At 38.0% G+C, this 72,089-nt stretch overlaps 2 long non-coding RNA genes across 2 annotated transcripts; both read left to right on the top strand.

Moving 5' to 3' along the window:
- The first annotated feature begins 45,983 nt into the window (after positions 1-45,983).
- On the top strand, positions 45,984-48,390 carry LOC127084857 (uncharacterized). Its single transcript, XR_007788808.1, has 2 exons — positions 45,984-46,507; positions 47,357-48,390. It is a non-coding gene; the product is annotated as an uncharacterized LOC127084857 (long non-coding RNA).
- A 19,185-nt stretch (positions 48,391-67,575) lies between these two features.
- LOC127084856 (uncharacterized) lies at positions 67,576-68,965 on the top strand. The gene is made up of 3 exons (XR_007788807.1): positions 67,576-68,075; positions 68,240-68,495; positions 68,597-68,965. It is a non-coding gene; the product is annotated as an uncharacterized LOC127084856 (long non-coding RNA).
- Positions 68,966-72,089: the final 3,124 nt, after the last annotated feature.

Here is a 72,089-nt window from a genome sequence, read left to right as displayed (position 1 = left end):
TGTACCATTCCAAGGATCCTCCGGACAGACTGTCTTGGAAGAAGTACATCCAAAGCTTTTGATCGGTAGTGTATGCAGAGATCTTGCGGACAAAGGCTTGAAGGTGAGTCTCCGGGCAGGAACTCCCATTATATTTGTCAAATGAGGGCGCCTTAAATTTCTGTGGGATCACAATCCCCTCAACCAGCCCCATATTTGACATGTTGACAAATCCCGGAGTAGCATGGCTTTCCAGCACTTTAATCTTCTCAGCCAGCAGCTGGATCTCCTTGTTCTGAGGCGGGACCCCATATTGACCCAAGGGCTCATCATGCATGGAAAACTGATTTGCTTCCCTATCTTCCTCTCTATCATCATCAGCCCCAAAGAATGGAGGCAACAGACCGTCCTTCAGATTATGCCCCAGACCGGGCCCACCACCAGTAGCAGCACCGAATCCACCAGCATTGTTATTCACCATACCTACGGTTGCTCTTTTACCACCGTCCCTGGATCCCAGCCCCTGGTTGGAGACACCATCCAGGTTAACAACACTGTTTGCTGCTGAAGCCCGCTCGAGCTTTTCAACTTTGTCAGCCAAAGCTTTCTGACCAACTGCAAAACCCTGCATGATATTGATCAGCTCATTCATTTTCTCTTTCAGCTCGAGAACATCTGTGTTTGGGAGATCCATCAGTCTGGGAGTATTGCGTCTGGTGAAGTATCTGTGAGGTCGGGTTGAGTGCAAAGGTACAGCTCTGCGAGCACGAGCAATGATTCCTGCAAAACAGCAAACAGGTTAATATGCATGAATGCAACGTCTATCCATATGAGGAAGATTCTGTCTTTTGATCCTGGTTTCATCGAGACAGATAAAATTTTGACATCCACATTCTGAAATTCAAGATGTCTCTCAACTAGATTCTCAATCCATAATACTCCCCATATGACTAGACGTAGGTTTGGGTGCAGATGAATGCAAAATGAGAATGATGCAGATGTATGCAATTCACTGGGCCATCCTCCAAGTCATCTGATCATCAACTCTGAACCACAGCTCGGATCTCTGGACTGATCACAACCATCTGAGGAAGAATGTAACCACCAATCCATCTCAAGGGTTCCGAAATAAACGGAAGACAGATACATCATCATCATCATCATCAGACAACCTCTGAGCAGATACCCATAATCATCTGAATCGGCCCGGGGAATCCTGAAATAAACGGATCCCCACTGATAAATCTCGGACAGCACTCCGGCGTCACGACAATAAATGGCCATAAATCCGACTTATAAATAGGACTCTGATCCACAGAACAAAAAGTCACCATCTGAACATGCATCTGAAATAATCACCCTCCCCTCACAGGTAAATTCTAATCAGGTCACCCTAAGGCGGACAATAGTCTCGACAATCGGGCAAAGATACTCAATGGGTTTGCCCTTTCGGGTGTGCCATTGCAGCTCTCCTGAGATCGTCTAAACCAAAGATCCGGGAAATGATCGGTCACCGAAGTCAATAGCCCAAAAGAGATAATCCAACCTAAGCGGAATAACTCCACCCGGCAAGACTCTCTCAAATGAACCTCGTCCGGCTGTGGTGACATGTCTCCGCATCATGTCGTACAACATGTGAAGAGACATGAGACCACGCTAATCCTAGGTGTGTACTCAGGCCTGGGTATTGGGCCTCACTCAGAACACCCACCCCAAATCAGATGAACCACCTGCACAGAGGACGACAACATGATAGTATGATGCATGCAAATATTTATGCAAATACATACACTGGTTAGAATAATAAATGCAATAAATAGCAACACAAGCAACCTAAACTATCCTAGAACGCTAGGAAGGACTCACTTAGGGAAGATGGACCAGCACAGGTCAACATCCGTGGTTTCCCCAGCAGAGTCGCCAGCTGTCGCATCCGCGAAAAAACAACCGGCGAGACTCAAATAAAAACACAACACAGAGCCGCCACTGCGCGTTATTTATCCCAAGATAGGGAAAGGAAACGCTCAGAGAAACCTGGAAAGGAACTGGTCTTGCGACCAAAGAGAAAGGGTAAGGGAGTCGGTTACGCAAGGGGAAGGTATTAGCACCCCTCACGTCCGTCGTACTCGACGGGATCCACGTTCTAAAATAAAGAAAAGGTTGCTAAAACATCACACACACAGGGAACGCAGGTGGGGTTAAGAGAAGGGAGCTCGATAGGACATCGCATCCTATGCCTACATATCTCGTCTGGAACGAGAATCAGAGCCACTGTAGTTCGGCTTACGCACGCCAAACAACACAAAACACACAAACAGATGGCAAACATGGAGCCCGACAACCACTCGATGGAATTACGTCAGCATCCGAACCAAAACACACTCAAAAGGGCAAACGTGGAGCCCGACAGCCAATCATTGGACTTACGTCGGCATCCGAACCAAACACACAACCAGATAACAAGTAAACACACACAAAAAAGAAAAAGGTTGCCCGGAGTGGTCTCGCACGACCACCTGCCTACATACCTCGTCTGGAACAAGGATCAGGGCGATGTAGTTCCCCCTCAAGGGAAAGAAAATCTAGCCAGAAACCGAGGGAAGACACACTACCAGGGAGCTGGACTCGAGCCTAGTGTTGTCATGCATCATTACCCTACGTTCAGGTTTCTACCTACTTGCACAACTGCAAGCTACTCCTATCCAGGAAGCAAGCAAGCATACAAGCATACAAACAGAACAACCCAAGCATTTCAAACAAATATTCACATAGCACACACTATAACCAGTCAAGTGAGGCTCACACAATGGGTTTGACTGCCGAAGCAAGTCATCTGTACATGGGTATTATTCGCTCTTAACCTTGCCATTACGAGGCTAAGGTGAAGCAGATGAAAAGGTGTAGTGAGGATGAGACCTCACAGCTCTTATCCCTGACCAGGGAGAGCTTCTGACAAAGGAGCGTGGGTCCAGAATGGAGGGACCCTTCTACGCTCAAAGACTCTGACTCGATTGTGCAACAGCACAGGATCTTGGGTTTGTGCCCCAATGCATCAACACACAGCCGTGTGAGCAGAGGGACGACATACAGAATAGTGGGGGATAGATTGCATATCCCTAACTTCCACCAATTGCCTCATAGAGGACTTCACCTGCTTAGGCACAATATTAAACAATCACAAGCATCGCCTCTTAAGGAGGACTTCAGACAGTTTGCCCGGCCAAATAACAGACCGGGTCTCCAGACTACATGAAGAATAGAAGTCCTACCTCAAGTGGTTTAAAAACCAAGCAGCAGCAAGCAAGTTCTTAAAGAACTGTAAGCAACTAAAGGTACCTGAAAACAATCAAGTATCATCAGTACTCAGACAGACAACAATAAACAGCAAATGTTAATCAGTCAGACTATACAAGTCAATGCACAACAAGGCAAGCTATAAGCTCAAGCCCAAGCTCCACAACCTACAAAACAAAGTTATGTTAGTGTACAAACATCAAACAAACTCAATTGAATTAACTTGATTCAATCTCCTTGAGCATTGTGCTTTTTATCCTGAAAAATCAAGCAAATGTGAGAAACATGACCACTAGGCCAAGCCTAGGGTCCAAAGGTGACAAAAATGTCTAAACAGCAAGGGATCTTCAACCAAAATCAAATTAATGCAATTCAAAAGCAAGAGCACTTAATCCCATACTCATATCACTCATCATATTCATTTCATGACCAAAACATGTCAACTTATGTCAAACACAACACCAAAAACACAAACAGAATGACTTTAACCAAATCCATATCAAAACAATTCCAAAAATCCTCAAATAATTCACACCTAAACAGGACATATTCAAGGTATAGCATGTCAATTTTCAGCTCAATTGGACAAACGGAACTATGTCAATGAAAATCAAGAAAAGCAGACACAAATATATGATCCAAATCATAGCATCAACACATGCATTCACTTCAGAAAATCATAAGTCAATGAAAACAATAAAGAAATGAATGGGACCAAAAGCATCATGTCCTATCATGTGTCTACAACCAGCATACCAAATTTCATCATCATCCAATACCATATGAGCATTTCACAAAGATAATACCAACATATGTCACACAAGCTTGCATATTTGACCAACAGAGATGAAAAATATCAATCAAATTGAAAATGCCACATAAAAATCCAGAAAAGTTCACATAGCATCTCAACATATTCACCAGCATCCATGCAAAATTTCAATTCATTTCAACATCTCTAAGTCATGAAAATAAATCCAGAAAGTTGACCTAGCTAGGTGTGACACAAATTGTCACACCTAGATTCAAAAATTCATAACTCAATCACCAGGTATCCAAAATTCACACAATTTATATGTAAATCACCATCAGCATGTCTACAATCACCACAAAAATTTTCAGACATTTATTTTAAGGCAGGAGAATTTCACAATGGAAATGGCAAAATGTGTCAAAATTGCATACAAGTCAAACATCCCTAGGTCAAACCAATTTTTCACCAAGCACAATTTGCAAAATCATACTCATAAAAAACTAGAGACAAAATGGAAGCTGTAGAAAAAATCCTCATATTTTTCTGATTATCCAATAATTTTTTATGAATTTTCTAAGATTTATGTGATTTTTAGAATAATTATTTGAATTATTAATTAATTAAGATGAAACAGTGGCAATCTTGTAATTTAGTGTTACAGACCAAAACGCGCGCGCTTAAATAATTGAGGTGGCTTCTCCTGATTGGCTGGTTTTGCGCGCTAAACATAATTTGAATCGAGCCAAGCCTTACAGCGGATCAAACACGGGATTCTTCATCTTTTTTCTCCAGAAATTTTCCAGCAATTGCATGAATCATCAAGAACACATGAACAACGAAACTTAACCAAAATCTACAAACGAGTAACCGTTGGAAAGGTCTAAGTCTCAGGATCTCAAATATGTAACTAATTCCACCTAACTCCTAACACAGCTCACGGATCGATCGAATAAAGTTATGAACATAAAACTAAAATTCAAAATATCTCTCTCCACAATCATCCATTTCAAAAACCAAAGATATCATGATCATCTACGTTGCACACACTACAAGAAGCATACAGCAATTCATCATATCATGAGTTTCGATTTCTAACCTTGATTCGAAGGCAGTGTTGAAATTGGAGCTTTCAAGGTGTTTTGATGCGAAACAGATGGAGAACAAGCTTCAAGAAGGTGAATGCAATGCTCAGGTTTGATTGATTTTGCTCCTAGTGCACGAAATTCTCAAAAGCCATGGCTGAACCAAACTTGGACAGTGATGAATGAAGCTCCTCTTGATCTTGCCTTGCCAAAACAGATGAAGTAGATGCTGAATGAAGCTCGAATCCAAAAGCACTTTGCCAAATGATCAAGAATTTGAAGAGATCTTTGGATTTTGGTGTGAAGTGTTCTTGAAAAATTTTCAGAAATTGGAGAATTTGAGATGTGATTTTGGGAATTGTGATTTTCTGTTATGAATTAGTTAGAATTAGGATTATATATCTCCTCTTAATCCATGCTTAATCACTCTAATTAGCAAAATACAAAGTGATTAGCAAATGTGTCATTTTCAAGCCAAGGGCAAAATAGTAACTTCACATGCCAGCCAATGCCAGCTCATTGACAGCTCACACAAACCCTAAACACCTGTCATGAGCTGTTGCCACTTGTTTCATGTTCATTGGATGAGTATTTTGCAAATTCACTATGTGATGGCACTTTGTTCATTTTTTCAAGTTCATTTCAAAAGCCAATTCTCAAACCACAAGGCCTTGGCATGTTATGAGCATTCCAACAATTTTCAAATGTCATTTGTGAAGTGTTGCAAAAATCCCCATTCCAAAATTCTCATTATTTCTTAAGTTGGACAATTTTGCCCCTGGTTCTTTTAACTGTACAGTTGAAATTTCACTTTTTGCATTGACCATTTTTGATAAAATCCAATTATGCACCATGAAAGTACATGTCAAATGGAGTTTGTGCATATAAAGATCATCCAATTTGGACACTCCATGAGGAAGTTATGCCCCTCTGATTATGGGTCATTTTTGAAATTGAATGGACCATAACTTGCCAACCATACATGGGAATTTCAAGTTCTTGGACTTTTTGGAAAGGTGAGAACAAGATCTACAACTTTCATGTTGAACAAATTTTCATTTGAAGCTTCCTTGGACATGTAATTTTGAGATCAAAAACTTTCCATTTTTGGAAACTTCTATTACAAGTCACTTTCTATTTTTGGCAGTTTTTGTCCTGACTTGATTTTCTTTATTCTTAAGCTTTGAGATGTCAAATAACACTTGTTCCAACATGAATGAAGTGTATCCAACTCACTTCCACCTCCAAATCCATTAAATCAAGCACAGTTGACCACAGTTGACTTTTTCAACTGATAGATGAATCTGGCCATGCACTGATCCAACTGAGCTCCAATCTTCTGATGAAATGGCCCAAGGATGAAGCCCTAGCCTCAATTAGCTCCATACAACCATGGGATGATCCCCATATCCATCATAGACCCCATCTCCTTGCCATGCCCTGATTGGCCCAATGCAACTGATTAGGGTTGACCAGTGGTCAAAACCCTAATCTCAAGGAATCAGCTTCAACACTTGATGATATCAAACCATGATGATGATGATGTATCATTTCAAACAAGATGAAGACCAATATCCTTTGAGAATCATGAAACCCTAATCTGGACTTGCACATCCTCAGATGATCAATGACCAGTCCAATGAAACCCTAGCTTGCACATGACCTCCTATCTTCTGATCAAGACTTGTGAGGATGACTTTGCACAATGTAACCACATGATATGCAATATGCAATGCCTAATGACCTAAAAATGATATGTAATATGTTATGCTAGTCCCAAGAGAGGAGGGCAAATTTTGAGGTGTTACAATTAGTGAGAGACATAAGTCTCTTAGACCGCCTTAGACATTGTTTGTTCTCCACAAAATCAGGTGTCTGAGGCAAGTGCGAAATAAACCACTTGTACAAAAGAGGAATGCAACAGACAATCATTCCACCACCCTTAGAATTCCTTAGATGCAAAGAGAAATACATATCACCTAACAAAGTAGGCACATGATTCCTAATCAAGAAAAGTCTAATGGCGTTAACATCAACAAAATCGTCAATGTTAGGGAAAAAAGTTAATCCATAGATGAGCAACACAAAGATAGTTTCAAAAGCGTCCATACTACCAGCTTGAGCAAGAGTAGTAGCTTCCTTGATGAGGAAAACAAATGGCAACCCAAATAATCCTCCTTTCTTCACCCAATGAGCCTCTATCTCAGACTTCTTCAAGTGAAGAGCTTCAGCAATAATACTAGATCGGGGAATCTCCTCCAATCCACTAAAAGGCACTCTACTAGAAACAGGTATCACTAAAAGATGAGAATACTCCTCCAAGGTAGGCACAAGCTGAAAATCTAGGAAAGTGAAACAATGGTAGAGAGGATCATAGAACTGCACTAGCACACTCAGGAGTCCTTCAACCACATCAGTATATAAGATGGACAGAAGCTTCCCGTGACATTGTTTAAAATCCAAGGGATCTAATACAAAAGATGCTAGCTTCCTTAACTCTTTCAAGTCGGGACATCTGAAACTGTACTTCTTAGTGTTCCTTCGTCCATAGTCCATGGTCTGAAAATATTTGCAAATGATACCTTAGTTCCTTGAAATTTCGTGTGATGAATGTTATGATGCGCATGAATGCATGAATGCAACAATCACAAATAAGGGATCACACACAAGGAAAACAAAGGTCAAGGGATGAATCAAGTCATTGTCAAGATCAATCATCCATTTTGGTGGATTATGGTTTACACCTTATGAACACCCAAGTTCCATTGATATTGATAAGACTTGATTAGATCAACCAAGAATCAAGAGTTTGTTGCAAGTCACGAGCATGGAGTCTGAGTAAGAACCATCCCAAATGAGTGAAATAAGGATAAAAACCTGTAGATCATGTTCTAAAAAGTTCCCAGAGTCTTAATTCCATCTGTCGGATATTACAGGTTAAGATGACTGACTCATCGACCTATAATATTCTCAAGAGAAACTCGTCTGAGTGTAGTATCGCGTAACAACTATTATCAAGTCTACACTTGAACAGTTTCCGCACTACATCCTAAATAGGCCAAGATGGGTTAAATGTTCTAAGGTCCTCAACTTCTCAGACCCAATTAGAGATAGTAATGCCTAACCACAAATACTTGTGTGACATTTCCAAATCCAAAGGAGTCTCCACTGAGCAGATGGTCTCAAGCCAACTTGTTAAGGACTACTCCACACAAGTCGAACATGACTATACCATCCTCCTATCTTAATTGCACTCAAGTTCAGGTTAGAACTTATCTCACTGCTCAGAGATCACCAAGCACAACAAGCAGATTATATCACACATACATATATACAAACATCACATATATACAAATATATTCACACAAAAATTAGGCTAAACCCACTAGAGACTACTCCCCAGCAGAGTCGCCACTTAATTTCTGTAGCGGGAAATTCATGATCATCAAGCTATTGACAAGCTAGAGATCAAATAACAAGAGTCGCCATCGCGCTTTTATTGTTTCTAAGGGAAAAGGGAAAAAGTACGAACAAAACCCCAAAAGTAAGAAGTTTTCAAATAAAAACTAATAAAAGTCAGAGATCACATGTAAGGGGGTTGGTTACACAGAGGGAAGGTGTTAGCACCCAAAGTGTCCTAGGTACTCTTAGGGAGCCCTTTTTGTGTGCTTATGTATTTTGGTACAAAGTGATGTTTACAAACAAATAGAATGGGGGGATGAGAAAATAATTCATTAATTATATTTTTGTGTTTGACAAGACCTTCGGTCTTGTGCCTACGTACTAACATAAAAATGAGGGATCAAAATCTCGTAGTTAGTGATACATATTTCAAAATAAATGCATTGCTTTTAACAAAAATTAAGTTTGAAAGGCACAAGGGCCTAAAAATGGTTTGAATGAGTTAGTTCTTTTTGGCTTTTTGAAAGTTTAAGTTAAGTATAGTTAAGTTTATTTACAAGTTTGATTTAAGAAAAGAAGTTTAAAAATGCAATGGCATAAGGCCAACGTTTCCATCTTTTTTTGCAAAAAAAATGGTCAAAGTTTAGAACAAAAGTAGTTTACACAAAGAAGATTTTGAAAAATGGAGGGAGAGATTTTGAAATTAAAGAAAGGGAGAAGATGAAGAGACTATCTTATGTACAAAAATTAAAAGTTTAGAGTTGAAAAGATCTGACCAAATGGGTAGCAATCCAATAGACAAGAATGTCAATAGAAACCCAGAATTCCCTTGGACTTTTTAGAATCAAGCAACACATAAATGCACAATTATATTATCTTGAAGAGCAAGGCATCAAATAAAGATGGCCTTATCCAAGCTTATCCATTCCATGATCTTATTCAAAAATAGCCCATGTAACAGAGGAATTCCACAAGTCACAGGTTCAAAATAGCAGCTTCACAATGATCATGTTGCAGATGAACTTAGAGAGGTCTTTAAAGATGTATCAGATGAAGTTCAAATTGCAAGCACTTGGTTCTTCAACAAGTTGGCATTGGCCAAGTCCTTTAGCATAGGAAGGTTGCCTAGATTCTAAATCCATTTGTCCAAGATCAAGCCAACAGTCCACTCAAAAGTTTTTTAGGGTTTTTGTTATTATTATGTACGTTAATGGTCAAAGACCACACAAACAAGCAAAGTACACAAACAAAATATATCACACAATATGGTCCAAATGGACAAAGTAAAAATTGCATTAACATAAACAATTAGAATGATATGAACAATGACAAATGAAATAGAATGCTAAAAGTAAATTGCATTGAAGTAAAAGCTTGAAATTAAAAGTTAGTAGTTAATTGGTTAGAAGTTAGTGTTGTTTTGCTTTTGCTTTTCATTTCAAGACATTCTTTGGAGAACACTCAACCCACTTATCACAAGCATGAATCCTTGAGCCAAAACATCTTCCAAAGGAAGGAAAGAAGGCCATGTTTTCATACAATACCATGAAAGAGGGGAGACTTACAATCTCATTAACTAGAATGCTTATGCCTTTTATGTCACAAATTTAGCGCTATGTTAAGCAATCATAATTGGACTTATGTAGAAGTCACAACTATTTGAGGTCGGACATTAGAATTTTGGTGTTAATGCATGTTAGAGACATAGTATAATGGACTATGCTCATAAAACATACTACACACAAAAAGAATATGCAAAAGGTATTGCCTAATCTCATCCATACTCATGTCAATTTTTCAATCAACTAGCATTAGGACTTTGAGATGTCATAGGCCAAATGGATTGAATGAATGAAGAAAGGGAATAAGATGAAGTGGGAGGGTAATGGATCAAAACACAAATTGGTTAAAGGATGACTTTTACCAAATTAATATCATCCATTCATTTTGGGAGATGGAATGTACATTCCATCAATCCCCTAAATCCAATGATATTAACTTGACAAAGTCAAATCAACCTTGACCAAGGCCCAACAACAAGAGTCAAACACAAACAAGTCATCACAATTGGTCAACAAATTTATTTGGCATTTATTCAATTTAAAAATACTAAAATAGTGCATTTAAATTAAATATGGTTTGTCCAATTCCTAAAATATCATCAAAACACCAAAGAAATGGCCATTAGATTTATCATAGGTCAAACAAGGTCAAAGGACCTTGGAGAAAAAATTTCATAATTTTTGGACATTTAAAAATATTTTTAAACAATTAAAAACAAATGAAAAATTAATTAATTCATGAAAAATATTAATAATGATCCAAAAAGTAATTTTAATTCAGAATATGAAAGAGAAAAATATTTGATTTTTTTTGGTGAAAGTCCTAATTTTTTGGATCAATATTGAATTTAATATGGATTATTGAAACTAATGCATTTAAAATGAAAATTCAGAAAATAAAAAATACATGGACCATCTGATCTCCCTCATTAATTGAGGTGGCAGATCAGATGGTCCCTAGCGCGCGTTCCATGTGGTCATTAGTCAATTGTGTTGCGCATGTGGTAATTAAAACCAACGCCTAAGATTGAAACAAAATGAATGGATCATGTGGTTCAGAGACTTGCCAACGCATCGCCGGGGCCAGAGCTCCGGTCATCTTCTCCGGTGGATCTCACCGGACTGTTCCACCATCAACCATCATCAAAATGAAAAATAAGGACATGATTTTAAAGTAAAAATGGCATTCAGCACGAATCTGGCCTCAATTCACTCTAACTCCAAGTATATTGAGAGATACATGGAGTTGAAATTTGAGGTACATGAATTGAGTTGCTTTGATTTGGCCTCAAAGCAACTCAATCTTCTTGCCTACATTGGTAGGACTTCAGACAACCAAAGAATCAATAGAATTGAGCAAGAATTTAAGAGAATCGAAGAGTTCAAAATTTCTGGAAAATACCTTCAATGGAGGTCTGGATTCAACTGATCTTGATCTTGCTTGTGCTTGATCTCACTCCACTTGCTTGCAAGAGAGGGATTAAATGGTTAAGAGGTTGTGGATTCCTGGAGATTTGCATTTCAAAATAGTGGAAATTCAACCTCAAATTCAAGAGAATTTCTCAGGCTTATCCTTTGCAAAGTGAGGGTTTGAGATGGGGGATCAAAGCTTGCGCGAATGTGTGTCCATTTTTGAGAAATTGAAGCTCTATTTATGGCTGAAACAGTTGATAATTGCACACTTCAAATCACTTTCCAATTTTGGCAAATGGTGATGCAAGGGTGCATGGGCGCGCACAGGCCCATGAAATCATTGCTTGAGGTCCAAAAATGAATGTTGGATGGTCTAAATTGGGCTTGGATTGCAAGGCAAGTGTGCATTGATGTTTGAAGTTTGATCCTTGTCAAGTGATGTCACCCTGTTTACGCCATGCGCAGCCTATGCATTACTTGTCCAAAATTAATGAATTTGAGCTCTTTGGAAAGGTGAGATCAAGAGGAAGAACTTTTATGTTCAAAACTTTTTCATTTAGAGCTTGGAACTTGGAGAAATTTGAGGTGGAAGTTTGGAAATTTTTGACATATCAAATTTTTTCTAAGTGTCAAGCCATATGTCTCAATGTTCCACCTTGATTAACTTTTTATATGAGATTCAAATGAGAAAAGTGTTTTCATAAACGTTGTAGCTCTTTCAAATACCTTCAAAATGGTAACCAATTTCATGTGATTTAGATTTGATATGATAGAGTTATGCATTTTTGAAGTTTGGAAAAATCACTTGTTCAATGGTATACGTCAAAAGTGACCTAAAATGTAACCTCATATCATATGCTAAAAACAGTTTAATTAGCTCCCACTCCAAACATCAAAGTTGAAGTAGACACATTGAATTTGATTGTGAGACTTATAAATCTTTCATCTCATAAAAATTGAGTAAGTTATGGCCTTGGGAAGTTGACTTTCAAATTAGGGTTTAGACAAAATGACCTATAATGTTTCAACATAGAAAATGATTTTCCAAGCAAAACTAACTCTAGGTCTAAACATGAAAGTTGTTTGGAATGTCATTTAGAGTAAGTTTTATCTTTGAATCATTTTCATATGGTGAAAATTGTAGGAGATAGGGTCTAGGGAGACTCAGTTTTGATCAGATGAATCCATCTGGCCAACCATCATCAACCAACTTGCTAACTTCCAATTCTCTTGACTTTCTTGGCTCATGGTAGATCATATATGCATAATATGATGAATTTTGAAGTGTCCCTTGAGAAATTTGATCAATTGGTGAGATAGCTTGTTGGAGAAGTTACTCAAGATTAAATCATCTAATAGCCTTTCCTTAGTGTCCTTTTCATATTGCTCTCTCTCTCTTATATATATATATATATATATATATATATATATATATATATATATATATATATATATATATATATAAGAGAGAGAGAGAGAGAGAGTGTTGTTGGGCCTTGCAATTATTAATTTTTCTTCCAATGTCGATTAAATCATCTAATAGCCTTTCCTTAGTGTCCTTTTCATCTCTCTCTCTCTCTCTCTCTCTCTCTCAATCCCCTAAATCCAATGATTTTAACTCAACAAAGTCAAATCAACATTGACCAAGGCCCAACAACACAAGTCAAACTCAACAAGTCAATATCAAATGCTCAACATAATTTATTTTGCAATTAAACAATTAAAATCAATTAAATAATGCATTAAATTAAATTACGGTTTGTCAAATTCCTAAAACTTCATCAAAACATCAAAGAAATGACCATGAGATTTATCATAGGTCAAACAAGGTCAAAGGACCTTGGAGAAAAAATTTCATAATTTTTGGAAACTTAAAAGTATTTTTAAATAATTAAAAATATTCACAAAATTAATTAAGTCGTGAAAAATATTAATAATGATCCAAAAAATAATTTTAATTCAGAAAATTAAATAGGAATTTATTCAAAAAAATATGGTGATACTTTCATATTTTTTGGACCAATATTAAAATTAATATGAATTAATGAAAATAAATCAAATAAAAGGAAAAATCAGAGAATAGAAAAGCGTGGACCATTTGATCTCCCTCATTAATTAAGGTGGCAAATCAAGTGACTGCTAGCGCGCTTTCCACCATAGTCACGAGTCAATGCGTAACACAAGTGGTAATCCAAACCAACGCGCAATATTAGATCATTTCAAATGGATCATGTGGCTTTAATGACTGTCAACTTACAACCGAAGCCAAAGCTCCGGTCTCCTTCTCCGGTGAGCCTCACCGGACTGGTTCAGTCACAACCATCACCAAAATTAAAAACAAGGATATGAATTTAAAGTAAAAATGCCACTGAGCTCGAATCCGGCCTCAGTTTATCCTAACTCTAAGTATATTGAGAGATACAAGGAGTTGAAATTTGAGGTGCACGATATGAGTTGCTTCGGTTTGACCTCAAAGCAACTCAATCTTGTTGCCTACATTAGTAGGACTTCAGACAACCAAAAATCCAAGAGAATTATGAAGAATTGAGTGAGAATCAAAGAGATGAAATTTTCTGGAAAATACCTTCAATGCAAGTCTGAATTCGATTGATCTTGCTCTTGCTTGTGCTTGATCTTGCTCAGAACACTTGGAGGAGTAGAATTGAATGATCAAAAGGTTCAGGATCCTTGGAGATTTGAATCTCAAAACAGTGACATTCAACCTCAATTTCCAATGGAAATTATCAAGATTATCCTTTGAAGTGAAAGGGTTTGAAGGTTTGGAAGCAAAGCTGGCGTGCAGGGTCCATAATTCTGAGCATAAATGGCTCTATTTATAGCCAAATGGTTTGATATTTGCACACTTGAAATGGAATCCAAAAATAGAAATGTATAATGCATGAGTGCATGGGCGTGTACAGACCCATGAAATCACTTCTTCTGATCCATAATTAAGTACAAGCAATATTGAGATCATGTTGGAGTGCAAGGCAATGGTGTATGGAATGTTCGAGTTCAATCATGCCAAATGATGATGCAATGTTCAAGCCATGCGCAACCCATTCAAATCTTGTCCAAAATTAATGAAATTAGACTTTTTTGGAAAGGTTAGATCAAGAGGAACAACTTTCATGTTGGACACTTTTTCATTTGAAGCTTGGATCATGATGAATTTTGAGGTGGAAGTTGGGAAAATCAAACATGTCAAAAAAATTCTAAGTGTCAAGCCATATGTTCACTTATTCCACCTTGGCTAACTTTTTATATGAGCATCAAATAAGAAAAGTTCCTTCATAAAAGTTTTATCTCTATCAAACTCCTTCAAAATGGTCATAAGTTTGACCTCATTTGGATTTAATATGAAGGAGTTATTCATTTTTGAAGTTGAGGAAAATCACTTGTTCAATGGTATTGGTCCAAAATGACCTATAATGTATCCTCATATCACATGCCCATAAAAGTTTAATTAGCTCTTCCTCCAAACATAAAAGTTTAATTAGACATCTTTAATTTGATTGTGCAACTTGGAAATCTTTCATATCATAAAAATTGAGCAAGTTATGGCCTTGGGAAGTTGATTGTGCAACTTGGAAATCTTTCCAAGAAAGAATAGCTCTAGACTTAAAAATGAAAGTTGTTTGTAATGTCATTTAGAATAACTTTTCTCTTGGAATAATTTTCATATGACACAAAGTATGGGAGATAGGGTCTAGAGAACCCCAGTTTGGATTAGATGAATTCCTCAGGTCAACCACCATCAACCAACTTGCTAGCTTGCAATTATCTTGACTTTGGGATCTAAGGGAGATCACATATGCATAAGATAATGAAATTTGAAGTATCCCTTGAAAAATTTGATCAATTGTTAAATAAGCTTGGTGAAGAAGTTACACAAGATACCCAAATGAACTAGGGTTTCCAAGGCAAACCAATTCCAAACTCTTGATGAATTCTTGATCAAAGTAACATGTGAAGATCATGGGGATTCATATATGATGTCTAGAGCTATAGTAGACCAATTCTTGATTGATATCCTTGCATTGAGGGTCGTAAACCCTAGGTATGAGCTTGATAAATCAAAGGTGAGCACATGCCCTTCCTACAAAAGAGTTAGTGCATACAAAGACATATTTTTGGTATTTTGGTTAGTAAAGATGATTAAATACAAAGTATGATACAATCACATGATGCTTGGTGATCTCTCCCAATGTAAACCCAATGAATGAGGGGTAAGGGGGTGCAAAGTTGTGATCCCAGTGCCAATGCATATGATGATATATCATGAGGGATCTAGGGTCAAAATTGAGGTCTTACAACTGCCTCTATTTAAGGATGTTCTAACTGAGGAGATGAAGGTTAAAATCTTCGCATCGACTCGGTATAATGGGCTTAAATAACAACATATAGAAACAAATTTTGGTCCCTAAGATACCTCGTGATGCATATGATATGAATGTCAAAATAAATCTCTATGGGGAAATGATTGCCATAAAGGAAAAGAATCCGGAGAGACTGAAAGTCCGCAGGAGCATAATGCATTCCATAAGGAAAACTAACTGGGGAGACAAAGACTCTGAGGGGATAAAAAGGTTGTGCATAGGTCGGGCTACGACTTAAAACTGCTGGGGGACTAGAGGGATTCCATTAGAATAAGTCAATGGAAAGACTCAGGCGGGGAAAAAAGGACATCTGCGGGGGGAAGCGAGTAGATCAGAGCAAAAGCTGAAATACCTGAGCCAAGCAGGAAACAACAATTTCACTAAGGAAATACGCACTCAAGCTCAACTGGAGAAGAAAAGATCTTCAACACAGGAGGAGCAGAAATATATTATCCACTACCGGTTACTGGGTAAGGAGATAACAAAATATGATAGGGAGGACATCCGTTACCGGTTAGTGTAAACATATCAAGGATAACTCGCTGAAGGCAACCAGGATGCGTATTCATTACCGGTTACTGGGTAAGAATAAAACTGCTGGGAAAAGCTGAAAATAGGATTTACAACTACCAGTCACTGGGCAGAAGACCAAAGGGAGAGAATATCCATCACTGTTTAAAGTGAACATATCAAGGATAAACTCAAAGGAAAGCAAATTTGTCATCGATTGAGATGAACATATCAAGGATAGACTTGCCTGGGGATGTTAAGGAGGATATTCGTCATCGCTTAGGACAAACATATCAAGGATAAACCGCCCGAACAAAGTAGGATTTACATCTATCGGATGCTGGATAGAATACCAAAAAGAGAATATTTGTCACCAGTTAGGATGAACATATCAAGGATAGACTCCGCGGGGAGAAATAGGAATTATATCTATCGGTTACTGGATAGAAAACCAAAAAGAGAATATCTGTCACCAGTTAAGATGAACATATCAAGGATAAATTCTACAAAAGAGGAGAAAAGAAGGATTTACAACTACCAATTACTGGGCAGAAGACCGCAAAGAGAAGGAAACCCGTCACCGGTTAGGATGAACATATCAAGGATTAAATCTCTGGGGGATGAAATAGGGATTACACCTACCTTTTTACTGGATAGAATACCAAAAATAGAATATCTATCAGCGGTTAAGGTGAACATATCAAGGATAAACTCAAAACAGGGGAAGAAAATATCTGTCATCGGTTAGGATGAACATATCAAGGATATACTTCCTGGGAAACGTAAAAACGAATCTGCTGGGGAGAAAAAGGGGTTACTCCTGTCGGGTATTGGACAAAAGTAACAAACCGCAAACTAAGAAGAATATTACCAGTTACTGGGTAATAAACTCTTAGAGGACCAAGGGCATATATCTAGGTAAGATCTAGAAAGAAACGGTTAATCAAGACTCAACCCAATGAGGATATAACTTAACGGGAGTGGTTCCATCCAAATAATCAACTGGGGAGGAAACTGAAATAATAATCATCCATGAGGAAATGACTTAGTGGGGAAAAAGGAGAAAGATTAGAGTCTTTCTGCTTAAGGGGATGACACTCTACAATTGAAGGAGGACATATACATCAAACCTGCATCAGGATAAAGTACCACCATAGCATAGAGTTAATGAATCACAAAGTGTAATGATGCAATCATGAAATTTCTGAATGTATATGTATATGTATATGTATATATGATGATTATGCTGACGAAGTGATCGCAAAAGATACAAATGTCGGTGATTTGAATCATCGGTATAATTCTTGGCCAATCCACACAAGAGGGAAACAACTGCTGGAGAAGAGATCAAACATCTCGAAGGCTCGACTCTAGTTAGGGAAGAAAGAAGAGGATCTGCTGAGGAAACTGCTATCAAGCCAGCGGGGAATAACATAAATAGTTGCTCAGAATCTGGAGGAAACTCTAACTAGGGATAAATCTGATGGTGATTTACGGAGAAGCCAAAATTCTGCCAAAACTAAATATACTGCTGAAGTAGCGCGTCTACAACTCAAGGGAGGCCAACAAATTCGGCTAGGAATGTCAATAAAACTCGGTTGGGGAAACCAACAAACGTCGAATGTTGACATGTTGTCGGGGATGAAAGATAGGGGCCACGCTAACTGCTTAGGGAGAACCAACAATGCTCCACATTTAGGGCTTACATGTTTTTCAAACCACTGTTGATATTCTTTTTAACTAAATCAATTGCTTTTAAAATAACTGCTTTTATAAGAAAACATGATTTTGTTTAAAAAATTAATTTTAAAAAATAATCACAATAAAATTTAAATCTATTTGGCTGAATAATAAATAAGAGTAGAAACAATTGGATAAAAGCTCAACTTTATTTAATAGAATGATAGTCTGTAAATGACAAGACTCCATAGATCTTTTTAAAAGTTGAAAAGTGATAATTTACATGGAAAAGGGATACATTGAATACAATGATCACTAATCCTTCTACCAACTTTTGATGTCCACTGTGCTCTTGGCGACGGCTGGAGATGATGAATCAGAATTGACCGATTTGCTCAAGAATATCTTCCAAACTGAAGATCGGCAGGATGCAATTACTTGCCATAATCCCTAATTTTTGCATAAATTTCCCCAAGGTGGGGTACTCAATTTATCGGGATAATTCCTTTTATGTTTTTATGTCTTAAATTTTTGCCTAGATCGCCTTCTCGGGTTCAATCCACCGAGGCGCTCATTTTTTCCTAAGCCGCCCTTTTGGGTTTTCAACTTAGCGAGTTGTTCTTTTATTTTTTAGGAGAAGTATTTCTTGATTGCATCTGTGATCACAAGACGAGTGAACTCTTCACCATCCATAGTTGTATGAATCAAAGCACCTCTTGAAAAGGCTCTCTTAACAACATATGAGCCTTCATAATTATGAGCCCATTTGCCCCTAACATCTGGTTTAAAAGATAGAATCTTCTTGAGCACAAGGTCACCTTCTCTGAACACACGAGGCCTGACCTTCTTGTCGAAAGTTTTCTTCATCCTCTGCTGATACAACTGACCATGACACATGGCAGTCAACCTCTTCTCTTCGATCAAATTCAGCTGGTCAAACTGGGTTTGACACCATTCAGCTTCAGTCAACTTGACTTCCACAAAAAAACGCAATGATGGGATCTGAACCTCTACGGGGAGCACAAATTCCATGCCATAAACAAGTGAGAATGGGGTTGCCCCTGTTGAAGTGCAGATGGATGTACGATACCCATGCAAAGAAAATGGGAGCATCTCATGCCAATCCTTGTACGTCACAACCATTTTCTGAATGATCTTCTTGATGTTCTTGTTTGCAACTTCAACAACCCCATTCATCTTGGGTCTGTAGGGAGAAGAATTATGATGTGCAATCTTGAAGTCTTTGCAAAGAGCTTCGACCATATTATTATTCAAGTTCGATCCATTATTAGTAATGATCTTACTTGGCACACCATAACGACATATAATCTGATTCTTGATAAACCTCACAATAACTTGCTTGGTTACATTCACATATGATGTCGCTTCAACCCATTTTGTGAAGTAGTCAATTGCCACCAAAATGAAACAATGTCCATTCGAAGCTTTGGGCTCAATCATGCTAATCATATCAATTCCCACATGGAGAAGGGCCATGGGGAGGAAATGACATTCAAAAATGTCGGAGGAACATGAATCTTATCTGCATAAATTTGACACTTTTGGCATTTCTTCACAAACTTGCAACAGTTAGATTCCATTGTCATCCAATAGTAACATGTTCGCAACATATTCTTATCCATAGCACGTCCATTGGAATGAGTACCAAAGGAACCTTCATGGACTTCATCCATCAACAAGCCTACTTCATGTCTATCCATGTATCTGAGTAGAACCATATCGAAGTTTCTCTTGTACAATACATCACCATTCAAGTATAAATTATCGGATAATCTTCTCAAAGTCTTCTTATCTTTCAAAGATGCCCCAGGTGGGTAAATCTGACTTTGGAGGAAACACTTGATATCAATATATTACGGCTTCTCATCTTTGATCTCTTCAACAGCAAACACATGAGTTGGCCTATCAAGACGCATCACAGTTAAATTGGGAACTTCGTTCCATTACTTCACCATAATCATTAAGCTAAAGTTGCAAGAGCATCTGCCATCTGGTTTTCATCTCGAGGGATATGATGAAACTCAACCTTTGTAAAGAAAATGGAAATCCTCCTCGCATAATATCTATATGGTATCAAACCGGGTTGATTCGTCTCCCATTAACCTTTGATTTGATTCACAACCAAAGCTGAATCTCCATAGATATCGAGATATTTGATTCTGAGGTCAATGGCCTCTTCAATCCTCATAATGCAAGCTTCATACTCAGCCATATTATTTGCGCACTTGAAAGTCAATCTGGATGTAAATGGAAAATGTGTGCCTTGAGGAGTAATAATCATTGCACCAATGGCATTACCATACTGATTAACAGCTCCATCAAATACCATGCCCCAATGGGAACCAGGTTCTGGCCCTTCTGCAAGCAATGGTTCATCATAATCTTTCATTTTCAAGTACAAAATCTCTTTATCAGGAAAGTCAAACTGCACTGACTGGTAATCTTCAATCGGTTGGTGAGCCAAATGGTCAGCCAAGATACTACCTTTAATCGCTTTCTGAGATCGGTATTCAATATCATACTCGGATAACAACATCTGCCAACGGGAAATTCTCCCAGTTAAAGCAGGCTTCTCAAAAATATACTTGATTGGATCCATTTTGGATATCAACCAAGTGGTATGATTCAACATATATGGACGCAGACGCTTAGCAGCCCAAGCCAATGCGTAACAAGTCTTCTATAGCATAGAATACCGAGTCTCATAATCGGTGAACTTCTTACTGAGGTAGTAAATAGCATATTTTTTCTTTCCAATTTCATCTTGCTAACCAAGAACATAACCCATACTCTCTTCAAGCACATTCAAATACATGATCAACGGTCTTTCTTCAACAGGCAGAGACAAAATCGGAGGCTTAAGCAAATACTCTTTGATACTGTTAAAAGCTTTCTGGAAATCTTCGGTGCAATCATAAGACTGATCTTTCTGAAGAAGCTTGGATATAGGCACACATGTGGCAGTCATTTGTGAAATGAATCTTGAGATATAATTCAAGTGGCCAAGAAAACCTCTGACTTGCTTCCCTATTTTGGGCGCATGCATCTCTTGTATTGATTTGACCTTGGCAGGGTCAACCTCAATACCCTTCTCGCTAACAATAAAGTCCAAAAACTTACCAGAACGAACACCAAAAGTACACTTATTGGGATTCAAGCAGAGTTTGTACTTCCTCAAACGCTAGAATAGCTTCAACAAATGCCCAACATGTTCCTCTTCATCAATAGATTTAGCAATCATATCATCAACATAGACTTCAATCTCTTTATGCATCATATCATGAAAAAGAGTAGTCATTGCTCTTTGGTAAGTTGCACTAGCATTCTTTAAACCGAAAGGCATCACTCTATAACAGAATGTTCCCCAGGGTGTAATGAATGTGGTCTTCTCCATATCATCGGGTGCCATCTGTTGCACCCCAAAATTTGCCATCTATTTTTAACTCTAACCAATTTTTTGTTTCACATTCATTTGCATCATCATCATAGCATAACATTTTTTTCTGTCTTAATATTAGCCGGAATAATTTCTCGGAATTTACAAACAGACTGGTCAAATTAACTTTTTAACTGTGCCTAAAATTAGTCAACGAAAAAATGTCAAGTTTAAGTTTGCAAATGTCGGTAACATTAATCTGCGGTTCACGTGGTTTAATTTGACATGCTAAAAATATTTTTACGACTATTTTTGGTCATATGTTGATCAGTCTGAGCAGTTTAAACGGTCATAATTTTTATTTCAAAATCCGACCAAACGCTGTATTTTTCCGAGTCATTTATTTCGCGCTGATTATTTTGACGTGTTCATTTTATTTTTTCGAGCATTTTGGTGCCCGACATTTTTTTTTTGAGTCTATTTATTTTTATATTGGGTCTAGAATAAATAAATAGGTTAATTAGTTTTTATTTTAATTTTAACTATTTTAATTATTTAACTTTATTCAGTTTTTAATTTAATATTGGGTTTCAAAATAAACTTAGGCCCATTATCATTAACCTAATTTGTTCCTATATATATTTACTAGCATGACTGATAGAGGGAGGCAAAAAGACAGAACAAAAAAAGAGAAACTGAGAGTGGCGGATCTATACTATCGTACACACAGTTTGGTAATAGTTTATATATGATATATACTTTATCTATTTTGTTGATATATTTGTTACTGTGTTTCAAATATATGTTCATATGTGTGACTGTGTTATGTATTCCAGATACATGCGGTTTGGTTAAATATATCAGGATATCGCCGTTTTGCTTTTCTTATGCACATAAGTATAACATGTATAATAATTTGGTTCATTGTATTATGTATTTGATGTGTTTGTTTTTATATAAGTTTTACATGTCTCATAATATATAATATAATATAATAATAATTTTGTTGTTAATAAAAATGCATATGGATCATATAATATATAATTTATAATATGTAACTAGTGTGTTAAATATATATATATTTCTATTTTATGTTATAATTTGATTATGTTTTCGGATCGGATCGTGTCAATACGCCGTTTTCACATATACGTGTATGAGGCGTGACATTTGTGTTATCAGATCCAGTTGTGATGATCGCAATTTTGCGCTAGCAACGCCGTTGTTTTTTTTAATTCATATCTTTTTTTTATTTTTATATACATATATTTAGATCTGCACATTTTTTTTTCATAACTAACTACCCTGATTTTTCCTAAACCCTGACAATTTCGCCACAAACTCTAAATTTCAAACCTAAAACTTTAACCGTGTTATTTCCTCTAAACCATAAACCTTTTCTTAAACCTTAACAAACTTTATTATTATTTCCTATTTTCGCTCATATTTATGTTATTCATACACTGTAACTGCTTCGCCCTTGTAATATTTTAAGTTTTAACTTGTAATATTTTCAGTTTTACTTTTCGTCATCTTTATTATGTAACTGCACCAAAGCGTTGTAATAATTAGGGTTTTATTTTCTGCCATTTATTTTCTGCCATTTTATTTTTCTGCCATTTATTTTTCTGCCATTTAAATTCCTGCCATTGATCCTATATTAACTGCGTGGTTTAGTAATGTAGGGCGTGAAAACCTACTAAATTAATTATTTAATATCTTTCTATAACCTTTATATTTTTTGTAAATAAATAATAAATACTAACTATTTTAATAACTTTTTTTTATTACTTACTTATAATAATAAATCCTTATATATTTTGTAAATAAAATCTAATTGACCATTTTTCTAATTGAATAATAATAATAAACCTATTAATCTAATAATTTGATATTTTCTATAATCTTTATTTATTTTGTAAATAACTAACTTAATATTTTTCATATAGCTCTTTTATTTTATAATTTGTACATTAATGTATTTTAAATTCTTTTATTATTACTAATTTATTTTAAACTCATATTTTTCTAATAACTTCTAAAAAAATCTAACTTGTTTAACCTAAAATAATTTCTTTTAAAATTCTAACCTTTTTATTATCACTTTATTATTATTGTTATTTTATTATTGCTTTATTACCATTGTTTATTTATTATTTTATTATTATTTGCTTTTATCTATTCTATTTTTGCTTCATTATTTTCCTTATTTTAATTTTGTTTTATTTATAATATTAGGAACAAATGTATAGGTTGTAAATTTATTCTGTCTCGCCTGATTATTATGTATCTGTCCCATAGCCATGTAATAGTTTAGGAATTTATTTTTCTTGCTTTTATTTTTGTAAATATTTATTGCGTGGTTAGTAATTTAGGGAGTGCAAAAAACTAATTGTAAATAATTGAACTTAGAAAATTAAATTCAAGACAAATATCTGAAAAATAACACTCACACACGTAGGTCGATCTTTGATCGCCATCTGTACTTCCTAGGGTATTCCTCTTGGTTGCCTTCTTTAAATGGTCAAGTCCCTCGAAAATATGGGTGTCTTAAGCAAAGTCCCTTCAAACAGAAAAATCATCAAGTCCCTATAAACTTGAAAGATCAAGTCCCTACGAGGTTGCCTACGATATAATGATCTTGTCCCTTCGGTAAATATGATGATAGTCCCTACGAGTTGCTAAAGACACCCCTTATGTTGCCTTCATTGACCATACGATGACCCTACGCCCGTCCCTTAAACACATCCAAGGTAATGACTACCTATTCCTTAATAATAGGGACAGTCTTACCATTGAAAGAATATACGAGAACACGAAAGACTTAATCTAGGGTAGGTATCTCATAGTTACTTGCTCACACTTTTCAAAATTACTTTTACACCTCACAATTTCTAAACTAGGCTTTGTATACACCCATACGAGGGTCATTACAAAGTACTTAAAGAAATTTTTCTAATCACACACTACACTCTTGCAAACAAACAAAGTGAGCTAAGTAACTAAGAGCCCATGGATAACCATGGATATAAAGGGTGCTAATACCTTCCCTTTGTATAACCTACCCCCCGAACTCAAAATCTTTTTAAGGTCTTTCCTGTTCTTTTATGTCCTTTCCTTTTGGATAAAATAAAAGTCGGTGGCGACTCTTGCTATCCGCAACATTTAACTAAAGTCAGTTCTCCCACCGTGTTACAGAACTGGCGACTCTACTGGGGATTTAATAAAAGAGGGGTACCCTTAGGAATTAGATCACTTTAAAATTGTTTGCCTTGTTTGCTTTATACTTATCTGTTGGGTGCTCTTATGTGTGAAAGACCCTAACCCGGATCTAGTGTACCTTAGGTAAATGGCAATAGACCAAGGAAACTGTACGGCGTATATCGATATGGTTGATCTGGTGGCCATAGTTAGTGTGACTTCTTGGTTGGTGCTTATGTTCCTTAAGTAAGTTGAGGATAATATGAGGCTGCCATATGTTGTCAATACACTAACTGACTTTTAGAACCCTAGTCATCCCATCTTGGCCTTTAGAAAGTAGTGAGATAACCGGCTTTGGTGAAGACTGAAGTTGGTTGATACTCGATACTACACTCATTGAGATCCTAAACTTGGAGGGTTTTGGTTGGCAAGTAAGTTGCCTACTGAACAACGACCCTTGTGAAGGATCAATGATTTTGAGATCCCTTAGAACCTGGTTACTTTTGTAGGACAGGATGAATCAACTAAACTTCAGGGGAGGGTACTTACCTTTAAACCTCACACAAGCCTTCAAACCTAGGGCTATTGTGTGACTTGTTTGTGTGTGCCACATGTTTGTGATTGAGCATAACATCATAGCATCATCATGCATCATAAGCATAGCATTTTCACTAACCATTTCAAGGACCAAAGGATTTATCTTTGTTCTTTGTTACAGGTCATGGCTTCTGCTCGTAGGAATACTATCCGGATCAACTTTGTAGGAATACCTCCTAAGCTTAAGGAATTGGCCTCTCAAGTTTCTGAAAACTCCCAGTTCATCAAGAGGCATGGTCACCTACTGGATCTAGTCACTTCAAGGTTCAATGAAGACATGATGAGTGTCCTGTTTCAGTTCTTTGACCCTAAACATCATTGCTTCACATTTCCCGACTATCAGCTGGTTCCTACAATGGAAGAGTTCTCCAAGCTTCTAAGTATACCTATTCTTGATCAGAAACCCTTCACAGGCTTGGAAAAAGAGCCTAAACCTGAAGTCATTGCTGCAGCCTTACATTTAAAGAAATCAGACATTGTCCTAGAAACAAGGAGTGGAGTTAAGGGTATTCTTGCTAAGGTATTGATGGAGAAAGCTCAAGTATTCCTGAAGGCTATGAGTTATGATTCTTTTGAGGAGATCTTAGCCCTATTGATTTATGGCTTAGTACTGTTCCCCAATCCAGACCAGTTCATAGACGTACACGCCATCAACATATTTCTGACTCGCAATCCAGTGCCTACATTACTTGGAGACATCTTACACTCTCTTCATACCCATACTACGAAGGCACGAGGAACTCTGATGTGTTGCATACCTTTATTATCTAGGTGGTTTATTTCTCACCTTCCTCGATCAGTGATGAAGAATGAACAAGGGTTCAGGTGGTCCAAGAGGATTATGTCACTTTCTCATTCAGATATTCATTGGTGCTCTAGATCTATGGAGAATGTTACCATCATTGACCGTTGTGGGGAGTTCCCTAATGTGCCACTCCTTGGCATAAGAGGGGGCATTACCTACCACCCTTCTTTAGCTCTACGTCAGTTTGGTTACGCTCGGACTGATGGTCCTCATGACATGCTTATTCAGGGTATTGTGTTCGACTACGACAACGATCTTCAAGGTTACCGTCAAAGGTTCATACGAGCATGGGGTAAAGTGAACAAGGTTGACAGCAAGACTCTAGAACCCAAGTACACTATTCCTATGGAACCATATCTCAGATGGGTACGATCTCGTGCTCAGACTCTTATGATGCCATATCCTGCTATCCTGCCAGTTACCATGGAGCCTGTTGCTGAAGGAGATACTTCTTACATCATTCTTCATCCAGACATGCCCACTGACATGGAAGCGTTACAGAGGTCCTGGATCCAGTTGAAGGAGCAAAGAGATACTTTTGAGACTTATTACAAGGCAAGTTAGGAAAGAATCCTGGAGCTAACAAAACAACTTCACGAGGAGCGGAATCTCAACTCATACCTCAACACAAAGAGGTAACGTCCATGGGAGACTTAAAACCCCATTTTTTGTATTCATTTCATTTTTATTGTAAGCCCAAGGGGCAAACAAGTTTATTACTAATAAAAGTTTACTTTTTGGTGGTTTAAACAAATTTAAATCCTATGGTCCTTGAAAATATTGCATAAGCATCTACATACCAGATTATTACATCACAGGTTTCTTATGAACAGGTATCTTATCTTCTCGCTGTTTATTTCAGCAGAAATGGCTCTTGAACAGACTGTCAAAGATCTCCAGGCTCAGAATGCACAATTCCAAGAGTTGATTCTGAACTTGTCCAAGGGGCAAGATGAGTTGAAGACATTGCTGGCTAAGAAGAAGAAGAAGACTAGAAGATCAGGAGGCCTTATCAATCTGGGAAGAAGATTCAGAGGCCCTATCAAGACAAAGGAACAGGTTGATGATTATGAGCCTGAAAATTCTGAGAAAGAGGGAGGTAGTCCCCATGATACTGTGGGAGATTCTGATTCTGAAGCAAATTATTATCATGATCCTAATGAAGATAAGTACAAGATGCTGGTGGATAGAATGAATGTTATGGAGTTATAAAAATCTTCTGGGCTGGATTTTGAAGATCTGAGTTTAATATCTGGAGTGGTTATACCTATTGGTTTCAAGGTTCCTGCTTTTGTGGTGTATGATGGTGTCTCATGTCCCAAGTTGCATTTAAGATCCTATGTCCGGAGGATTCAACCACATACTGCTGATAAGAAGTTATGGATTCATTTCTTCCAAGAGAGCTTGTCTGGAGCTCAATTGGAATGGTACTATCAATTGGAGAGTGTCAATATCCGTGATTGGAATGATCTTGCTGAGGCCTTCTACAGGCAATACCAATACAATGCTGATTTAGCACCTACTCGCATGCAGCTACAAAGCATGTCAATGGGTGCTAAGGAGAATTTCAAGGAGTATGCCCAGAAATGGAGAGACCTGGCTGGCAGAGTTCAACCTCCTCTGACTGACAGGGAGCTAGTGGATATGTTTATGAGTACGCTGAATAGTCCTTTCTATAGTCACCTCATTGGAAGCTCATCATCTGGTTTCACTGAGCTGATAATGACTGGAGAGCGTGTGGAAAGTGGCATAAAAAGTGGTAAGATACAGGTGGGTGCCTCTTCATCAAGCACTGCAAAGAAGCCCCCTAGTGGAAAGAAGGAGTCTAATGTTGTGTATGGTCAACCTGGCCGTAACAGAAGTCACCAATCTGTAGGAGCAGTTCATATTTCTAATCCTACTCCTGCAACACCAGAGCTACCACAGAGTAATCAACAGAAGCCTAGAAGACAATTCACCAAGATCAACATGTCACTGGCCCAAGCCTTGCAACACATGTTGAAAGGGGAACTCATTACTTTGAAGGACCCTCCTCAGAATCCTAATACTTCCTCTCCTCGGTACAATCCTAATGCACGATGTGCCTATCATTCTAATTGTCCGGGACATGACACCAACAATTGCTGGGTGCTGAAAAATAAGATTCAAGATATGATTGAAGCTGGGGAGATTGAATTTGACCCTCCTGGGACTCCAAATGTGATTACTGCTCCCATGCCCAATCATGAGAAGACTGTTAATGCTGTTGATGAAGTTTCATATGTTTCCTCAGTAGCAAATGTGACTACTCCCTTATCTATTATCAAGAAGAAGCTGGTGCAGGATGGATTCTTTCCAGGTTGCAACGAAGACTGTTTTTATTGTGCCTACAAACCTGATAGCTACTGGAAGTTGAAAGATGGTATTCAACGCCTCATGGACAATTACACTATATTATTTGAGAAAACTCCTTCTGTGGAAAGTATGTGTGAACACCTAACTCGAGGTAAGAAGTTTGAAGATGTGGATATGGTTGATAAAGTGCCAGTGAAGATTACCTCCAAAGGCCCTGTCAAGATCACTTCCAAGGGTCCTATCAAAATTACTGCTGAAGGCCTAGTGAAGACTGTTGCTGAAGTTAGAGTGCCTCCCATGATTATTACCACTCCTGGCCCTATTCCTTATACTTCTGATAAAGCTATACCCTGGAATTACGGTTCTGATGTTTATATCCATGGTGTTAAGCAGGAACCTTTGACTGATACACCTGTTACTGATGATAACCTTGATGTTGATAATATTGCTGGATCTAGTAAGATCACCAGAAGTGGAAGAATTTTCTCTCCTCCAGCTACCTCAAAAAATACAGTTCTTCCAACTACTACCTCCACTTCTGAGCCAAGTACTGATGCTCGAGGCAAAGGTCCTGTGGTTGAACCTGTGCAAGCTGAAGCACCGACTGCTGAAAATCTCTCTAAACAGATGGAAGAAGTGTTGAAGATCATTCGTAAGAGTGATTATGATATTGTTGACCAGTTGGGGCATACTCCCTCCAAAATTTCCATGTTGTCTTTGTTGTTGTGTTATGAGGCTCATGCTAAAGCCTTGATCAAATTCTTAAGGACTGCTCATGTACCAAATGAAATTTCTGAGGATCAATTTGAAAATTGTGTTGCACATCTGACTTATGATAATGGGTTAGGTTTTTCTGACGCTGACTTGACTCCTGCCAAAAGAAACCATAACAGAACTTTACATATCTCCATTGGATGTAGGGGCACTACCTTATCTCATGTGTTGATAGACAATGGCTCTTCATTGAATGTACTTCCCAAAGAGGTTCTGAACAAGCTCAGTCCTGAAGATGCTATGTTAAGATCAAGTAATATAGTGGTGAGAGCCTTTGATGGTTCAAGAAGAGTGGTGCATGGAGAAATAGATCTCCCGATCAAAGTAGGCTCTCAAGTCTTCGATTCTACCTTCTATGTAATGGATATTCGTCCTGCGTACTCTTGTTTGCTTGGGCGCCCCTGGATCCACGGGGCAGGTGCTGTGACCTCCACTCTACATCAGAAGTTGAGATATCCAGTGAAGGGAAAGATCGTAACTGTTTATGGAGAGGAAGAATATATGGTCAGTCATGTGAATACATTTAAGTATGTTGAAGTGGAAGGTGAATATGTTGAGACTCCTTTCCAGACATTTGAAGTAGTTCCTTGGGTCGTTCCCGCTACTGAAGCTCCTCCTGTGGTTAAAACAGTTCCTGTGGTTACCAGAGTACCTCCTACAATGGCTTCCCTCAAAGATGCTAGAGCTGTGGTTGAAGAAGGTGGTTGCACTATTTGGGGTCAGCTTCCCGACATTCCTTACAAGTCTGACAAGTTTGGTTTGGGTTTCACTGCAGAGTCCCAGAAGGCTGTTCGTCGTGCTCGTGCTGTTCGTATCACCAATCCAGGGAACATGAAAGATCAAATCAATGATGTGGGTGACTATAATGAAGACTATAATCTGGATAACTGGATTTTTCCTGCTGTGGGTGATGGGCTCAATCATTGGAAGACTGAAGACGTTATTCCTATCTCCTTTAGTCAGGAGTAAATACTATTACTGTGTTGGTATTTTTAACAATTAAACTTTTAAGCCTTGTTCCTTACCCGGGGCACAATGGTATGCTTGTTTCGGGATGTCATTTCATTTGCATACTTCATTCAATAAAAATCAATGGACGTTTCGTTTTCGTAAATATTAGGCTCTTTGTTTTTCTTTTATTTTATTTTCATCAGCTATGTGTTCTTACACACACCCACATCACTAAAATGCAGATCCTCATCCACTCTGGATCCTGTTGATAACAGTTATACTATTGCCAATTATAATTTCGAGAATCCGATCTATCAAGCTGAAGATGGAAAGGATGAAGATTGTGAAGTACCTGTAGAGCTTGCTAGGTTATTACAACAAGAAGAGAAAGCTATACAGCCACATGAAGAGCCAATCGAAGTTGTGAATCTGGGAACTGAAGAAAACAGGAAAGAGGTCAAGATAGGAGCTGAATTAGAAGATGGTGTCAAGAGCAGATTAATTCAAATGTTACGTGATTATGTGGAAATCTTTGCTTGGTCCTATGAAGATATGCCAGGGTTGGATACGGACATTGTGGTTCACCGTTTACCGGTAAAAGAAGATTGTCGTCCATAGAAGCAGAAGGTTCGTCGCATGCGTCCTGAAATGTCAGAAAAGATTAAAGCAGAGGTAATGAAACAATTTGATGCAGGGTTCTTAGTTGTGACTTCTTATCCTCAATGGGTTGCAAATGTGGTACCGGTACCTAAGAAAGATGGTAAAGTACGTATGTGTGTAGACTACAGGGATTTGAATAAGGCCAGCCCCAAAGATGACTTTCCACTGCCTCATATTGATGTTCTGGTAGACAACACTGCTCAGCATAAAGTATTCTCTTTCATGGATGGTTTCTCTGGTTACAATCAAATCAAGATGGCACCTGAAGATATGGAGAAGACTACATTTGTTACACAGTGGGGTACCTTTTGCTATAAAGTGATGCCATTTGGTTTGAAGAATGTCGGGGCAACATATCAGCGTGCTATGGTGGCTTTGTTTCACGATATGATTCATCATGAGATAGAGGTATATGTGGATGATATGATAGCCAGGTCCCAGAATGAAGAGCAACACCTTGATCATCTGCATAAGTTGTTTGAAAGGTTGAAGAAATACAAATTGAGAGTGAACCCAAACAAGTGTACTTTTGGAGTTAGGTCTGGTAAACTCCTGGGTTTCATTGTCAGTGGAAAAGGTATTGAAGTAGACCCTGCAAAAGTGAAAGCTATACAAGAGATGCCAGCTCCCCGTACTGAGAAGGAAGTTAGAGGTTTCTTGGGACGATTGAATTACATTGCAAGATTTATTTCCCAATTAACTGCTACCTGCGAACCAATCTTCAAGTTGTTAAAGAAAGATCAGGTAATGGAGTGGAATGATGAGTGCCAGACAGCCTTTGATGAAATCAAGAGATATCTCCTAGAACCTCCAATTTTGTTGCCACCAGTTGATGGAAGACCCTTGATTATGTACTTAACAGTATTAGACAACTCAATGGGGTGTGTGTTGGGGCAACATGACGAGTCTGGTCGAAAAGAACAGGCAATATACTACCTTAGCAAAAAGTTTACCGACTGTGAAACAAGATACTCACTGCTCGAGAAAACTTGCTGCGCTTTGGCATGGGCTGCTCGCCGACTAAGACAGTATATGTTGACTCATACTACCTTATTGATTTCGAAGATGGATCCAATCAAGTACATATTCGAGAAACCTGCTCTCTCCGGACGAATAGCGAGATGGCAAATGATCTTAACAGAATATGATATACAGTACACTACTCAGAAGGCCATTAAAGGAAGTGTTGTAGCTGATCATTTGGCTCATCAGGCAGTGGATGATTATCAGTCAATGAGTTTTGAATTCCCCGATGAAGACATTATGATTATTACCAAAGAACCTGGACAATATGACGGACCTGAACAAGGATCCCGATGGACTATGGTTTTTGATGGAGCTTCTAATGCACTTGGTAATGGTGTTGGTGTTGTGATCATTTCCCCTGAAGGTTGTCATACCCCGATTACTGCAAGACTTTATTTCTATTGTACCAATAACATGGCTGAGTATGAGGCATGTATCCTGGGCATCAAAGCTGCCATTGATATGAAAATTCAGTTCCTGGACGTATATGGAGATTCAGCCCTGGTAGTGAGTCAGATTAAAGGAGACTGGGATACCAAGCATGAAAATCTTATTCCCTACAGAGAGCATGTGCTGTCTTTGATCCCACATTTTGAAGAGATTACCTTTGGACACATTCCACGAGGAGAGAATCAGTTGGCAGATGCATTAGCCACCATGGCATCTATGTTTGAGATTAGCTGGGATGATGAAGCTCCCAAGATTACTATTGATAGATTTGAGAAGCCTGCATACTGCAATGAGATTGATACTGAAGGAGGAGAGGAAAAGCCTTGGTTCTATGAAGTAAAAAGATATCTTGAAACTCAGGAGTTCCCTGAAGGGGCATCTGTCAAAGATAAGAAGTTTCTGAGGAGGTTTTCTGCTAAGTTCTTCTTGAGTAATGGAATTTTGTACAAACGCAATCATGATTCAACTTTGCTTCGTTGTGTGGATAAGAAGGAAGCAACAGAGATTATGGAAGACATGCATGGTGGGATTTTTGGCACTCATTCTAGTGGTCATACTATGACAAAGAAGATATTGAGAGCAGGATACTATTGGTCTACCATGGAAGCTGACTGCTATCAACATTCCAGGACATGTCACAAGTGTCAAATCTATGCTGATAAAGTGCATATACCTCCGGCTCCATTAAATGTGTTGACTGCTCCTTGGCCTTTTGCCATGTGGGGCATTGATATGATTGGTGAGATCAAGCCTACTGCTTCTAATGGGCATCGTTTCATCCTAGTTGCTATTGATTACTTTACAAAGTGGGTAGAGGCAGCCTCATTCGCATCTGTTACCAAGAATGTTGTGGCTCAATTCATTAAGAATAATCTCAAATGTAGGTATGGCATCCCTGAAAGGATTATCACAGACAATGGCTCTAATCTGAACAATACCATGATTATTGATCTCTGCATGCAGTTCAAGATTAAGCATCACAACTCTTCTCCGTATCGTCCGAAGATGAATGGGGCAGTAGAAGCTGCTAATAAGAACATTAAGAAGATTCTACAGAAGATGACTGTTACTTACAAGGATTGGCACGAGATGTTACCATTTGCTCTTCATGGTTATCGCACTACAATACGTACTTCAACAGGGGCAACCCCATTCTCCTTAGTCTATGGTATGGAAGCAGTTCTGCCCATTGAAGTTCAGATCCCTTCCTTAAGAATCATGAAGGATGCAGGCTTGGATGAAGATGAGTGGATTCAGACTCGACCAGATAAATTTGATTGATGAGAAGAGGTTGGCAGCTGTTTGTCATGGTCAGATGTACCAGAAACGGATGATCAAAGCTTTCAATAAGAAGGTTAAGCCAAAGGTATATCAGGCTGGTGACTTGGTAATCAAGCGTATCATACTACCACAGGGTGATCCTAGGGGCAAGTGGACTCCTACATATGAAGGACCATTTGTGGTCAAAAGAGCATTCTCAGGAGGTGCCATGATGCTTACTACTATGGATGGTGAAGACTTTCCACAACCTGTAAACGCAGACATAGTTAAAAAATACTACGCATAAAAAGAGACCCGCTGGGTTGACTGGCCTAGGCAAAAATAAGGGCATCCCGGCAAACCAAAAGGGTTCGGGCAAAAATTAGGGATATATATAAAAAAAATGTACACCCGGCAAGTCGAAAACCTGAAAAGGCGGCTTGGGCAAAAAAGGGTATCCCGGTGGATTGAAAACCTGAAAGGGCAATCCAGGCAAAAGTTAGGGATTAAAGCGTATGACTATGTCTCGTTTGGATCACTCATGTAACTTCAACTGATGGTGCTACCTAAATCAAGTTCAAACAGATAAAGATCAATCCAATCGTTTCTGTCTCAACAGCAGAAGATGAGATATTTGAAGATAATGGCAATAGTAGAATTGAAACTCAATAGGATCATTTTTCACATAGCTGTTTTCTTTGTTTTATAAAAAATTTACGATGAATTCCTCTTACTAGGATTTCTGTCTCCTTGTACAAACTTGCCTATGTATAGGTCACTTTGTGATATAAATAAAATTTCATCTTTGAATCCAGATTTACTTTTACTCTATTTACATAAGCGAAAACGTCCATTGGTTGTGTTTGAATGTATGTATGCTTTTGAATACGATTGATGTTTACCAGAAATGCATAAAATGCAGTAATAGTATTTACTAAGGACGAACGAGGGTAGTAGTTCAACGAAGCTTCGCCGGTTCATCCCCACTACAAATCCCCAGTAGAGCAAATCTATCTTTATAGATGCTTCGAATTACGTCTCCCCTTGAATTTATGTCCATCTCTTTTATCCTCAGTCGGGATACTCAGGAACTTATTCCTTCAATAGAAGTACGACGAACGAATACGGGAAGTGACAAATACTATACTATCAAACAAGACGGGAACGAGTTCCTCATATTCTTCAGCAACGAATCGGGATTTATTTTCCCTAGCCAGCAGTTGTTATACAAAGATATCCGGACGCTTCAGGCCGCATGATTCATACATACATCATTTACATCATACCATGGCATATCCATAAGTGCATAATACATTTACTTAGATGCACCATGCCATGCATGCATACATATTGCATAAACTAACCTTTTCCTTGCAGGATGGTTATATACAGATAAAATACTATCAACAATTCACAACAGGTCAGAAACGATCTATACGAAGATCTAGTGCTGATACTTAATCATTACTCAAGGTGTCCTTGGATAGTAGGCAAACGGTCTATACGAAGATCTATTCCCTAGTCCAGGATGTTTTCAGGAGAGTTAATCCTGATACTCTTTTGTCCTCGGATAGTAGGCAAACGGTCTATACGAAGATCTATTCCCTAGTCTAGGATATTTTCAAGAGATTTCATCCTGACACTCTTTTGTTCTTGGATATTAGGCAAACGGTCTATACGAAGATCTATTCCCTAATCCAAGATATTTCCAAAAGAGATAATCATCACGAAGATTTATTTCTACTGGTTTATTCAACAATTCAAAACAGTTCAGAGACGATCTATACGAAGGTCTAGTGCTGATACTTAATTCAGAAAGAAATCGCCACGAAGATTTGGTTCTGACACTTAAATTAAAAGTATGTTCTTAGATACGATTCAGAGACGGCCTATACGAAGACCTAGTACTGATATCCAGTATCAACATCAAGATATTATCACCTCCTGATATTATGGATGGCATCTATAAGCCCATCTCCAGTTCTTCCAAGTGGCATCTTCAAGCCCACTTAAGCATATACAACCAGTCATCAGTGTTACTTTACGCACCGGCGAGTGCAAATTTTTGGGCTTTTGTGTTCAATCCCCTTCAACCTTCCAAGTCACGAATGGCACACAGGCCAATCTAACTCCTCAGGTTTCAGAAAATTGAACAGGGGCAGCTGTTGCACCCCAAAATTTGCCCTCTATTTTTAACTCTAACCAATTTTTTGTTTCACATTCATTTGCATCATCTTCATAGCATAACATTTTTTTCTGTCTTAATATTAGCCGGAATAATTTCTCGGAATTTACAAACAGACTGGTCAAATTAACTTTTTAACTGTGCCTAAAATTAGTCAACGAAAAAATGTCAAGTTTAAGTTTGCAAATGTCGGTAACATTAATCTGCGGTTCACGTGGTTTAATTTGACATGCTAAAAATATTTTTACGACTATTTTTGGTCATATGTTGATCAGTCTGAGCAGTTTAAACGGTCATAATTTTTATTTCAAAATCCGACCAAACGCTGTATTTTTCCGAGTCATTTATTTCGCGCTGATTATTTTGACGTGTTCATTTTATTTTTTCGAGCATTTTGGTGCCCGACTTTTTTTTTTTTGAGTCTATTTATTTTTATATTGGGTCTAGAATAAATAAATAGGTTAATTAGTTTTTATTTTAATTTTAACTATTTTAATTATTTAACTTTATTCAGTTTTTAATTTAATATTGGGTTTCAAAATAAACTTAGGCCCATTATCATTAACATAATTTGTTCCTATATATACTTACTAGCATGACTGATAGAGGGAGGCAAAAATACAGAACAAAAAAAGAGAAACTGAAAGTGGCTGATCTATACTATCGTACACACAGTTTAGTAATAGTTTATATATGATATATACTTTATCTATTTTGTTGATATATTTGTTACTGTGTTTCAAATACATGTTCATATGTGTGACTGTGTTATGTATTCCAGATACATGCGGTTTGGTTAAATATATCAGGATATCGCCGTTTTGCTTTTCTTATGCAAATAAGTATAACATGTATAATAATTTGGTTCATTGTATTATGTATTTGATGTGTTTGTTTTTATATAAGTTTTACATGTCTCATAATATATAATATAATATAATAATATTTTTGTTGTTAATAAAAATGCATATGGATCATATAATATATAATTTATAATATGTAACTAGAGTGTTAAATATATATATATTTCTATTTTATATTATAATTTGATTATGTTTTCGGATCGGATCGTGTCAATACGCCGTTTTCACATATACGTGTATGAGGCGTGACATTTTTGTTATCAGATCCAGTTGCGATGATCGCAATTTTGCGCTAGCAACGCCGTTGTTTTTTTTAATTCATATCTTTTTTTTATTTTTATATACATATATTTAGATCTGCACATTTTTTTTTCATAACTAACTACCCTGATTTTTCCTAAACCCTGACAATTTCGCCACAAACTCTAAATTTCAAACCTAAAACTTTAACCGTGTTATTTCCTCTAAACCATAAACTTTTTCTTAAACCTTAACAAACCTTATTATTATTTCCTATTTTCGCTCATATTTATGTTATTCATACACTGTAACTGCTTCGCCCTTGTAATATTTTAAGTTTTAACTTGTAATATTTTCAGTTTTACTTTTCGCCATCTTTATTATGTAACTGCACCAAAGCGTTGTAATAATTAGGGTTTTATTTTCTGTCATTTTATTTTTCTACCATTTATTTTTCTGCCATTTAAATTTCTGCCATTGATCCTATATTAACTGCGTAGTTTAGTAATGTAGGGCGTGAAAACCTACTAAATTAATTATTTAATATCTTTCTATAACCTTTATATTTTTTGTAAATAAATACTAAATACTAACTATTTTAATAACTTTTTTTTTATTACTTACTTATAATAATAAATCCTTATATATTTTGTAAATAAAATCTAATTGACCATTTTTCTAATTGAATAATAATAATAAACCTATTAATCTAATAATTTGATATTTTCTATAATCTTTATTTATTTTGTAAATAACTAACTTAATATTTTTCATATAACTCTTTTATTTTATAATTTGTACATTAATGTATTTTAAATTCTTTTATTATTACTAATTTATTTTAAACTCATATTTTTCTAATAACTTCTAAAAAAATCTAACTTGTTTAACCTAAAATAATTTCTTTTAAAATTCTAACCTTTTTATTATCACTTTATTATTATTGTTATTTTATTATTGCTTTATTACCATTGTTTATTTATTATTTTATTATTATTTGCTTTTATCTATTCTATTTTTGCTTCATTATTTTCCTTATTTTAATTTTGTTTTATTTATAATATTAGGAACAAATGTATAGGTTGTAAATTTATTCTGTCTCGCCTGATTATTATGTATCTGTCCCATAGCCATGTAATAGTTTAGGAATTTATTTTTCTTGCTTTTATTTTTGTAAATATTTATTGCGTGGTTAGTAATTTAGGGAGTGCAAAAAACTAACTGTAAATAATTGAACTTAGAAAATTAAATTCAAGACAAATATCTGAAAAATAACACACACACGTAGGTCGATCTTTGATCGCCATCTGTACTTCCTAGGGTATTCCTCTTGGTTGCCTTCTTTAAATGGTCAAGTCCCTCGAAAATAGGGGTGTCTTAAGCAAAGTCCCTTCAAACAGAAAAATCATCAAGTCCCTATAAACTTGAAAGATCAAGTTCCTACGAGGTTGCCTACGATATAATGATCTTGTCCCTTCGGTAAATATGATGATAGTCCCTACGAGTTGCTAAAGACACCCCTTATGTTGCCTTCATTGACCATACGATGACCCTACGCCCGTCCCTTAAACACATCCAAGGTAATGACTACCTATTCCTTAATAATAGGGACAGTCTTACCATTGAAAGAATATACGAGAACACGAAAGACTTAATCTAGGGTAGGTATCTCATAGTTACTTGCTCACACTTTTCAAAATTACTTTTACACCTCACAATTTCTAAACTAGGCTTTGTATACACCCATACGAGGGTCATTACAAAGTACTTAAAGAAATTTTTCTAATCACACACTACACTCTTGCAAACAAACAAAGTGAGCTACGTAACTAAGAGCCCATGGATAACCATGGATATAAAGGGTGCTAATACCTTCCCTTTGTATAACCTACCCCCCGAACTCAAAATCTTTTTAAGGTCTTTCCTGTTCTTTTATGTCCTTTCCTTTTGGATAAAATAAAAGTCGATGGCGACTCTTGCTATCCGCAACATTTAACTAAAGTCAGTTCTCCCACCGTGTTACACCATCTTGATCTGATTATATCCGGAAAATCCGTCCATAAACGAAAAGACTTTGAATTTAGTTGTATTGTCTACCAACATATCAATGTGTGGCAGAGGAAAATCATCCTTCGGACTGGATTTATTCAAATCTCTATAATCAACACACATACAGACTTTTCCATCCTTCTTCGGAACAGGCACAATCTTGGCCACCCACTTCGGATACTCAGTGGTAACAAGGAAACCGACGTCAATCTGCTTCTGCACTTCCTCTTTGATATTCACTGCCATATCAGGATGAGTTCTCCTCAACTTCTGCTTGACTGGAGGGCATTCTGGCTTCAACGGTAATCTATGCTCCACAATCTCAGAATCCAAACTAGACATGTCTTGATAGGACCAGACAAACACATCTAAATACTCTTGGAGAAGATCAATCAACCCTTTCTTCACTTCTGGACACAGTCGAGACCCAATCTTGACTTCCTTCACATCATCTTCGGAACCCAAGTTGACTAACTCAATCTGCTCTTCGAATGGCTGGATGGCTTTTTCCTCGTGCTGAAGTATACGAAACAATTCATCAGATACTTCTTCATCACTTCCTTCCTCAGCCTCAAACACAAGGAATTCAAAATTTGGCGAAGGAGTGGGATTATTGTATTCAATGGGTTTAGAAACCAACCTGCATAATAATTTGATATTTTGTTTTTAGAGAAGTGAATTGTGACCAAATATTATGCAGATGGACAAATTATTATTTATTTATGTTTTTTGTGATTACCATTTTCATAAAAAGAAAAAAGTACAAATAAAACATCATAGATGTGGATGAATAGAATTATATTTTATTGAAGATCAAATTTGAAAATACCCAAACAATGTTCACCTCTCCCTTAGGCATATGAGATGGATTTTCAAAAACAAATAAAAGCAATTACTTAGATCGATGCATAATAATAGGAACATCTACAGCAGTCCAATTGTTGCAAGCTTTTCCATGCATCAAAAAATTGGTGGAGCCTTCATCTTTATCACCCTCGAATACGGCAGTTAAGTGTTGTTCATTACCATGAATGAACCCTCTGCTATGGAAACTGGGTTGCACATCTTCAGCTATAATCACAAATGAACCTCGTTGGAATCCCAAACCAACTTTTCTCTTGTTGTTGGCGACCTATACCATCTGGCCCCACTGATCAGAATTACCATCTTCGACAATGTTCTATGCATCTTTGGATGAGTACATAGGTGCCCCAACTCTCTTTTCTCAGCAATAGATAAGGCGTGGAACAGAGTTCCAATCTCATCCTTAACTTCTATGTAAGAGAAAGACGACAAGTGGCTTACCAACAAAGCCTTCTCCTCACCGATAATAACCAACTTTCCATTCTTGACGAACTTCAATTTCTGATGCAACGTTGACGTAACTGCTCCAACCTCATGTATCCATGGCCTTCCTAACAAGCAGCTATAGGTCGGGTGGACACTAAATCATACCTTCATCCATCAACCTCTAAATGTCTCTCTTCACAACCATATAACCTCTAGGATTGACACTGCAGATTGCACAACCATCATGGTCATGCTCACAATCACTTACCAAACAGATATCCTTGTGCATCATCACCAAGGACCTTCTAATAAAGTGGACATCAAATACCTTGAACTCCCCAGGACAGCCTTCCACCATATTAACAGATGAATTGCCATGAGCAGGTAGTGGGTTAGCTTTGACATTCGGCGCACGGTTCTCAAAGGACATCATTCCACTCTTAACCAGCTTTTGGACTTCATACTTAAATGGGTAGCAATTATCAATATCATGACGGGGAGCTCCTTGGTGAATGGCACAACGAAGTTCCGGTTTATACCACCATGGAAGTGGTTCAGGAATCTGAGGCAGATTTCTCGGTTGCAAAAGGTTCTTGAGAACCAATGATAGATACAATTCAGAATAAGTTATAGGAACTAGGTCAAAAGATACCTTCTTCCTCTCAAAATTTTGCGGTTGTTGATATTGTTGTTGTAGGTGTTTGTTCGTTGCGGTGGCTGTTGTTGACGCTGTTGTAGAACTGGTGTAGATTGACTGTTAGAAAATACCGAAATTACATATGATACTTGATGATGATGTTGATAGGGTTGTGGACTCCTTCTAACACGAGGCCTCATCTACCTCCCAATAGATACTGCATTGGTCTCGTTATCTTTCTTTTTGGAAAACCCACTGCCATACTTCTTGCTAGGCGAAACCTCTTCTTTAGACAACCGTCCCTCTTGGACACCTTCTTCCAACCTTATCCCCATGTTTACCATCTCAGTAAAATCACTGGGGGCACTGGCAATCATGCGCTCATAGTAAAATGAGTTCAGGGTCTTAAGAAAAATCTTGATCATCTCCTTTTCTTCCAAAGGAGGATTAATCTAAGCGGCAAGTTCTCTCCATCGCTGGGCATATTCTTTAAACGTCTCCTTATCCTTCTAAGATAATGATCTTAACTGATCCTTATCTGGTGCCATATCCATACTATACTTGTACTGCTTCACGAAAGCCTCATCCAAATCATTGAATGTGAGGACACTCACACTATCTAAACCCATGTACCATATCAAAGCGGCACCAGTCAGACTGTCTTGGAAATAATGAATCAGTAACTGATCATTATCAGTTTACGTCGACATATTTCTAGCATACATGACGAGATGACTGAGCGGACAAGTATTCCCCTTATACTTTTCAAAGTCCAGGACTTTGAACTTCATCAGGATTTTCACATTAGGAACCAACCAAAGTTCTACAACACTCTTACCGAACAAATCTTTTCCCCTCAAGGTCTTCAACTCCTTTCGCGGCTCAAGGAATTGGTATTTCATTTCATCCATCTTCTCATACACATTCGGACCCTCAGACGGCTCAGAATGATAGATGGTGTCTTCAACACAGGGTAAAGTGTGAACAACCGGTGGTGGCACAGACATCACCGGGCTAGATGTCGGCATGGAAGCAAATGTAGACACAAAACCTTCAGGCATGAAATTGGGCAGCATTCCCCACGGGAATCCGGCAGGCATAGCAGGCGCAAAGTGAGCAGCAGTAGCAAGAATGGTAGAGGTAGCAACCTCTGAAATGATAGTTCTCTGAGGAGGAGGAGTTACAGGCATTGGAGAAGATTGGCTCTGAGCAGTTAACACTGACTCCATCATGGCAGTCATACGGGCAATCTCGTCCTTCAAATCTCTGTTCTCTTGCTCTAGATGTTCCATGATTCTTGAGTGATTGGTGCGAGTATTATATCGATGAGTCAGCTTGGCTGAAGCACATAAGAAATGCCAATAAGACATCTGGAGGAAGAGAAACCTGATATGCAAATGATGCATGAAATGCAATGCTTGATTGTTTTTATTTTTCAAGGAACTTACTATTTTATTTGCAAATATATATATTTATAACAAAAATTGCAACAATTTGATATGACCATAAAAAATCTCTTTTATTTATATAATTGGAAGGATCCCCAACAACAATATCAGAAGATCGGGCCGCAGGCGCGTACTTCCTTCAGATGCGTCGAATCTCGGACTCAAAGGAAGTCTTCATCTAAGTCTTCTCAAGGACAAGTTGATCAACAATCTTCTTCCAAGAAACGGAAGGCTGAGGCATACTAGAGGAAGATGAAACCTCTGGCTCTCTCTGTCTCTTCAATTCTCGGTCTTCAAGAAGCTCAATAAGTGCATCTTTGTCCCTAGACTCAAGCTGCAACTCCTCATGCTTTCTGCTTAAAACATGGATCTCTCTTCCCACATATCCTTATCTTGCTTCATTTTGGCAAGCGCGTCTTCCAACTCCTCTACATCTTGGTTAGGGAGAGTTGATGGCTCAACCACAATCATAGACATAGGTCTCTCACAAGCATAAGGCATCTTTAATTCCAAAGCTCTTTTCTTCACCCAAAGAGTCTAAGCTTCCAAAGCTACACACTTGCACAGACCAAGCTCGGATCTCCCTTTCCTATGCACATTATGCCAAGCGCGTACAATCTTCTACGTCAAATATTTGGGATCTTTACCCTCTTGATAGAAAAGACCTTCTAACAAAGTGTTATTAGGTTTGTCTCTCAAGGGGAACCCAAGCTGACGACGATCCAACGCAGGGTTGTAGTTGATTCCTCCTTGTGTACCAATGAAAGGCACATTAGAGAATTCACCACAACAATCAATAATCTCCAAGCTACCCTATGAAGAATCATACCAAACTATATCATCATTAGGGAGAGACATAAGTCTCTGAGACCACCGTAGACATTGTTTGTTCTCCACAAAAGTAGGCATCTGAGGCAAGTGCAAAATAAACCACTTGTACAGAAGAGGAACGCAACAGACGATATTTCCACCACCCTTAGAATTCCTTAGATGCAAAGAGAAATACATATCACCTAACAAAGTAGGCACAGGATTCCCAATCAAGAAAGTTCTAATGGCATTAACATCAACAAAACCGTCAATGTTAGGGAACAAAGCTAATCCATAGATGAGCAACACAAAGATAGCTTCAAAAGCATCCACACTACCGGCTTGAGCAAAGGCAGTAACTTCCTTGATGAGGAACTCAAAAGTCAATCCACACAATCCTCCTTTATTCCCCCAATGAGCCTCTATCTCATACTTATTCAAGTTAATAGCTTCAGCTATAATATGATATTTAGGAATCTCTTCCAATCCACTAAACAGTATCTTGTCAGATACAGGTATACCCAAGAAATGGGCATACTCCTCCAACATAGGTGAAGCGCCGCAAAAAATACAGAGTCGCCACCAGATTTTATTTATTCCAAAGGAAAGGGAAAATAGCGATAAAACCCCAAATGAGAGAAAAGGCATCACAACCAAGAGCGGATTCGGAAGCCGGTTATGCAAGGGGAATGTATTAGCACCCCTCACATCCATGGTACTCCATGGGAACCACTTGCTCGTATCAAATGCGTATGGATGTTTATTTATCTGTATGTTGCTTGCTATCGGGAATGAGATGAGGAAAGAAATTAAGTTTTAAGTTAGTGTGCTCGCCAAGGATTTGGGCCCTCGTGCCTACGTATCCCCAAACGTGCAATAGGGAAGTTAGAGCTTCGTAGTTCGGCTCAAAATGACATATTTTTTTGTTATTTTGACTGAACAGTATTGACGTTCGCGTGCTACTGTTCACTTGCTTGTATACTCTGTCATGGGAGTGGAGAGTATTTTGCTTGTTCGCGGTAAAGTGGATACGCTTGGTTCACACTCTAACAGTTAAACATTACTTGCTCCCACGTGGAGGTTTAAGCTTCGTTCACGGTAGAATGGAAGTAATATGTCCTTATTGAAAGGTTTTGAATAGAGTGCACTAAGGCAAAAGATGATTTGATTTGTTGGGGTCGATTTTATGCATGGAGACAAGTATTAGACCCTTGGCTAGATACAGTCAAAGGTCCAATAACTCGAGAGTTGAGAGGACAATGTTGTCCTAACCACTCTTTTTTATCCAAAAAAAGAGATTTGAATTGTGAAAAGAGTTTGGCAAGTCTAATCATTGGAACTTAGAGGGCGACAAGTCTCTAACCCTTGACTAAGTACAGTCAACAATCAAAGTACTTGGGAATCGAGAGGACGATGGAGTCCTAACTATTCTTTTTCTTCCTCATAGAACCTAGATCTAACTTGTTTAAATCATTAGATGTTTTAAGAGGGAAAGTCAAGTGTCGGGTCCTCATGCTAGGTATGGCCGACAACCGAATTACTTGAATATTGTGTACAAACACGTACACCCCATTTGCATTCCAATTTGTTATGAAAACAGTTTTGAAAAAAAGGAACTTACCTTGAATCAAGCGTTTGAATTTATTATGAAAATAGTGAGTGAAGAATGGAGGTGAGAGATGGAATAAGGTTGAGAAGAGAAGGGAGAAGATATGTGAATAAAGGATCTCAGAGTGGATGGAGAATGCTTGACATTGGATCAAGCATTTACGTTGCAATGGTGTGAGTTTTATTCGGAACAGAACTTGATGTTGAATCAAGTACCTTTTGTTTCTTTCGAAATGCTTTGTTTATCTTTTTGTATTTTATCTTTGATTATTAACATGCATAGTGGACTATCTAGAAAAATAATAAAGCTAGGCTACTACATGACTAAGGGGAGGGGGATCATTTGACCCATAATTGGGGGATGGATCCACACAATACAAAGGAAAGGGAATGAAAAGAAAATAAAAGTTATAAACTACTAACATATGTATCATGCCTAAGGCATACAAGTGACATGATACTTCAAACAATACAAAGTTATTGAATGAAAATGGAACGGTTAGGATCATGGTTAGCTAAGAGCGAGCTAGCTTCTCCATGTCATGTGTGACAACACAAAACAACCAATGAGTTAACATGAATGAGAATGATGTAACAATATGAAAATATGTACAATGGTTAGAATTGATTCGAAAGGTAATGGATTAATCAATGAAAAGTAATCAAGATCTATCCTACGATCAATGCAAATGAAATTAGATATACCAATGTATTCATCACCTAAATTGAAATGAGATTTTCAATTTAATCAAAATGACCATAAACCAAAGAAACGATTAAATGGACAATTAAAGTGACTATTAATTCTAAAAATTAAAATCTACCTATACATGCATTAGGATCAAAATCAATCGAATATGATATTCACAATCCAAAATCAAGAATTGAATTCTAATCTACATGATCATATAAATCAAATTGAGTGAAAATCAACCTAATATACGATTCATGATAAAAGCTACACTTAAGCATGTTAATCTAATCGTGAATTAAATCAACAAAAATGGATTAACAAAAATCTAATGGCAAATGATACTAGTCATGGCATGATAAAACTACAATCGAATTAAATTCTTAAAAAATCAGGATCAAAATCTACGTGATAATTAAACCAATTCCTAATCAAACAAGACTAATCCTAATTAGGAATTAATATAATTAAGCACTAAAATTGTGCTAATTCATAATTATTGAAATCTAAAAACACCTAATTTTCACAAGATCCAAAAGATTAACAACATGATTAATCAACAAGAAAAACCAAAAAAATAAGCAAGATTTAAACTCATTAAAAAATAGCTAATCATGGGTTAATTTTGATTAAGGATGATCATGGCCATGGGTGTGTAAACGGATCGGGGGTGTAGAAATCATGGCTCGATTGGGCCATGAAGCTTGTGGGAAAAAAAGCCCAAAATCTTCAGAATATCCAAGCACATGTTTGATGCTCATGAGCTTCATCCAGGAATTTCGAGTCAGGTCACATAACACCCCGCAAACGCCTTTAGACCTGTTTTGCCGTCGTCTTCCCTACGCTACTCTTAGGACCAAACTTCACACGGGTTTAATCACAATGAGCAAGAAACGATGAAGACAACAATAAACGTATTCCCATCCAAGTGAAAAAGAAATCACCGTCGGCACCAGATTGGGTTGTATACACGGGCGATCGAGAGATTCGACGAGCAATTCAACTTCGCTTCTCCGATGCGCTTCTGCTTGCGATTGTCTTCGTTCTTCAATGCCTTGTCCGTTCGTTCTGACGTGGCTTCCAGAGAGGGATATGCTCCATTGTGTTGAAGATGAAGGATAGATCGTCGAAATATGATGATGGATGAAGAAGATTTTTCTTTTTCTTTCGAACAAGGTATACGATTTATTTCTTCACTCTCTTCTACTTCTATCTTAATTCTTCTTCTGCGGTTATGCCTCTTCTGTGTTCTTCTTCCACTGTTTTTCTTCTTGTTCGTGTTGTTGTTATGATTCGTATGTGAGTGAGGTATGTGAGTCGAAGGTTACGAGATGGCGCGGAGAAGGGTGAAGATGGTGAAGGAGTCGTGGAAGTTGGGGGTGAAGAAGATGGTTGAATCTTCTCAGAGTCGAAGCCGTGAGAGGGTCGAGGGTGGTTATCGGTTAAAGAAAAATGGTTGAAGTAACTTTCTGTGAATTTTTTTTTTTGTTCTCCGGAGGCTTTGATAGTTGATGTGGTTTCTTGAGGTTCTCCGTTAGAAGTTGCAGGTTCTGCTCTTTGAAGTTTTGGACGTTATGGTTGGAGTGGAAGGTTTGAGGTTGAGGAGGGGTGTCAATGGGGTCAAGAGAGTTGAGGAGAGTCCAGTTAGAAGTGGTGGTTGGAGGATGATGAAGGGTGAAGAAGAAGGTTTTAAGATTGCCGGTTCGAAGGAGCCGAGAGAGTGAGAGAGTGGTGAAATTATAAGTTTTTGTTATGGTGATTGTAAGGGAGTTAGAAAATGGAGCCGAAGTTGTTAGCAAATGGTTTTATTCTGTTATGAATTGTTATCGACAGTTAGAGATCAGGAGAATTCAGTTAGAGTTTTTGTTAGGAGTTGGAAAGGAGAGTTTGTTATCGATTGAAGTTTGTTATGTGGAAGTTCTGCCAAGAGGATTGGAAATTAGTTTATTCCGTTAAATTAATTTATGTCGTAAGTTTTGAAGTTAGACTTTGTTTTGATTATTTTATGATTTTTTTTTTTTGCAGTTGTTGGAAGGATATTGAGACCTCTATTGTGGAGGTGGAACAACTTTACCCTATTCCTCCGTAACAGCTTCTGGGGCTGTCCACTTGGCAGCGTGAACTGTTGGAACAGGCGGTGGAGTTGCATCAGTCCATGGTGGCTAAATGGCGGTAAGCCACTGACCATCGGATGGAATAACCGCATTGAAGTCGGCGAAGGGTGAAATCTGGAACAGGTACTTCATCCTCCTCTCTCCTTGGCCTCTTCTGGTTTTCTATAGAAGAAAAGATCCATTAAGCTCGCCATATTTTACAAGGGCTATTGTGTTTTGGCTTAACAAAGCCATTATCTTCATTGGAAGAGATAGTGCTTGTATTAACAGAAAATTCAAGACTCTTCCATTTAGTTGCTAACTTCATCTCCTCAGGTTTCTGCTTGTGGCAACAACAGTATATAAACATTCAATTAAACTGGCCTTTTCTATCCGTGAATAATTCATAAATGAATATGCTGGTTCTTATACAAGTTCTGTTAGAAGGTTTGATTGAGGCGGTTTAGTTTGAAGGGCGGTTTCCGGTTCGGTTTATGAGAGCGGCGGAAGCGTGTTTCGGTTCAGGATTGAAGTTAGGAGTTGTTATGGATTTGTTGTTGGTTTATTGATGTTCTGAATTTGCAAACAGGCTTGTGGAATGTTCTATCATGGAGCTTACTTAGGGATCATTGGCTTCTTTCTCAAACTGCATTTTTGTTACCGGTGCGCTCATGGTGGCTGCGTTTGTAGCTTGCAGCTTTTGATGTTGCTGTTTGGAAGTTTATGCGGTGTGCTGTTATGCTACTGGTATGCTGTTATGCTCGTTGCGTTTTCGGTTTTGCATTATGGCGTTTAGTACACTGGCTTATGCGACTTTGGCTATAGTTTGTGAATGCTTGGATTACTTTAAGTTTCCTTTGGAACTGTTGTAATGTCACGCATAATTTTGGAAGTTTAAAATGTATTTTGTATTAGAAATTGATTATGAAAAACTTGGTTTTGTTAAAGATGAATTAGTTTTGGTTATGTTAGTCTTACTAGGAGCCGAACCGTTAGTGATTAGCTTAGTGTTAACGGAATGATCTCTTGTGATGAAAATGATTTGTTATGTTAATGGTTGATGGATGGTTTATTTTCAGGCAACATATTCAATGTGATTCCCATAGCTATGCATACTAGTCCACTTTCATGTTGTTTTGTTAATGGTTTTGTAAATATCAAACATGGCAGTAGCAGTGTCACTGCCTCTCTAGCCGTTGTTATCATGGTTGTTGTGGCAGCACCGGAAAGGGCAATAAGGGATAGGACAGGAACTTGACTGATAAAGGTAGCCATTGCTTCAAAGACTAAATCACTATACACATAAGGATTCCATGAACGTGAAGTCCACGCTTTGAATAATCCTCGTAAAAGCATTGGAGGGATTAAGAATGAAAGTTGGATTAAAAATGATAATATGGTTTGAAAAATGACTTGGATATGGGGTAAAAACGGATAATTGGATTTTGAATTGTAATTGGATATTGTTTGGATTTGGTTTGAAAATAGATATGGCTTAATAAATTGGATTAAAATGAATTAATGGTTAATTGGATTTGTAAATGGATAATGGATTTAGGAATTGGTTTCAAGAATAGAAATTGGTTTTAAGAAATGGATAAAAAATATGAAAATGATAAAAAAAAAATGGATTAACAAATATGAAAATGAATAAGAAAAGGTTTTTGATTAGAAGGTTGATTTTGGCCAACTGGTTGACCAAAAAGTCAACAGTTGACCAAAAAGTCAATTTAGGCAAAAATGTTCGTTTTCTTGTGGAATGAATGTGGGTACGACCGAAAAACCCAATGTTCTTAAACCAAAAAAACATGTCAATCCAAGACTAAAAAATCTAATCAATCAAAGTCAACCAAATGTTATTCAATCAAGCAACCGATTGTAGCATCTCGAATGAGTCTTAGCCAATGAATCGAAACCATGAATCTTAACCAAGAAACTGAACCATTTAAAATGAACCAAACGAATCAGATGCACCCTCCCTGAATTAGGGTTTCCACTACGCTCCCTGGTGAGCACCCTTAAACCCATGATTTTATGCTTTTTCGAATGCAAGTGGAATGCATTATGATACAATAAATATGTAGGTGAGATGAATGATTATCAGGATATGTGAATGCTTAGGGTTAGTGACCTAGATGAACTTGTGAGGGGTAGGGTGAATTTTGGGGTATGACAGTAGGCACAAGCTGATAATCAGGAAAAGTGAAGCAACGATAGAGAGGATCATAGAACTGAACCAACACACTCAAAAGTCCTTCATCCACATCAGCACACAAGATATACAAAAGCTTCCCATGACATTGTTTGAAGTCCAAAGGATCTAATACAAAAGATGATAGCTTCCTTAAATCTTTCAAATCTGGACATCTGAAACTGTACTTCTTAGTGTTCCTTCGTCCATAATCCATGGTCTGAAAATATTTGCAAATGAGACCTCAGTTCCTTGAAATTTATTTTTATGATGAATGTTATATTGTGCATGAATGCATGAATACAACAATCACAAATAAGGGATCACACACAAGGCAAACAAACAAAGGTTAAGGGATGAATCAAGTCATTGTCAAGATCAATCATCCATTTTGGTGGATTATGTCTTTCACCTTATCAACACCCAAGTTCCATTGATATTGACAAGACTTGATTGAATCAACCAAGAATCAAGGGTTTGTTGCGAGTCACGGGCATGGAGTCTGGGTAAGAACCATCCCAAAGGAGTGAACTAAGGATAACAACCTATAGATCATGTTCTAAAAAGTTCCTAAAGTCTTGATTCCGTCTATCGGATATTACCAGTTAGGATGACTGACTCATGAACCCATAATATTCTCAAGAGAAACTCGTCTGAGTGTAGTATCGCGTAACAACTGTTATCAAGTCTACACCTGAACAGTCTCCGCACTACGTCCTAAATAAGCCAAGGGGGGTTAAATGTTCTATGGTTCTTAGCTTCTCGGACCCCAAATCAGAGATAGTAATGCCTAACCACAAATAACTTGTGTGACATTCATAACTCCAAAAGGGTCTCCACTGAGTAGATGGGTCTCAAGCCAACTTGTTAAGGACTACTCCACACAAGTCGAACATGACTATACCATCCTCCTATCTTAATTGCACTCAAGTTCGGGTTAGAACTTATCTCACCACTCAGAGATCACCAAGCATAACAAGCAGATTATATCACACAAACAAATATACATACATCAACTATACAATTATATACACACAAAAAAAGTAGGCTAAACCCACTGGAGACTACTCCCCAGCAGAGTCTCCACTTAGTTTCTGTAGCGGTAAATTCATGACCATCAAGCTATGGATAAGCTAGACGTCAATAAAACCAGAGTCGCCACCGCACTTTTATTGTTTTCAAGGGAAAAGGGAAAAGTATGAACAAAACCCAAAGATAAGAAGTTTTCAAATCAAAACTAATAAAATTCCAGAGATTACAGGTAATGGGGTTGGTTACACAGAAGGAAGGTGTTAGCACCCAAAGTGTCATAGGTACTCCTAGGGAGCCCTTTCTTGTGTGCATGTGTGTTTTTGTATAAAATGATGTTTGCAATAAATAGAGTGGAGGGATGAGAAAAGAATTCATTAATCATATTTTTGTGTTTGACAAGGCCTTCGGACTTGTGCCTACGTACCAACATAAAATGAGGGATCAAAACCTCGTAGTTCGTGGTATAACTTTCAAAGTGAATGAGTTGCTTTTAACAAAATTTTAAGTTTAACAAAGGCACCAAAGGCCTACAAAGGTTTGAATGAGTGTTAGTTCTTTTTTTCTTTTGAAATTTTAAGTCAAGTATAGTTAGATTCATTTACAAGTTTGATTAAGAAAAGAGTTTTAAAATGCAATGGCATAAGGCCAAAGTTTCTAATTTGCAATATGGTCTAAGTTTAGAAAACAAACACAAGCAACGAAGATTTTTAAAAAGGGGGGAGAGATTTGAAATTAAAGAAGTCGGGAAGATGAAGAGACTAATCCTAAGATAAAATTAAAAATTTAAGAGTTGAAAAGATATGACCAATGGGATGCAATCCAATAGACAAGAATGTCATATAGAAACCCAAATTTCCGTTGGACTTTAGAATCAAGCAATATCAATACACAAATAGCAAGATGAAGAGCAAGACATCAAATAAAGATAGCCACATCCAAGCTTAGCAACTCCATTATCTTCTTCATAATTTCCCATGTATCAGATGACTTCAAAGAGAGGCATTAGACACAGGTTCAAAATAACAGCTTCAATCAGACCATGTTGCAGATGAACTCAAATGGGATCACAATACTTGCTTCAGATGAAGTTCAAATCAGAAGCACTTGGTTTCATGAAAGTTGGCATTGGCCAAGTCCTTTGCATAGGGAGTGTTTCCTAATTCTAAGTCCAATGTCTCAGATTAAATCCAACAGTCCACACAAGATGTCTTTTAGGGTTTTTGTTCTTATTATGTACATTAAGGTCAAAAGACCACAAACACAAACAAGTATATACAATCACAAAATAATCACAAAATAAGGCTCAAATAAGCAAAGTGAAAATGACATTAAAGTAAACAAGTTAAATGGTATGAATAATGGAAAATGAAATACGACTTAAAATTAAAGTGCATAAAAGTAAATGGTTTGAAATTAAAGGTTAGTTGTTATTTGATTAGAAGTTAGTATTGCTTTTGCTTTTGTTTTGTTTAAGTCATTCTTTGGAGAACACTCAACCCACTTGTCACAAGCATGAATTCTTGAACCAAGACATCTTCCAAAGGAAGGAAAAAAGGTGAAGTTTCCACACAATACCATGAAAGAGGGGAGACTTACAATCTCACTTACTAGAATGCTCTGCCTTTTTTTGTGTCAACAATTTAGCGTTATGTTAAGCAATCGTAATTGGACTTATGTAGAAGTCACAACTATTTGAGATCGGGCAATAGAAATTTTAGTGTTAATGCATGTTAGAGACATGATATTATGAACCATGCTCCTAAAACATACCACACTTAAAAATAATATACAAAAGGGTGGACCTAATCTCATCCACACTCATGTTGATTTTTCAATCAACTAGCCTTAGGATATGGAGATATCATAGGATCATGACATGAATGAAAAGAGAATGGGATCAAGATGAAAGGGGAGGGTAAATGGAATCAACACAAATTGGTCAAAGGAGGACTTTTATCAAATTAAAATCATTCATTCATTTTGGGAGATGAAATGTACATTTCATCAATCCCCTGAGTCCAATGATTTTAACTCAACAAAGTCAAATCAACCTTGACCAAGGCCTAACAACACAAGTCCAACAACACAAGTCAATATCAAATGCTCAACACAATTTATTTTGCAATTAAACAATTAAAATCAATTAAATAATGCATTAAATTAAATTATGGTTTGTCAAATTCCTAAAACCTCATCAAAACACCAAAGAAATGGCCATGAGATTTACCATAGGTCAAACAAGGTCAAAGGACCTTGGAGAAAAAATTTCATAATTTTTGGAAACATAAAAGTATTTTTAAACAATTAAAAATATTCACAAAATCAATTATATCATGAAAAATATTAATAATGATCCAAAAATAATTTTAATTCAGAAAATGAAAGAGGAATTTATTTAAATTTTTTTGGTGAAACTCTCATATTTTTTGGATCAATATTAAAATTAATATGAATTAATGAAAATAAATCAAATAAAAGGAAATATCAGAAAATAGAAAAAATGTGGACCACTTGATCTCCCTCATTAATTGAGGTGGCAGATCAAGTGGCTGCTAGCACGCTTTCCACCATAGTCACAAGACAATGTGTAACACAAGTGGTAATCCAAACTAACGCGCAAGATTAGATAATTTCAAATGGATCATGTGGCTCTGATGACTGCCAACTCACCACCGGAGCCAAAGCTCCGGTGAGCCTCACCGGACTGGTTCAGTCACAACCATCACCAAAATTAAAAACAAGGACATGAGTTTAAAGTAAAAATACCACTAAGCTCGAATCTGGCCTCAATTTATCCTAACTCCAGGTATATTGAGAGATACAAGGAGTTAAAATTTAAGGTGCACGATCTGTGTTACTTCGATTTAACCTCAAAGCAACTCAATCTCGTTGCCTACATTGGTAGGACTTCAGACAACCAAACATCCAAGAGAATTATGAAGAATTGAGTGAGAATCGAAGAGATTAAATTTTCTGGAAAATACCTTCAATGTAGGTCTGAATTCGATTGATCTTGCTCTTGTTCAGAACACTTGGAGGAGTAGAATTGAATTATCAAAAGGTTCAGGATTCTTGGAGATTTAAATCTCAAAATAGTGAGATTCAACCTCAATTTCCAATGTAAATTATCAAGATTATCCTCTGAAGTGAAAGGGTTTGAAGGTTTGGAAGCAAAGCTGGCACGCAGGGTCCATAATTCTGAGCATAGAGGGCTCTATTTATAGCCAAATGGTTTGATATTTGCACACTTGAAATGGAACCCAAAAATAGCAATGTGTAATGCATGAGTGCATGGGCGTGTACAGGCCCATGAAATCACTTCTTCTGATCCATAATTGAGTACAAGCAATGCTGAGATCATGTTGGAATGCAAGGCAGTGGTGTATGGAATGTTCAAGTTCAATCTTGCCAAATGGTGATACAATGTTCAAGCCATGCGCATCCCATTCAAATCTTGTCCAAAATGAATAAAATTGGACTTTTTGGAAAGGTTAGATCAAGAGGAACAACTTTCATGTTGGACACTTTTTCATTTGAAGCTTGGATCATGATGAAGTTTGAGGTGGAAGTTGGGAAAATCAAACATGTCAAAAAAAATTCTAAGTGTCAAGCCATATGTTCACTTATTCCACCTTGGCTAACTTTTTGTATGAGCTTCAAATGAGAAATATTCCTTCATCAAAGTTGTATCTATCTCAAAGTCCTTAAAAATGGTCACAAATTTGACCTCATTTGGATTTAATATGAAGGAGTTATGCATTTTTGAAGTTGAGGAAAATCACTTGTTCAATGGCATTGGTCCAAAATGACCTATAATGTATCCTCATATCACATGCATATAAAAGTTGAATTAGCTCTTCCTCCAAACATAAAAGTTGAAGTAGACATTTTGAACTTGACTTTGCAACTTGGAAATATTTCATCTCATAAAAATTGAGCAAGTTATGGCCTTGGATAGTTGACCTCCAAATTAGGGTTTAGACAAAATGACCTATAATCTTTCACCATAAAAAATGACTTTCCAAAAAAAACTAGCTTTATACTTCAACATGAAAGTTGTTTGGAATGTCATATAGAGTAACTTTTCTCTTGGAGTAATTTTCATATGACATAAATTATAGGAGATAGGGTCTAGGGAACCCCAGTTTTGATCAGATGAATTCCTCTGGTCAACCACCACCTACCAACTTGCTAGCTTGCAATTCTCTTGACTTTTGGGACCTAAGGGATATCACATATGCATAAGATGATAAAATTTTAAGTATCCCTTGAAAATTTTGATCAATTGTTGAAGAAGCTTGGTGAAGAAGTTACACAAGATACCCATATGAACTAGGTGTTAGACTATGGCACAGATCTAGAAGGGGGGGTTGAATAGATCCCAATTAAAAACTTGAGTCGGCGCTACCAATTTAAAAGAAAAATTGGTTTTAAAAATTTGTTTTAGGTGCGGAAGCGGCCGAGGAAAATTTAGTCTAAAACGAACCGTTATTGGAAAACCGGATATGCGTTAAGCTAATGGATAAGTGATAAATTGAGATACAAGTTACTACACTAATTGCACGATCAATGATATAATTCACTTACTAGCAAGCCTAGTTCCAATGAATCAAAACACCAAATTTAGACTGATGCAAACTTAAGACAATTTTGGCTTAAGCAACTTTACAAACACTTGGTGTGCATAAGCACTCCAAGTAATATTTGAGTTGAGTAAGTGATTCAATTTGTCCTAGTACAATATAATATTGTACTTAGTATTCAAACAGCAGTTTTAATCACTTACTCAACTTATATCAGCGTTTCGTAAAAATTGCTTAAACTAAAATCACTTAAATTTTAAGCTGAAAAACAGATTATGCAGAAAATTAAAGAAGACGCAGATTTGATGAGGCAGTTCCCCCGCCGTCCTCGCTTCGGGGTACGTCTGCCCTCAATTCTAAAATTAGAATTGAGATATAGATTAGCTATCACCTGTAAGATTTAATCGTTTTTACAAGGATTGCAAAGTATGTAAACAACAGAACTTCCACTGTGTTGAATGATACTTCTTATCCTTGCTCCTTGATTCAAGATGAATCAAGACCTTTGATCGTTGATGTTGGACCTCCATTTCCTGCCACTCGTTGAGGAACCTTCTGTTCTTCAATCCCTTGGCCCGGCTGATCACGAACACAAACGTATCAAACCCGAATCCTTCACTACACAAACACCGACTCCGCTACTAAACTGATGAAGACGTTTTCTTATCAGCTACCTTCGCTCAGCTGAATGTTAATGAAGGAATTCGTCCAAAAACCCCCAAACACAAACCAGTATTGGAGGATAAAACCCTAATGGTTTTATTCAAGAAAGAACCTGCCAAGACTTCAACTCGAACCCGATTCTCCAATCGCAACTACGAACCTTATCACCTTCTAACTATCACGAATCACATCAAAAGTTATTGTGTGCAGTTGATGTATTGTGAACTGTTGAAGATGAAGATGATGAATCTTTGACACCTTTTTCACTCTTTCTTGTTTCCTTGAACACTTGAATACAAATTGACAAATGTTGGTTAATAGAAGTGTTTTGACTTCTATATATAGTAACAGACAACATCAAACAAACATAACAGTATTTCAAATATTTGAAATAACTCAGAAAACTGAGTTGGCGCGCGAACGGTCGACCATAGGTCGGCGTGCGCTGACCCGTGGGGCATGCGTCGACCCTTATGGTCGACTCAAACATTTCATGCGCTGACCCGTGGATAGCATCACTATGCCATGCGCTGACGTGTGGTCGACACAAGGGGTTTATGCGCCGACCCGTGAGCTATGCGCCGACCCTATGGTCGACGCAAGCAGTTTTGCGCTGACCATCCTCCAGTTTGGGTTGAGCTTTGCGCTGACCCGTGAGCTTTGAGCTGACCCCTATGGTCGACTCAAAGCTTTCAAACCTGCAAAAAATTGTGATTTGTGCTTTTCATGCATTTAGTCATGATCACACTTTGTCTACATGTTTTTTGATGATTATAGTAGATTTAGAGGAACGTAGAAAAGGATATGGTGGGTAATGTGTTGCATTTGTTTGTAGACGTGCATGATGGTCTTTTGTCATCATCGAAACTTGATATCGTATGTTGTATGACACTTTGTCTTTACATACTCCCCCTTTTTGATGATGACAACCTGTATAAATCAACGTGACAAACAGCATGCGGTATTGACACATTTTGCACACTCCCCCTTTCTTTTGTAATCTAAGGCTATTTGCAGAAAGTGAAGGCGACTGTTAGTTGTGGACATTTTGTCTTGTCAGACTGTTAGTTGTGGACATTTTGTTCAGCACTTTTCTCCCCCTTTGACAACATCAAAAAGAGAGACAGAGTGATTTTTCAAGAAAATAACGAAAAAAATTTACAGGTAGTAGCAGAGATATAGATACCAACGAAATAATATCACACTTATATCATTTCTTACTAATAGTCATTAAATAAAAGGAGAAAATACATAAGGAAATAACGGTTGCATAAACATGCAGAACAGAAAAAAAACAGGAATGCATTCAAAGACAACAAGCAACATGTAATATGCATATGAAGGGCTATTGTCTTAAGTGACGGTGGCCGGGATGGTAGCAGACGCTTGGGTTTCTGCTAGGGTCAGCCAGAGTTTCTAGGTAATCACACACACCTTCCAGATGCCTAAGACTCCCGGTGACAGTCCGATCCAAATTTGCATACCGTTCATTTAGACTTGTGGAGAGATTGTCGAGCCGCTCATTTTGGGTCTGAAGTTGACTGTTAATTTGAGCAAGTCGGTCATCCTGGGATTGCATGAAGGATTGTTGGGCAAGTTGCATGCTTTGCATCATTTCCAACAGCTCTGAAGAATCAGCTTGATGTGGGGGGGATGGAGGAAATTCTTCCTCAACTTGGTGATACGGCTGGTAAGATTCACGTTGAGTTGTCCAGCTCGTATGTTGCCATTCGCCCCAGCCACCCCATCGTGGAACATCTTCTTCATTTGAATCCGGCTGCTGAACCCAAGCAGAGCCGGAGTAGTCATGCGTGCCAACGGGTGAAGGACTGTCGTCTCCACCATTGTAAGCAGCATCGTGCCTAGCTTCTTCTTCTTCTTCTTCTTCATTTTCCACTTCATCGTCTTGTTCTTCGCTTTCATCACTGTCAGCACTTAGAGGAACGTATCCTCTTCTAACAAACTTATATTTTCTCCGCTCCTTGCACCAAATATATCCCATCATAGACATGGTTTTTGTGCTAAACTCTTTGTCAGGTGAGATTGATGTGAACGGGAAAGACAGATGATTAACATTGGCGGCAGTAAGAACTTCTTGAATGAATGATCCGTAGGCAAGAGCAGTCCCTCGCCCGGAATCACGTAGATTATACATTCTACTAGCAATGTAGTATGGCCAGTTGATTTTTATCTTATTTTTCAGAATGTAAATCAAATGAACCTCGGGCTGTTCGACTCTGGAGAGACCGCCCTTCTTCGGCCGCAGGATGCGTGAGACAACCCACTGAAGAATCCTTTCTCCGGCGTTCAGCTTGCCGGCAGTGACGGTTCGTGGGAACAAGTCACTTTGCACAAACTCATCAGAATATGGTCGTGCCAGCATGTCATTTAATGCACTTTTAAACTCATAGCCCTCTATGTGGTTAGAGTCAGTCACCTCAGGTAGAGAATTTCCAGCTTCATCCACAGATATGTTAAAATACTTGTTCCAGAAATTTGATTTGATCGATACCTTTGTAGAGCCAACTCTGGAGGAAAGCTTGTGCCCGCGAAAGTTCTCATGAAGACCGGAGTAGAAAACTCGGACAAGGTCTTCACTGTATTGAGTGTTGCACTCCAAGAAGTTGATGAGTCCTTGATGCTGCAGCAGAGACAGGACTTCCGGTAGGTGCATGCGTTCAGCTTCAAGCTTGTAGAACGCATGTTATTGCACAACTCCTCGTTTACCGATGTCTTTGTTGAAAATTTCGACACGAGCAGGTGGAACGAGTGATACAGCAGATACGGGGAGAGATGCACCGGATGATTCTCGGGGTCTTTTGCCGGAGGGTCTGCGTGATGAGGAAGCCATTTGAGTAGGTTTGAGACTGAGTGTTTGGATATAGAGAGAAGGTTTAGTGAGGGTTTTGAGAGTGATTCTTCTAGAGAGGGGTTTTTCCCAATTTATAGTGGAAAGGTTAGGGTTTTTGGGAAGATGGAAGAGCAAAGAACAATAGCCACTAGGTAGATGCAAGTTACAAAGTAGTGGGTAGTTTGAAAGGTAATGGAAGGTAATTGCACATTTAATGATGTGAATGCATGAGAGATGATTTAAAATTTTTGCAGAAACATGAAATTATCGAGCGATGCGTCGACCGTACCCCTGTATGCGTCGACGCATACTGTTTGATGTTTGAGGAAATGCAAAAATTATTTAATCATGCGTCGACCATAGCCCTGCTGCGGTCGACTCATACAGTTCAAATTTCCATTTTTCACTATTCAGCACATGCAATGACCAGTTTGATGCATAAATAACAGTTCATACAGCGATAAACAACCAAAGAGAGATATCAAATATATGTATATAAACCACATCATTATGAGACATAACTATTGTAGTCATGAGACTTAGCAGAGAGAGAGGAAGAGGAACAATACACCTTAATGCCGGAGTGACTTAGTGAACATCAGATATGTGCTTACAACAACATAGATTTGTCAGAAGTACAGTATTAAGGTTTTAAATGGAATAATGTAAACAACAGATTAGAGTGCCCGTTCCGAAATATCGAGAATGCCAAGTTCTCGGCGAATATGAAAGAAAGGTTCAGTGGCTAGCGGCTTTGTGAAAATGTCCGCTAGTTGATTTTCAGTGTTTACGTGTTCAAACACGATGTCACCTTTCTCTACATGATCCCGAAGAAAGTGGTGTCGAATTTCGATATGTTTAGTGCGAGAATGTAGCACAGGATTCTTGGTCAGGTTAATAGCACTCGTGTTGTCACAAAAGATGGGAATACGTTCAAGTTTGAGGTTAAAATCCAATAGTTGTTGCTTAATCCATAGGATTTGGGCACAACAACTACCGGCGGCAACGTATTCCGCTTCGACGGTTGACAAGGCAACAGAAACTTGTTTCTTGCTATGCCAACTAACCAAAGAGTTTGAAAATAGGTGACAAGTGCCACTTGTGCTTTTCCTATCCGATTTGCAACCGGCAAAGTCGGAATCGGAAAAACCTACCAAGGAACAATCATTACCTTTGGAATACCATAGTCCATACTTCGGAGTACCGGATAGATATCGAAGTATCCGTTTAACGGCTTTTAAATGGGATTCCTTGGGACATGATTGATATCTTGCACACATGCATACGCTAAACATAATATCGGGACGGGAAGCAGTAAGATAAAGGAGTGAACCTATCATACCTCTATACCGTTTTACATCTACTTCCTTACCGTCTTCATCTTTGTTCAAGTTGGTGCACGTAGGCATGGGGGTGTCTATGGCCTTAGCTTTTGCCATGTCAAATCTCTTGATAAGGTCCAAACAATATTTTGTCTGGCTCACGAAAGTTCCTTCTTTGAGCTGTTTGATTTGCAGACCGAGGAAGTATGTGAGTTCGCCCATCATACTCATCTCGAACTCGCCCTGCATAAGGTCAGAAAACTCTCTCACAAGATTCATGTTAGTAGACCCAAAAATGATATCATCTACATAAATTTGCACTAATATCAAGTGCTTTCCTTGACGTTTAATGAAGAGGGTTGTGTCAACCTTTCCTCTTGAGTAACCTTGATCTAGTAGGAACTTGCTTAGTCTCTCATACCAAGCTCTAGGAGCTTGTTTGAGGCCATACAAAGCCCTTTTCAGTTTATAAACATGATCCGGGTACTCATGGGATTCGAAACCCGGAGGTTGTGCGACATAGACTTCTTCATTTATGTGACCGTTAAGGAAAGCGCTCTTAACATCCATTTGGAATGGCTTAAAGTCCTTTGCACAAGCAAAGGCAAGGAGAAGGCGTATAGCCTCGAGTCGGGCAACCGACGCATAAGTTTCCTCATAGTCGATGCCTTCCTCTTGGTTATACCCTTGCGCGACTAAACGCGCCTTATTACGGGTTATTACTCCGTTTTCGTCCAGCTTGTTCCTAAACACCCATCGGGTGCCGATTACTCGATGATCTCGCGGAGGAGGGACAAGGTCCCAAACCTCATTTCTGGTGAACTGATTTAGTTCCTCCTGCATTGATAAAAACCAGTGTTCATCGAGTAGGGCTTCTTTAGGGTTTTTAGGTTCCATCTGTGAAACGAAAGCGAAGTGATAACAGAAATTACTTAGCTTAGATCGAGTTGTTACACCCTTTGAGATATCTCCGATAATGTTGTCGATTGGATGGTCTTTGGAGGACTTCCAAGCTTGATGAAGATCATCGTTTGAAGGTGGATGATCTACTTCGGTTTCATCATGGTGTACATCTTTGTCCTCCTCAATTTTGACTATGTCGGGTTGATCAATCCCCGGCCCGCCACCTTTGAGTATGTCTTCGGATGATGTACCTGCACCATGAAAAACACTACCCTTTCCGACGTTTCTCGGATTGGATTCATCAAAAGTAACGTGTACAGACTCTTCTACAGTAAGTAATCGCTTGTTGTATATTCTATATGCTTTGCTAGATTGAGAGTATCCGAGGAAGATACCTTCGTCGGCCTTGGAATCGAATTTCCCTAAGTTTTCCTTTCCATTGTTCAATACAAAACATTTGCAACCAAAGACATGTAGGTGAGAAACATTTGGCTTTCGCCCTTTTAAAAGTTCATACGGTGTTTTGTTTAGAATGGGGCGAATGAGCACCCTATTCAAAACGTAACAAGCCGTACTAATGGCGTCAGCCCAAAAATATTTTGGTAAGCCACTTTCATTGATCATTGTTCTTCCCAGTTCTTCCAAAATTCGATTTTTACGCTCCACAACCCCATTTTGTTGAGGGGTACGTGGAGCGGAGAAGTTATGATCAATACCATGGTTACCGCAATATTCTTCAAATAAGTGATTTTCAAACTCACCTCCATGATCACTTCTAATTGCAACTATGTTTGTATTTAGTTTATTTTGGGAAAGCTTGGCAAATCGTTCAAAGGCGGCGAATGTGTCACTCTTGCTTACTAAGAAAATAGTCCAACAAAATCGAGAAAAGTCGTCCACTATTACGAAACCGTAATAGTTTCCTCCTAGACTTTTAATCCTAGATGGCCCAAATAAATCCATATGGAGAAGCTCGAGAGGTCTAGTTGTTGAAACGATATTTTTGGATTTAAATGAGATCCTCGTTTGCTTCCCTTTTTGACAAGCATCACAAAGGTGATCCTTGGTGAACTTAATTTTGGGGAGACCTAGGACTAGATCTTTTGAGACTACTTTGTTGAGTAAGTCAAAGTTAACATGTGCTAAACGCCTATGCCATAACCATGAGTCTTCACTCATTGTTACGAGACATTTGTCACTTGTTAACGATACTTCATTTAAGTCAAGCATATAGACATTGTTCACACGAAGACCATTAAACATACTCTTCTTATCATCATTATGTACAATTTTGCAATAATCTTTTGAAAACGATACATTGTATCCTTTGTCGCATAATTGGCTGATGCTAAGTAGATTGTGTTTAAGACCTTCGACAAGCAACACATCAGAAATAGTAGTAGAGGAGGGATTACCTACACTACCTTTACCAAGTATTGCTCCACGGTTGTTATCACCATAAGTTACATATCCCTTCTTCTTAGCCACGAAGTCAATGAAGAGAGATATGTCTCCTGACATGTGCCTTGAGCATCCACTGTCGAGAACCCATCTTCTCTCAGTAGTCTCGAGGCATTGTACCTGTGATAAGATAATTAACAAGAGAAGGTACCCAATGGCTTATTGGGTCCTGAGTGGTGAGGAACAAAATGGTTGCATTTGGGCATCCATTGATAAATGCCTTTAGGAACCAAAAATCTCCTAAATCTACATTTAGCAATGGAATGGCCTTTCTTGCAACAATAAAGACAAGAGAACTTTTCATTTTGATCACTTTTGCTATCTTCATCCTTTATAACATATTTGTATTTTTGATATGGATTAACCATACTTTTTCGAAAATTAGATTTATCAATAGCAAATGTAATCTTGGGCTCAAGAGCCTTGTCAAGTTTGGCTTTTAGGTTCCTTACTTCACCTTGCCAAATGTAACAAGTATCACACCCAAAGTTCATCATTCTACTTTTAAGGTCCTCATAACTTGTTTTTGTGCTTTCCACTATAGAAGCCTTAAGTGCCTCAAGTTTCCTTTCGGATTCTTGAATTTTTTGTTCTAAATGAGAAAAGATTTTCTTATTTGAGGCAAGCCTTTTAAAGGCCTCTTTTGCTTCACAGTGTAAAGTTTCAAAAACAGTTTGCAATTCATGATGAGACATACTAGAGGAATTTTCATATTTAGCATGTCGTACCTGTTTTTTCTTGTTCTTTTGATGAGCAGAGAGACATAGATTTGCATTTTCATCTTCATCACTAGAGCTTTCATCATCGGAGGAGTCGCTATCGCTTTCCCAAGCAATGTATGCCTTCCTTGGCTTTGATGGTTTCTTATGTGATTTGTATGAATCTTTTTCTTTTGTCTTTTTGTTCATCGGACAGTCCGGTTTGTAGTGACCCGGCTTTCCGCACTTGTAGCACGACCCTCTAGTTGTTTTTCCTTTGGAGTCATCATTTTTGGAGAACCTAGATTGCTTCCGGAAGTTTACTAAGTTCTTCTCGGAATGTTGGATGCCGTTCTTTCTCACGTAACGGTTGTAGCGTTTGACGAACAACCCTATATCTTCACTCTTGTCTTCTTCTTCTTCGTCACTCGATGAATAATCACTTTGCTCTTTAGCTTGAGACTTTGAGGAGGAAGTCTTTAGAGCTATTGATTTCTTTTCACTCACCTTTGCTTTGTCTTTCTTATCTTTCTTTTCATGTTGTTCCAAGCTTAAGAGAACTTGTTCGTGCTCTTGTAGTTTACCGAACAATGTTGTCAAGTCCAATATGGTAAGATCATTTGCCTCTTTGATGGCGGTCACTTTCGGCTGCCATTCCCTGTTAAGACATCTTAAGATTTTATTAGTAGCAACATCATTGGAAATAGGTTTACCTAGTGAATGTAATCGATTGATTAGATGAGTGAATCTCTTTTGCATGTCGGCAATGGTTTCCCCTTGCTCCATGAAAAAGAGATCAAACTCTTGCGTTAGTGTATTGATTCTAGCCAATTTAACATCGTTTGTCCCCTCATGGGCAATTTGAAGTGAATCCCACATGGCCTTAGCAGTAGGACAATGGGATACACGATAGTATTCGTCTACCCCTAATGAGGAGATTAAGATGTTTTTGGCTTTCCAATCATAGTTGTATTTCTTTTCATCATCATCGGTCCATTGTGCTTCAGGCTTAGGCACTATTTCATTATTCTCATTGGTCATGGTTATTTCAATTGGACCATTGAGAATAACATTCCATATTTTTCTATCTATGGAATTTATGTGCACCCGCATACAGTCTTTCCGATAACTATAATTTTCACCATTGAAAACGGGAGCTCTATTGTAAGCCCCTTTAGGTTCGTTAGCCATTTTCTATCAACGTTGTATTTTGAAGCACGGAGTGAACCAGAGCTCCTGATACCACTTGTTAGACTATGGCACGGATCTAGAAGGGGGGGTTGAATAGATCCCAATTAAAAACTTGAGTCGGCGCTACCAATTTAAAAGAAAAATTGGTTTTAAAAATTGGTTTTAGGTGCGGAAGCGGCCGAGGAAAATTTAGTCTAAAACGAACCGTTATTGGAAAACCGGATATGCGTTAAGCTAATGGATAAGTGATAAATTGAGATACAAGTTACTACACTAATTGCACGATCAATGATATAATTCACTTACTAGCAAGCCTAGTTCCAATGAATCAAAACACCAAATTTAGACTGATGCAAACTTAAGACAATTTTGGCTTAAGCAACTTTACAAACACTTGGTGTGCATAAGCACTCCAAGTAATATTTGAGTTGAGTAAGTGATTCAATTTGTCCTAGTACAATATAATATTGTACTTAGTATTCAAACAGCAGTTTTAATCACTTACTCAACTTATATCAGCGTTTCGTAAAAATTGCTTAAACTAAAATCACTTAAATTTTAAGCTGAAAAACAGATTATGCAGAAAATTAAAGAAGACGCAGATTTGATGAGGCAGTTCCCCCGCCGTCCTCGCTTCGGGGTACGTCTGCCCTCAATTCTAAAATTAGAATTGAGATATAGATTAGCTATCACCTGTAAGATTTAATCGTTTTTACAAGGATTGCAAAGTATGTAAACAACAGAACTTCCACTGTGTTGAATGATACTTCTTATCCTTGCTCCTTGATTCAAGATGAATCAAGACCTTTGATCGTTGATGTTGGACCTCCGTTTCCTGCCACTCGTTGAGGAACCTTCTGTTCTTCAATCCCTTGGCCCGGCTGATCACGAACACAAACGTATCAAACCCGAATCCTTCACTACACAAACACCGACTCCGCTACTAAACTGATGAAGACGTTTTCTTATCAGCTACCTTCGCTCAGCTGAATGTTAATGAAGGAATTCGTCCAAAAACCCCCAAACACAAACCGGTATTGGAGGATAAAACCCTAATGGTTTTATTCAAGAAAGAACCTGCCAAGACTTCAACTCGAACCCGATTCTCCAATCGCAACTACGAACCTTATCACCTTCTAACTATCACGAATCACATCAAAAGTTATTGTGTGCAGTTGATGTATTGTGAACTGTTGAAGATGAAGATGATGAATCTTTGACACCTTTTTCACTCTTTCATGTTTCCTTGAACACTTGAATACAAATTGACAAATGTTGGTTAATAAAAGTGTTTTGACTTCTATATATAGTAACAGACAACATCAAACAAACATAACAGTATTTCAAATATTTGAAATAACTCAGAAAACTGAGTTGGCGCGCGAACGGTCGACCATAGGTCGGCGTGCGCTGACCCGTGGGGCATGCGTCGACCCTTATGGTCGACTCAAACATTTCATGCGCTGACCCGTGGATAGCATCACTATGCCATGCGCTGACGTGTGGTCGACACAAGGGGTTTATGCGCCGACCCGTGAGCTATGCGCCGACCCTATGGTCGACGCAAGCAGTTTTGCGCTGACCATCCTCCAGTTTGGGTTGAGCTTTGCGCTGACCCGTGAGCTTTGAGCTGACCCCTATGGTCGACTCAAAGCTTTCAAACCTGCAAAAAATTGTGATTTGTGCTTTTCATGCATTTAGTCATGATCACACTTTGTCTACATGTTTTTTGATGATTATAGTAGATTTAGAGGAACGTAGAAAAGGATATGGTGGGTAATGTGTTGCATTTGTTTGTAAACGTGCATGATGGTCTTTTGTCATCATCGAAACTTGATATCGTATGTTGTATGACACTTTGTCTTTACACTAGGGTTTCCAAGGCAAACCAATTCCAAACTCTTAATGAATTCTTGATCAAAATAACATGTGAAGATCATGAGGATTCATATATAATGTCTAGAGCCATAGTAGACCAATTCTTGATTGAGCTCCTTACATTGAGGGTCTTAATCCCTAGATATGAGCTTGATGAATCAAAGGTGAGCACATGCCCTTCCTATAAAAGAGTTAGTGCATACAAAGACATATTTTTGGTATTTTGGTTAGTAAAGATGATAAAGTACAAAGTATGATACAATCACATGATGCTTGGTGGTCTCTCCCAAATGCAAACCCAATAAATGAGGGGTAAATGGGATGCCAAGTTGTGATCCCAATGCCAATGCATATGATGAGATAGCATGAGGGATCTTAGGGTCAAAATTGGGGTCTTACAATTGTTTTTATATTTTGAGAAAGGTGTTATTAATTTCGGATTGCACTAAAGAATATGGATAAAGGTGGGTACTTCGAACTACCAAGCCAAATGTCTTGTGTTCGAAGTATTCAGAATGAGTGTAGGAAGCTCCAATCTCACCCCTTCTTTATCGCTTAAGGCTCGTGACATACGATCCTAATCACCATTTATTATCTTTTCGAAATTGATTTGGAAAAAGACCGTTTGACGTTGGATCAAGGGTTTGCTTATTGTTTTTTTTATTCGAAAAAGACCGCTTGACGTTGGATCAAGGGTTTGATTATCGATGATGAATGAGTGAACGTTCCTAATGCCTAAGGAGTAGCTAATCAAGCAATAAAAGAAAGCAAGTAAAAGCATACATCGGAAAGGGGAGAGGGGTACATGTAAAGTACAAGGGAGTGCGGAAATAAAATCATTCAAATGAAAGTTAATTCTAGAATTTAAACAAGTCATAAAACTAGGGGAGCATGCAAGATTAGCCTATTTCTAACTCTAGGGGTAAAATTGTCAATTCACAATTATGGTTAATATTGAATTAAATTTCTGATTATGAAAATCCTAACTAAAATTAATTCTAAATCTAAAATCTAATCCAAATTTCTAACCAAAGATAACATTTCTAATTATATTTCTAAGAATATTTCTAATATTTTTTAATTAACTCTAAAATTCTAAAACTATTATTTAATTCTAACTCTATTATTAAAGAATCTAATAATATTTCTAATAACATCTAATTAATTCTAATGACTAAAATGGTAATTAAGAATCTAAACTCTCATCATAAGCTAATTAACAAACAAAAAAATGGAAACGGGCCTTTACCATTGGGGAAACAGGCCCAAGCCGGGTGGTTCACTAGGCCATGGAAGGGGTGTGAATAGCATTTGGGCTTCAGGCCCAAAACTCTCGTCATCCAAACCCGGATTCTCTTATGCATAGTAACACATGTATCTGCAAGTTCAAATCAGATTTTCTACGCCCTCTCTCACCTCCATCCAAACCTACACGGATGAAACCTAAATCGCTCGAACCCAAACGCCAAACTCCTATTCACCTTGAGTTTTACCGGAATAGAGTTATATTCATATCTCGCACACATATTTGGGACGAAAACAAATGAGGAATACTTACCAGATTGGAGATCCGTCGCGCCGGTTCTGGCGACGTCGACGTTCACGGGTCAAGCTCTTCCTTCTTCTTCTTCCCGCAGCTTTTTCGTTCTTGATTTGTTGCTTTTCTGGATTTTAGGGATTGCATTTCAGAATGGAATCACGTGTCAAAGCGTTGCGTTCATCTCTGACGGTGTCTCAGAATTCGTGATGTTTGTGACGTGCGGATACCATATGACATCCATTGTTCCTCCTCAGTCGTGCGCAAACAGCAGGAGATAGTTGAAATGTGTCGACGACGGCAAACGAAGGCTCACCGGATTTAATCTTCAACTCGAACAGGTATGGATTCACGCTTCTTATCTCCTCCGTCTTTCTTCTTCAATTATGCATTCTTCCTCTATCTTCTTTTTCTGAACTGTCGATTCTATGCCATTGTCGCGTTTATTCCGCTAATGGCGTGGGTTGAGATGTGATGAAGGATTGAAGAATTTCCTCATGTGTAGGGCGTTCTCCTGCTCCGAGCTTTTGCCAGCAATGTGGATTCCTTGTTGTGTTGCGATGTGGATAGAAAATCAACTCGACTTGATGATGGAGATGAAATTTTGAACCTCTCTTTTGTGATTTGAAGCGTGAAAATTTGTTATCCCCTCCACCACCCACTGAACCGAAGCATGAACGAGTATATATAGTGATGAGAGAGTATATGATTCTGTTAGAAACTGAATCCGAATTCGGTTCGAATTTTCAGTTAGAGATGAGGTTCCTTTTGTAGTTAGCTTCTTGATTGAAAAAACTGTTAGATTTTTATGCAGGATTTCATTTGGATTTTATGCAGATTTTTATGTTGTGAAGTTTTGCAGGCTTGGTAGCTGCCGCTTTGGATTGTGGCTTTGGTTGGTAGCTGCGTTTCACTCTTGCCATGGATGTAGTAGCTCATTTTGTTGCGGCGCCGTTTTGTGGTTATCACTGCTGCTTAGTTTTCTGCAGTTTTATTGCGCATTGGCTTATGCTTGGCGAGTGCATTTTGTTGTTTGATGCAGTTAGTTGCGTTGTGTAGCAGCTTTGGTTTACTGTTTCGGTTGCATTTAAGTTGTTTTGGTAGCAGTTGATGGCTAATTACTTTTCCTTTCATTGTTTTATTTTTTGGATGATGTTAATGTATGGATTGGATTTTGTGGTAATTGTATCAACAATGGATAATTGGTATGAATTTAATTGTTGAAATTGGATATTTGGTTTTCAATGGATTAGTGAAAAAATGTAAAAAGATAATTGGACTTAGTGAAAGGTTTATGGATTAAAAAAGAAATGGATTATTCAATTGATGAATGGATAAACAAATTGGTTTATGGATATGGACACAAATTTGTGGTTAAATGGGCTTAAGGATGGTTTGGATTAAATGATCCACTAATGAAATTAAAAGAAAATGCTACTAACTAAAATAAAAATGTCAAAATTAGTTTGTAATAATAAAAAAACAAATGTTCTAAAATTAACCGGCTAAAGAAAAGTGATGAAATGGTTATGAAATCGAACTAATTCTCCAAAGTCGATTTGAATCTCAAGGATCAAGTTTTGAATATAAATTCAATATGAACCTTTAAAATCTGATAGAGTTATATATTATATTGCATATTCTGGTAGCTTAGATTCAATCTGAGCCTTTCCTTAAGATTAGATCTGAGCCACTCAGTTATGCTGAGCTGGCATAGTTTGTTACACTTGTGTGCTTTATAAGCATTTCTCTTGTAATTCTTTCATTCAAGAAATACAATATGAATTTCCCAATTATTCTCTCTAACAGATTCTGAGATTCTATCATGGTATCCAGAGCTTCTTCATCTTTTTCTTCGATCCAGATCTAGTGCTTTTTCATGGCGTCGCCGTTTAACAGCGACGGTGCCTTTCCTTCTTCTCAGGTCAAGCTTTCGCATCTGATCTCCGTTAAGCTTGACGATAAGAATTTCAAACAGTGGAAGCAACAGATAGATGGTGTCATTCGTGGTCACAAGCTTCAACGCTTCGTCACTTCACCAGTTGTTCCACCGCAGTTTTCATCTAACTCAGACGCTGCACTCACTGGAACTATCTCAGCTTACCTTGACTGGGAGCAACAAGATGCACTTATATGCACTTGGCTTCTCTCAACAATTTCTGACTCTCTTCTTCCCAAATTGGTGGATTGTCGTCACTCATGGCAGGTTTGGACGGAAGTTCACTGGTACTTCGCCACTCTCCTCGCCACCAAAGCTCGTCAACTCCGGTCGGAATTGCGTCATCTCACGAAAGGATCGCTCGTGATTACGGAATTCATGGTTCGCGTTCGCGAAATCAGTGATTCGCTGATTTCTGTTGGAGATCTAGTTCCGCTGCGTAACCTAATTGAGATCGTCCTCGATGCGCTACCTGAGGAGTATGATCCTATAGTTGCCGCCATTAATAGCAAAGAAGATCTCAACTCTTTGGACGAGCTTGAATCAAGTCTTCTTGCGCATGAATCGCGCCTTGAGAAGCATCGTAAGGCTGTTCTCCCTGAGCCGGCGACGGTGAATCTGACTCAAGCAGCTCCGGTAGGTTCATCAGCTGTTTCTGAGCAATCCGTCATTGGAACAGAGTCGTTTCCTCAAGGTACTAGTCATATTACTGCGCACGCTGAGAGCCATGGTCACAATTCACGAGGAGGTCGTTTTGGCCGTAGTGGTGGTCGGTTTGGCCGTGGTGGAGGTCGCTTTGGTAGACCTCAATGTCAGATTTGTCACAAATCTGGACATGATGCCTCTATCTGCTATCATCGTTACTCTGCAACTTCGTTTACTCCTCCAAGAGCTTCCTTCAATCCATTCATGATGCCTGCACGTCCTGTGTATCACCCGTCCTTTGGTTATGCTGCTCCTAGGCCACCACCTCAGCGTCCTCCTCAACCTCAAGCTCTCTACACTGGTGTGGATCCCTCATTCAGCAATCAATGGTGGTACCCTGATTCAGGTGCGTCTCACCATGTCACACCTGAGGCGTCAAATTTGTCTGATTCGATTTCATTGCCTGGATCCGAGCATGTGTATATGGGTAACGGCCAAGGTCTGTCTATAAACTCTGTAGGCTCTATGTCTTTTTCATCACCTGTTTGCCCTAACATGCCTCTCACCTTACACAACTTATTACTTGTGCCTAAGATAACTAAGAATCTTATCAGTGTCAGCAAGTTTGCACAAGACAATAACGTTTTCTTTGAGTTTCACCCTAAATTCTGTCTTGTAAAATCTCAGGATTCTTCTAAAACTCTTCTGCGTGGCTGTGTTGGTGCTGATGGCCTATACAAGTTTCCCAATCCTTCTGCCCAAATGTCTCAGTTGTGTTCTAGTTCCAGTTCTTCAGTACATTGTAATTTAAGTACATCATGTAATAGTGATCCTAGGTCTATTACTCTTAATGATTGTACTTCTTCTTGTACTGATGTCTTATCTAATAATAAGATTGATTCAGCTCTTGATTCAGCTTATTCTCAATTTCCTGAAATTAATGTTGCTGCTCTTAATGCTTTACCTTCTATTTCCAATAGCAAGTATGCCCTCTGGCACTCACGCCTAGGTCACCCTCATCACCATGCACTTACAGAAGTTTTGAAGCTTTGTCACATCCCTATCCCATCTAAGCCTAGTGGTGATCTCTGTCATGCATGTTGCTTGGGTACATCTCATAGATTGCATGCACCTTTATCTAATACGGTTTATAATCATCCTTTTGAACTTGTGGTTTGTGATTTGTGGGGGCCTGCCCCTGAGAAATCCTCAGGTGGCTTCACTTATTTTTTGACATGTGTTGATGCCTACTCTAGGTTTGTGTGGGTCTTCTCTCTTAGGCTCAAATCTGATACTTTGCCTCAATTCATTCAATTCAAAACTATGGTTGAAATGCAGTTTAATTGCAAAATCAAAACAGTACAAAGTGATGGTGGGGGTGAATTTAGACCTTTTACAAAGTACCTTCAAGAGCTAGGCATTATTCATCGATTTACTTGTCCTCATACTCATCATCAAAATGGCTTAGTTGAGCGCAAACACCGTCACATTGTTGAAACCGGTCTTGCCTTACTTGCTCAGTCCACCCTTCCCTTAAAATTTCGGAATCATGCCTTTGTCACGGCTGCCTACTTGATTAATAGGCTCCCTAGTCCTACTCTTGGAAACTTATCACCTTACTTCAAACTTCTCCATAAACATCCTGATTACACATGTCTCCGTGTCTTTGGCTGTGCGTGTTTCCCTTTCCTCCGTCCCTACAATGCTCACAAACTTGATTATCGGTCTAAGGAGTGTATTTTTCTAGGATACTCCACTGTTCATAAGGGGT

Source organism: Lathyrus oleraceus, chromosome 5 (assembly GCF_024323335.1).
Source record: "Lathyrus oleraceus cultivar Zhongwan6 chromosome 5, CAAS_Psat_ZW6_1.0, whole genome shotgun sequence".
Taxonomy (NCBI): domain Eukaryota; kingdom Viridiplantae; phylum Streptophyta; class Magnoliopsida; order Fabales; family Fabaceae; genus Lathyrus; species Lathyrus oleraceus.
Note: the sequence above shows the minus strand (reverse complement) of the source record. Positions and strands in the feature narration are given on the sequence as shown.